This window comes from Pholcus phalangioides, unplaced genomic scaffold (genome assembly GCF_987345545.1).
Source record: "Pholcus phalangioides strain wild (caught in Gottingen) unplaced genomic scaffold, Ppha-v1.0 ptg000022l_1, whole genome shotgun sequence".
Taxonomy (NCBI): domain Eukaryota; kingdom Metazoa; phylum Arthropoda; class Arachnida; order Araneae; family Pholcidae; genus Pholcus; species Pholcus phalangioides.
This window is the reverse complement of record NW_028301615.1, coordinates 14,251,646-14,323,734: the sequence shown is the minus strand read 5'-3', so window position 1 is coordinate 14,323,734 and position 72,089 is coordinate 14,251,646. Positions and strand designations below refer to the sequence as shown.

General features: G+C 37.0%; 2 protein-coding genes across 2 annotated transcripts; one reads left to right on the top strand and one right to left on the bottom strand.

Annotated features, from left to right (window-relative positions):
* The first annotated feature begins 16,393 nt into the window (after positions 1 to 16,393).
* Positions 16,394 to 59,130, top strand: mesh (sushi domain containing 2 mesh). Its single transcript, XM_089250216.1, has 21 exons — positions 16,394 to 16,609; positions 33,320 to 33,504; positions 34,046 to 34,202; positions 35,997 to 36,202; positions 37,681 to 37,806; positions 37,965 to 38,130; positions 40,041 to 40,316; positions 41,540 to 41,687; positions 42,151 to 42,351; positions 44,269 to 44,550; positions 44,673 to 44,805; positions 44,951 to 45,101; positions 46,495 to 46,650; positions 46,777 to 46,953; positions 47,059 to 47,195; positions 48,116 to 48,251; positions 48,966 to 49,135; positions 56,096 to 56,219; positions 56,408 to 56,584; positions 58,387 to 58,528; positions 58,643 to 59,130. Exons 1-21 carry the CDS (start codon positions 16,534 to 16,536, stop codon positions 58,779 to 58,781), a joined length of 3,465 nt encoding a protein of 1,154 aa, XP_089106342.1. The 5' UTR covers positions 16,394 to 16,533; the 3' UTR covers positions 58,782 to 59,130.
* Positions 59,131 to 60,553: 1,423 nt separating this feature from the next.
* Positions 60,554 to 69,982, bottom strand: LOC149069505 (GTP-binding protein 8-like). Its single transcript, XM_089250217.1, has 6 exons — positions 69,663 to 69,982; positions 68,430 to 68,525; positions 67,910 to 68,040; positions 65,219 to 65,318; positions 62,209 to 62,330; positions 60,554 to 60,965 (listed from the first exon to the last, which is right to left on the bottom strand). The coding sequence occupies exons 1-6, from the start codon at positions 69,945 to 69,947 to the stop codon at positions 60,809 to 60,811; spliced, it is 891 nt and encodes a 296-aa protein (XP_089106343.1). The 5' UTR covers positions 69,948 to 69,982; the 3' UTR covers positions 60,554 to 60,808.
* Positions 69,983 to 72,089: the final 2,107 nt, after the last annotated feature.

Sequence of the window (72,089 nt, the reverse complement as noted above, 5' to 3'; positions counted from 1 at the left end):
ATACTCACCCACTCAGAACACTCCTTCCGGCATGTGCCGATTCGTTAGAAATTCCGTAGAGGAATGTGTACGAGGTGCATGCTCGGTTAAGTAGTAGTAGTAGTGTTGAACATGTTGGACATTGCCAGAACGCGCATGCACATGATTGACGCGGGATTTTCTGGCGACCGTTGGTGGGCGCCAACATATATCTTGATAACGTTTAACAATAGATATACTTGATTTTACCAGTAACCGACATCCGCAATTGGTACAGTCGTTGGAGCAGGGGACGCACATAATGAAGTTTGTGGGTTCGATTCTTTCTCATACTCAACCTGATTCTTTGTCTCTTCCATACCGTCTTCGTTTCTTGATCTTAAATAAGAATTAAGATAAAAGTAATTAAAAAAATAAGTTTAATTAAAATTTAATAAAATTTTACTTTTACATTCGATTTTTTTAAACCGCTGCACAGGTTAAACGTGATTTATTATATTATATTGCACCACCAATCAACAAATGCATGGGGGTAGGGGGTTGTTCCTAAACAGCGAACGTGACGAGAAGGAGAAATGGAGGCCCCCCACGTGCAATATATTACCATTTATTGATTCACTAATAAAACGCTTTCATTTCTTTCTGATTTAATACGAATGCGGTTCAGCCGCATCAAGTTGGCAATAATAACGGCTCGCGGAAGTCGCTGGGCCCTGCTATCAGTTATTGATTCATAGGGAGCCGACCCATACATTTGATATTGGTTCATAATAAAAATAGCCAAATGTCAAAAAGGTTTTTTTTCTTTTTTTTTAATCTTTCAATCATAAATTCATTAGGGCGAAATCGTAAATCAACTCTCGCATTTGGCGATAAGTTCCCAATCAAAACATATGTTCAATGTTTAACACTGCAACGAGACTGTCGTCAAAAGTCATCGTGAAAACAGCACTAAACGTACAGTATGTGTATCGTGCAGTGAACTATGCAGTGATCTGCATAGTTCAATAGACAAGTACTGTTGGTACTAAACCAGTATTTCCCAAAGTGTGGAGCTGGAAGTATTGATTTGTTCTCCTTTGTGCTTTGAAATGGTTCTTTTATAAGTGTGTGTGAAAATGTCTACCAAACTATTCCAGCGAGCCAGGGAGAAGCCATTAATTGGGCAGGAGAGCCGCGAGTAACTAAAGTATGAGAATGACCGTGTTAAAGGTACTACAATGCCTCGAACCACTTTCGGGTGACGGTCATGTTTTCTTACGTGGATATGATTTGTATTTCGTGTTCCCTATCGCAACTAGAAGACTGCATGAAGAGTTTGAAGCACAATGGATTTTTAAAATGAAAGCAACAAATTATCGTTCACCATTGATTAGAGAATGAAAATCTTTCATTTTCTAGTAAAAAAAAATATTGACCATTCAAAGCGAATTCTAGAAACATGTTTCAACCTAAAAACCTGACAATGTCAGTTTCTTTATGTATTCATGAAAAAAAAACTACAAAAGTGGAGAAGAAACCTTGAGAAAAATCTCATTTCGTTCTGCACTTTTCTCTACTTTTTTAATAATTTCCGTGGACGTGGCAGAATAAATGCTCGGGAGCAAGTTTGTTTCTTTTTAAATTGTTCGGTCTGTTCTTATTTTTTTAGAAAAAAAAAACAGATTTCTTTTTTTTTTTTAGTGTTTTCAGGTCCTCTGAATACAACATTTCTTCCAGAATATATTTTCTGTTTTTCCTCTTTTCCCTCTTAGGATTTTATATATTATATACCTTACTTTGCTCATGTTCTAGACTTATGACTTTTTTTTTTCTTTTAGTCTTAATTATTTTCCCCGGCTTATGAGACTATTCAGAGAATTTCGTGGAATCCGAGATTGCATCGTGGTCAAATTAAGATGATACATATTGCCGACACGTGTCCGTTTTTGTGTGCAAAATGATCTCACACATACGGATCCGTGACTAGTCCAGGCCATTTTTCTGAGGTGGAATGCTATTTTCTCTTACTTGTATCCCTTCACTATAAAAGTCAATTATTTTACAAAGGTGATTTTTTTGTTTTCCTTAAAATTTGTCACCGGAATTCAATCCCTTCGTTAGTTTGTCTGCACGTAAAGTAATTTACCGCGATTTCCTGCATATAATCTGCGGTTTATAAGTTTGATAACAATCTGAATTTCTCGGTGAGAATTAGGCAGGGTTCACAGGCAACAGCACGCACGGCATTTTATTGGTGAACCGTGGATCCTAGCGTCATACTTTAAAAAGTACACAAATAACATGTGGTACTCAGATATCTCACACATGTAGCAAGGCGTTTTGTATAGTCATCAACATAAAAAAGTTAACCTTTTATGCATGCACACTGTTCTCAAAAACCCAATTAGGAAGTTGCTGCCCTCTCTCTCCTGATGCCAACAACAAAAAATTCACGTTTTCAAGTGCAGTATTCACCGAGATATTCGCATTCGAAATACAGAGGAAATTTAAGTGAAAAACAACATTAAATGTGGGTAAAACGGTTTACCCACTGCGGGAGAGTTGACAGACCTTCAACACGATATAACATAACATGAAGATTCAGGCACCGGACATTTTGACCTCAGAATATGGACGATAAATGACAGAACCAGCAGAATACAAATGTTCCCTAACTAGCCTGAAGCGACCACCGATAGATGGCGCCTTCATTTCCAACAGAACTCGTTCATTAGTAAATTGCTGTATAGTGATATGACTGGAGTTGTTCTGTGGTAAAATAGTAGTAGAATACGAAACAAGCATAATTCTGACAGTTGGTCCACACACATAATGCCCGTTCGGATATACACCTATTAGTTAGAAATTTGTCTTAGTCCACAGAAGAATATTACGAGATGCATGTACGGTTAAGTAGTAGTCAGTAGCAGTACCGTTGTGTAAGGCATATCTTGCTTTTCATTAAAATCTTAATAGTAGTAGTAGGGGTATGCAAATCATCTAAAGAGGAGGGTAAAAAAGTGTTTCTTATACGCGGGTAAATGAGACAAATGTGGGTAAAAATATGGATCACGTCTCAAAATGAATTTGCTAATTTTACAAGCGAATTAATTAAAATGACTTTTTCGTTTAAATCTATAATCGAGTGAATGATATTTAAGTATCACGTGATATCTATTTATAAATCCATGTACTATTAAGATCTATATTATCACAAATGGTTATAGAAGAGGGCACCTGATATCATTTTTCAAAGGGATGGCCGGATCGCAATTTCGCTAGAGCCCCCTCGAAGACTTTCCAAACGAACCATAGAAAAGAAAGTCCTAGTGTTTAATCGGTCGTATGAACAGATCTGACAAAGCGAGAAACGAAGCTTAACAAGACGAAAACCTAAAGTGAAGTTCTTTTTCCTCTTATTGTATATAGTAGGTGCGAAAGGCCGGCCATTCTTCGGACAGCGATATACGTATATAAAAAATATATATTGTTCGCCGGAAAAACCACGTGGGAAAAGTAACGACTTTAGGTTCGAGGCTCTTTCGCAAACCTCTTGGGCAAACAAGTGCTGTGTGCTGCACATGCCCATTCACACTCACAACCGTTGTTTTCCCCGTTTGAATCTCCTAGAAAAAGAACGGATACTGTATTCTTTAGTTTGTTCTTTCTTTACTTTCTTTCACCCTAAAAAAAAACGCAGTACAAAAATGTCTTTTTTCCTCTCAAATTTTTTTCTTCATATTTTCTGACGTTATTTGTACGATTCTCGACTACGAAACGTAATTGAAGATGCGAATTCGATAAAAGTTTGTTCAGGGTATGCAATAAGTAATAAATAGATTATAGAGCTTGCTAAAATTGAGTTTATGTACTAAATATAAGTATTTTACCGTATATAAAAGGAACCAAAATAGGGGAAGTTCTTTTATGTATGGATAGTATTATATATATTAGTAAATTACTCGCGCACACACAATTTCTCGAGATCTAAACAAGGAAAATCAGGAAGCCAAGAATTAGGGAAGTTTTCAGCTGGGTGAAAAAGTCGTGGAAGGGAAGAAGCGTTTGTAAAGGCCTTTAAACAGTGTGGCATAGGCAACAACATGAATGGCACTGATGGAATGTAATTTACGATGTGAGTGACTCTAATGACGATGCAATTTACGATGTGAGTGACTGTGATGACTATGCAATTTTCGATGTGAGTGACTCTGATGACGATGCAATTTACGATGATAAAATTTGATATATATATATATATATATATATACACAGTCGAATCCCGTTATAATGAACTCCAAGAGACTGGAGAAATCACTTCGTTATAACGGAATTTCACTATAAAGGAATTCCAGGTTTTAGTATTGTTCTTACGTAAAATTATCTGCGACTTTGGAAAAGTTTACGTTTAAACGAGATTTTCCGCGACAACAGTATTCGTTAAAACGGGATTCGACTGTATATGTATATATATATAATAGAATTTTATCATATGTCTTGCAAATGGTGGAATTTCCTAGTATTTTTGTTTCAGTTGACATGACGGTGAAAAACAATTGTTTCCGACTTATTTTGGCGTGCATAAGGAAACCCATTGGTTTTTTTTTTTTTTTTTTTTTTTTTTTGGGGGGGGGGGGGCTTAAAATTTGGAAAAAGTTTTCATCAAAGATATTTTTTATTTAAAGGCCATGACAATACTATAAACGTTTGATAAAAGTTATTTTATAAAACTTGAAAAATGCAACCAATGAACTTATTTATTAAAATCGTGAGAATTTAACCAATAGGCTTATTATAATTTTTTTTTAATTTTGCAAAAGATCTTTTCTCACACTTTCACAGTGTAAACCCCGGCCTTTAAATAAAAAAATGTCTTTGATGCAAACTTATTTCCAAATTTTCAGCCCAAAAGATCAAGCATGTTTATTACACACGCCAAAATAACTTGAAAATAATTTATTTCCACCTTCATGTCAAGTGAAGCAAAAATAATAGGAAATTCCACCAATTTGAAAAAGACACACATAATAAAATTCGACTATATTTTCGTAAGAGGTGCAATTCGCCAAACACAGAACAAAGAAATCTGTTTTTTCAATCCAAAGTTTTGCAATGGAACAAAACCACTTTTCAATAAAATAAATAGATTATAGAGGCACTAGAGATTATAGAGGCGCAATAGATTTTTAGGCACTTTAGTGCCTAAACATCTTGTGCCTTTCCAGGAAAATGCATATCACAGTTTGGCAACTTCCGCATAATCAATTATTGATGCAATTTGGCCAGCAGAAAATCGCTCTGTAATTCATGCCGAATCGTATATAAAAGTTCTATTGGTCCGACAAAAATATTAGCAAGTGCTGACGTTAATCAGTCTTTTTTAAATTCAAATTGGATTTTTATTTCTTCTGAGAAGAGATTCTTCTACTCAGATTCCTTTCATTATTTCTAAGATTCTGATTTAGTGTTTCATATTTTAATATTTACTGGTGAAATTAAAACGAAAAATGTACTTTTTTGCTGTTCCTTTTTTTTAAAGCGTATTTTTTCAACACATAATTTTTAAACCTTCCAAAATATTCACTGTCTTATTGTATGATGTGTTGGCACGGCATAGACTGCTAAGTGCCTGGCATTAATCACAAGATATATTTCTTCATTTATAACCTAAAGAGTGATACAACGGCAAGTAAAACCTCGCTATCTTTAAACTGCTATTTTAGGGGAGGGGGGGGGGGAGCAAATTCGACAAACTCTGGCTTGCCACTCTAATTTATCACGCTTTCCCCAGATTTTTCAAATGCGCAAAACAGAATCATTTTTCAACGGCATGATTTAACAATTGAGACTAAGTCTCTCTCTAGAGGGTGCGACTTCAATTTTTTATAAGTGAGCTCATATGGGAATTTACTGCGCTAAATCTACTAATTGTTGCTGAACATACAGTAGTAATTGAATCGTCAGTTTAAGAAGGGAATGAAGAACAGTAATGGATTTCTTTTTCCAGGGGAGTGAATTTTTGTGAGGGTAAAGAAAACTCATCCCAAAAAATGGAACACGTTCTTTTTTTCCTCAAAACTCATTACGTAGAATAACTGATTGCGCGTGATGAAGTCCCGAGAAGCACATGGGTTGTGGTGATGGGGAGGGGCGGGGATGTCACACATAATATAGATTCTGCCGTGTAAGAAAATAAATTCGGGGAGGGGGTGGGAGGGTTGGCACATGGATTGTATCGTACAAAACCAATTTATTCCCTACCTCCCGTGACACCGCACCCCTTGGCTACATGAGAGTATATTTCGCACGCGAACGTCACAGTGCCAGCTCTTAACTTGCTGCGCGGTCATAGCCAAGAATACATCCAAAGCGCTTCACTTTTTCTTTTTCTTCTTTTTTCATACTCTTCACTCCTTCGCTAAACCCCTGTACTAGATGACCAATAGCACTAATGACAACATAACCTGTGATTTGATATTTGCTTATTAAACTATTATTTCGGTGCTTGTATAATCGAAAATTTCACTTTTTGTGCTTAACATATTCTTTTGTAGGCGTTTATTATCATATGAAAATTACACTCCCGATAAAAGTCCCCCCCCCCCCACCTCCTTTCTCTGATTTAGAGCCAACCCCAATTATCGCAAGAAATTTTTGTTGCGGAAATCTGCCCCACATGGGATTAACAGCGGATTTGGTTATGATTCTATATGACGTCAAAATCGTTAGAATTGTTCGGGACGAATGGTGTCTTGAGATTTAAAGGGTCAATTAGATTGAGTGGGTCAAATTTAATTTAAATTTTTATTCAAATTGGATTAGGAAGTGTATTCCCTCGCCCCGATATCTTGCAACCAGATAAAAGATAGATGTGAAACGAGGTGAATCTAGGCACGGTCAAACCTAGAAGTTTCATTTCTATCGCGCGATCCTCACGCAGATTTTTTTCGTACTCTAAAGTAGTGTTTCTCAACCGCCTTGCCTCGACATCATTCTAATAGTGCCCCGAGTGATTTAGCGTTTCTTTTTAGCGTCCATTTTTCGTTAGCCGTGTGTTTCACCAGGCCTTCCAATAACAAAAAGAAATTGAATCGGGCAGCGGATTTCCACCTCTGTTCAAGTTTGAGAAAAACTGTTCTAAAGTATCCCCAAAGCTTCGCTCTACACGTGAGTGGTAAAAATGAAACAAGAAACAGCCCTTAAAGGCAGGCATAGGACGAAAAAGTTGGGTGATTATTAAAAAAATGAAAGCTTACATAGTTTTTTTCCGATTTCTCAAAAACTTGGTTTTTGGACATTATATTCCCTTTTTTAATGTAACGATTTGATAAAGTTATTAAATTTATACAAAAATTGCCACGTTTTTAAGACAAATAAATTCAATTGGTCGAATGGTCGACGCGTTCGGCTCTCCGACCATTCGACCAATTGAATTTATTTGTGTTAAAAACGTGGCACTTTTTGTATAAACTAAAACCAGGCAAAGTTTCTTATTTTTGTGAAAGTTATTAAAATTTAAATAAATTTCAGTGTTTGGAATGGAAAAAATTTATTTCGAAATTCACTCCATTCTCTACGACTCAGAAAATAAAAAATAAATAAAACCTATTCATAAGTTATTAAAAACTTATTCTTTAAAGTTTATTTCTACATGCAATTTTGAGATGAAAGCAGACTCGTTTCTCTTTTCGCTTGGCAGTGCTGCCATCTACAGAAAACCACGAGATAATGAATAGGTTGTGTCAACGATCGATAGATGCACCAGTGGAGGAACAATTAGGGTGACCATACGTCCCGTATTTCCCGGGACAGTCCCGGTATTTTCTGATTTTTCGGCCGTCCCGACTTTTTGGCAAAAGTGTCCCGGTTTTTCCCGTATTTTACACGAAGCCAACTTGAATTTTTATTCTTTATTGAAGTCAAAGATTGGCATTATTTTTCAACTCATAAATTATTTTACGATAATTACAACTATATATGAGAATATTAATCTCCCACATTTGCCTTGAACTCGTGGAATACATGGAATGTCCTTCGTGGAATACATTGTAATTCACTGCAATTTGCATCATTTCCCTCCATTGTGATTTTTCCGTAATTTCAACAATAGTTGGCAACTTTGTTTGAATTTGGCGTTGTTTTTGGTGAAAATTGGCAATGTCCCGTATTTTCCCGTATTTGGAAACGCAATGTCCCGTACTTCTCCCGAGGAAATATGGTCAGCCTAGGAACAATGAATCTGCATCTAAAAGGAAAAATTATAAGATAAATCTTTAAAAAAAAAATCTATTTTTTTCTTCTTCGATTTGTCGCATCCCCTTCAACAGGAACCCCTCCCTTTTTCCGGTACAAGATGATTCGCTTTGGAAACTTTTAAACTTGACTTACTTGAGAAACGTTAGAGCAAAAAACGCAACAGAGCTAGCTCTGCTAGAGAAACAGAAGGGGGTTACGTCTTTGTTATGGTGTCCATACGTGCCGTACTTCCCGGAGTAGTCCCGATTTTTTTTCTGGCCGTCCCGGTTTTTCCCGTTTTTTACATGACGCTACTTGGATTTTTATCATTTATTGAAGTCAAAGATTGAAATTATTTTTCAACTTATAAATTATACAGTCGAATCCCGTTATAACGAACTCCAAGAGACCGTAGAAATCACTTCGTTATAACGAAATTTCGTTATAAAGAAATTCCTGATTATTTAAAATGTCCCTATGTAAACTTATCTGGGAGATTAGAAAAGCGTTCGTTAAAACGAGATTTTCGCTGTAACGGTATTCGTTAAAACGGGATTTGACTGTATTATATGATAATTACAACTATAAATAAGAACATTAATCTCCCATATTTGTCTTGTTGAACGTTTTATTTCGTGGAATTCAATTTAATCCACTGCAATTTGCAGTAACGCTTCGTTTCACGCCATTGCGATTTTCTGTAATTTTCAGCAGTATTTGGCCACTTTGTACACTTTTGACGTTGTTCTTGGCGATATTTGGGGATTTCCCGTATTTGGAATCGCAATTATCCTTATTTCTTTCGAGAAAATATGGTCAGCCTAGTCCTTATTCATATGTGCCACCACCTCCCCTAAATAAAGAACGAAAATTGAAAAGGAAATATAGGATATTCAGACCAGCATTGAACGTTTCCGTTGCTGCCCAGCCTTTGCAGGCTGTCTGGCGACTTACAGGTCACCAGGGGTGGTATGGGAAGGAAAAAGACAAGTTTGTGCATGTGTGTGTAAGGTGTGTAGTGTATGTATGTGTAGAGAATGAACGAGCCAGGAGAGTATTGTTTACAAATCTTTGCGAAATGAATGTTCATCGAGATAAAACACCACACAGTCGAAAAACAAGGGGGAAATGTCTGAAGGGAAGTAGCTGATGATATGTTACCCAAAAACCCCAAACATTTTAAAATTTTACATAATCGAGAGACACCAATCAGAGATGTTTAAATCAGTAAAATATTAGTCCGCGACAAAATTTTTGTGTAAACAAGTTCACTGGGCAGTACAGGCACTGTAGAACCGGCATCAGTCATATAACCATAATCAAGAACGTCAAAGAAAAGGGTGTAATGAAGACATGACACTCACCATCTCTGTATTGTAATCAATTGCAATATGACATAAATTTGATGCATTATTTGTTCATCCAAAAAAAAATAATAATAATAATGAAATTATAACAATAAAAATACGGAAAATAACCATATTTCTGACATTGCAAAAATAAGGAGAAAATTCAATTGAAAGCTATGCACAATAGAGACAATGCAAGAGCAAATTATAATGCTGAAAAAACAAAAATTACAAAATCTGAAACTCATGAGCAGAACAACATTGATAGGGTTGATTATTTAAGCTTTGAGACCTGCATAAAAAATTATAAAGTGAATGAAAATGTTTTCTCGGAGAAAAATGTGAATATATTATACGAAATATTTATTGATATCATCTACAAACACCGTTGTTTCTGGATGAAAAATATTAAAAATAATAAAAATGGAAAGAAAAATGAATGGATAACGGTTGAACTAAAAAAAATGATTGATATTAAAGAGAAATTATATAATAAATTCAAGCGAAACGCACATAATCAAGAAGCCAGGTTAGAATACAAAAATTATGAAAAAATGCTGAAAAAAAAGATTAGATGTACTAAAGAGGAATATTTTTACAATAAATTTAATGCTTGTGGAAACGATACAAAAAAGCAATGGAAAATCATTAACAACCTAATAAATAAAAATGAGAAAATAATAAAGATACCCACTGATGAAGATCTCGGTATTGTGGTAGAAAAAATGAATGACTATTTTATTAATGTAGTCAGCAATGAATCAAATGAGACAGATATTGATAACGATCATTGTCCAATTCAAATGTCTTATAACCAAATTAATTCTATGGTTTTTACTCCAGTGGAAGAAAAATATGTTAAATACATAGTTATGAAATCAAATAATAACAAAGCAATTGGATACGATGGCATTAATGCTAGAATGCTAAAAATAGTCTGTAAACATCATCTGCGGTTCATAACACATATAATCAATACTTCAATTACTGAAGGTACTTTTATTGAAAAACATAAATATGCCATTGTTAGACCTATTCACAAAACTGGAAATATTAATAATTATAATAATTATCGCCCAATATCGATACTTCCAATTATGTCTAAAGTCATAGAACGGGTTATGAAAATGAAAATTATGGATTTCCTCAACTCTAACTCTTACTTTGCAAAAAACCAATTTGGATTTCTTGAAAATAAAAACACAGAAATGGCAGTTCTAAAACTCACTGAATACATTTACAAGAATGTCAATAACAATAAAAAAAACCCTTGCTGTTTTTTTGGATTTACGTAAAGCATTTGACAGCGTTGACCATAAAATACTTCTGGACAAAATTAATAAGGCTGGTATAAGAGGAAAAATACACGACTGGTTCAAAAGCTACTTAACGAACAGAAAACAGGCAATTAAAATTAAAAATGAAATAGGATTTTTTAAGCAAATAGTAAGCGGTGTCCCACAGGGATCGGTACTCGGAGAGATACTGTTTTTGATTTATGTAAATGATATACAACACCTACAAATGAATGGAAATATTATTAGTTATGCAGATGACACAGTGCTCTTCATTTCCGATAATGATAACCTAAACCTTAAATATAAAGCTGAAAATGATATGACAATAATTTCACAATGGCTAAAATATAATAAATTGACCCTTAATTTAAATAAAACTAAATTTATGCATTTTCAATTATATAATAACAGAAATATAGAACCAATAACAATACAATATCATGTAGGTCATTGCTCACGCAATGAGTGTCGCTGTACTGAAATTAAGGAGTCCGATGAAATAAACTATCTTGGAATCGTTTTTAATAAAAACCTTAAATGGAAAACTCAAGCGGTGACAGTAAGCAATAAACTAAAATACATCAATACCAGGATTTACTGCTTGAAAAATATTATATCCCCTAAATTTCTTCGTACTATTTACTTCGCATGGATTTTACCAGTCATACAATATGGTATATTGGTATGGGGCGGTGATTATGACTCAAATATAAATATAATAAGAAACACTCTGAGAAAAGTTGTGAATAATATATCTGAAAAAATAAATATAATCCAAGACTGTCACAATGATTATAGATTTAACATCAATAAACTCTATCTTTACAAAATATTATTCTTTATTCAGAAAAATCCCGATTGGTTCAGAATTAAACACCAGCAGAGACAAACAAGACAACACGGAATTCAATACGCCATAATTAAACCAAACAAAACCATAACACAAAAACAATTCATATACATAGCACCAAAAGAATATAATAGATTGAATAACGAAATAAAGGCGGAAAAATCACTGCACAAATTCAGAAAACTACTCATAAACAAAATCAACACAATTGAATATTAATCCCATATACATGCATCTTTTTTTCTCTCTTTACGAATGTAATGTGAGGACAATATTATATTTTAATTATATACACCATTGGTCTGTTGTCAACCCCAATATATACTACACTATCAATATGTCCTGTACGGATTATGTAATCCCTTGGGCTAATATATAAATGGTAATATATATGTTTTTGTTTTTTTTTGGTTTTTTTGTATATTGCGTCTGTATTATATGTTGTAATATGTGTGTGTGTGTAATAAATTTCAAATTTCAAATTTCGAAATTATGAATAAATGAGATAAATTGCGGAAAAAACAAAAGCCTCTGAATTGTGATCACAGCATCTGCAATGTCAAATAAAACTGATATTAAATTCAAGATATACAGAAGACTGGATGTTGTGAAGATATTTATTATCTGAGATGTTAATTTTTTTTTTTTTTTTTTAAGGAAGGAAAAAACTCATCTCTGCCTCTACCGGGAGTCGAACCCGGGTCCCTCGATTGCCGGACGAGTGCTCTGACCACTAAGCTACAGAGGAGATAGAGATTTTCCTTCGCTAGAGCATATATATGCCGAACGGAACCGTGCAATGGACGGTTCATGTCATGATATTAAATTGATACATTGTTTGAGAAGGAAAAAAAAATCATGAAAATGTTTTGAAAATTACATCAATTCGTCAGCCAATCCACGCTTAGCACGTCCATTGGCCTATAGTGTTTTGTGTGGGGATTCTACGATCATAATAGACAATTTCTCTAAGATGCGGGTGTTCAGAAGATCGTAGCCTGTCAAAATGAGCATTTGCAAGCTCCTTGATATAGTCCAAGATTAGTGGTAAGTCAAGATCTTTACGGATGTTTTTTTCATCTCACATACCAGGGGGCTCTGGTAAACTCACGAAGAATGATGTTCTGCTGTGCCTGTAAACGTATCATATTTGCGAGACTGGCATGAGCCCACACTGGGGCAGCATATGTCACAATAGGACGAATAATAGTTTTAAAAAGAATTATTTTATTCCTCAACGTTAGCCGGACCTGTGGGAATGTGATTCTGGATAACATCCCAACTGTTTGTGAGGCCTTATTTCTTACGTACGTCACCTGAGGAGAAAATGAGAGCGACTTATCTAGTATACATCTCCTAGATATTTGACTTTGAGTTTTCTAGTTAACACCGTGGTGCCGATGTACAACCTCTGACAATCAAGTTCGGTGAATAGTCCTGTAACATTAACGTAGATGAAATATTAACGAAAGTTACCTTAGTGTCCTTCGACATAGTCACCTCCCATTACTATGCACCGCTGAGATCTCCTATACATGTCCTGGAAACTTTGCCAGAAGTCTTCTTTTGGGATGGAGTTCAAAAGCCTCGTCACGTTTCGTTGGATGTCAGGAATATTGTCAAATCTCTTCCCTTTCAAAGCGAGTTTGAGTTGTGGGAATAGGAAGAAGTCTGGAGGATTGAGATTTGGCGAGTATGGTGGATGTTCAAATTGCACCACCCCCTTTTTTGCCAGGAACTGTTTGACGATATTGGCTGTGTGAGGGCGAGCATTATCGTGAACAAGAAACCATGAACCTTGTTGTGCGTACTGAGGTCGTATCCTGTGTAGACGTTTCATGAAACGAGTCAAAATTTCAATGCACCTTGCAGCATTCATCGTCGTTCCCTCAGGTAGAAATTCCTTGTGGATTTTCCTGGTCTCAGTTAAGAACCAACGCACTAAACAAGCATTTGTAAAACAAGTCTTTTAAGGAACACAAACGACGCTCAACTGAACAACGGTGGCGGCAGATGGTCAACACCTGCCGCTACGCATGTGCAACGTTTTGCTTCGCCAGTGTTTCCAGATCGGCCGTTCTGACTTCATTCACCGAACTTTATTGTCAGAGGTTGTATATGGGAGTTCTTGGAAACTTGTGTGTAGAATATTCATAATAATACATATTAAGTATAAACACAGGGTGTCTCATAAATTTGTGAATAGTTTAAAAAAAAATTTTAAATTTGAGGAGAATTGGTACATTTGAAGGTTGTTTGTGGAAAAGTTCTCAGGGGGATTTTTTGGTAGAGAAAGAAATTTACCGTAGACTTATTTCGATAGAGAGCGTCGGAAACAATCTTGGCAGTATTGATTGAACTTGGCCCTTTCTTTAATGTCTTCTGTGTCCGAAACGTTGTTAAAGCAGCATCGGCAATTCGTGGCTGAGGTAATCCCCCTTCAGCAATAGGGCTTTATCTAGCAATGTCAACGTAGCAATGCAAAATGTAAGAACTCCATGAACAGGAAAATTCAACAATGAGCTGTTGATCGTGATCATGTATTTTATAGGTCTCATGATTGGCGAGTGATTTGTTTTCCTGCAGCGTCCCCTGTTGACTAAAATATGAGCTGAATTATTTTCAAATTACCGAAAATTTCATTATTTCATTATTACCGAAAAAAGTCCCTTCGTGAGCATAACTTTTTCGCAAACTATATTCCTTGAATTCTTATAAATTTTTGAACTATTTACGAATTTATGAAAGGCACTTTTTATTATAACATATCACCCAGTTTTTTCTCACTGGTGTTTAATTTACTCGTCGAGTGGTTTTCCAAATTTTCCAGATCCGCATTGCAACTGCCACGTTAGAAATCGCCACCTACTTTCAAGAAGAATTTTGTATTCCGATTGCGAACTGAGATAAGTTCTTTTCCCCAACCTAAAATAATAATAATAAATTTTATTATTATTATTATTATTATTTTAGGTTGGGGAAAGAACGTTTTAAAAACAAAGAAGAGAAAAGACAATAAAATAACAGCTGACTCCCCCGCCAACCGGCCGTTGATTGGCAGAACGGACGGGGAAAGGAAAACCTGTTATCAAGAGGAAAAAAACATTTACACAGGTATGTGGGCTCTGGATCCGGAAATTGCGCCCCTGGAATGAATGTTTCGACCCGGTTAAATTTCGTTGCTGGTAAGTTTCCCGAAACACAGGGCCGTCATTTCAACTTTTTCCAGGGGGGCACAAACTTTTTGAGGGGGGCAAAGCACATGTACTCAATGTATGTATATATATATATATATACCATTTTTATTGTATTTTCAAAAGCTGAAAAGTGAGTTACCATATAAGTGGGTGAGTCACCATATGAGAGACCGAGTGAGAAATTCACTGTATGAGTGAGTGATCGTATAAATGAAGAAGTGAGTGACTGATTGAGTGGGCAAGTGAGTGACTGTTTGAGTGGGCAAGTGAGTGACTCATATGGTCTAGGCAGGCGAAATGTCAGAGCCCGAATTGCCAGGGGCAAAGTGTCCGGAATAAATTTCCGGGGACACCAAATGTACCGGAGACAAAACGTGCTACAGGCGAGATGTCGGGGACGAAATATCGCGAAATACAGTCGAATCTCGTTTTAACGAATACCGTTATGGCGAAAATTTCGTTTTAACGAACACTTTTCTAATCCCCCAAATAAGTTTACATAGGAACAATGCTAGGTAACCTGGAATTCCTTTATAACGAAGTGATTCCTCCGGTCTCTTGGTGTTCGTTACAACGAGATTCGACTGTATATATAAAATATAAAATAAATATATATCTGCGAATATTGAACTTGAAAAATGAAATTTTTTTTTGTTGGCATCAGGAGAGACAAGGCAACAACTTTCTGATTGGTTTTTTGGGCGCAAGGTGTCCATATAAAAAGTTTTTATTTTTAATAACTATACATCCCCTTGCAACATGAATGAAGTATCTGAAATTCCCCACTTCGCACATTTATACTTCGCAATAACGACTTTAATATCTGTCACCGTTTTCTTGTTATCCCATTTCGAAAATCTTCAGTCGATTGTGGGACACTATAGATTACTTCGTTTAGCGAGGCTGGACGATTATACAAGATTCCCGATTCCTTCGCCAACTACTGCTGGACGATTAATAGATTTTGAATCGGAACTATTCATCTAATCATACTACATTGCTACGTATGAGAAAGCAAGAGGGTATGCCCTTCATTTCCGGACACTTCCATTTCTGCAGACACTTCGATATCTCTTTACAAAGATGTGCCTGGTCTTACAGGTTCAGGGGGTGCCACGAACGTAGAACGTTTGGGAAACCCTGGTGTGAAAAATCTACAAATCGGAAGTCCATCGAGGAATACCTGACTCAGAGAATTACTCATATTCCCGCCAGCATAACAGAATTTCTTATCTTAACTTCCTGCGATCATTCAGTGATCTTCAATGATGTGATGACGATGTTTGAGAAACATCTCTTTAAAACATCCTTACGTAAGAAACTGCTTTAAAAATATTTCTTAGATTTCTCTGCGGTTATTTAGTTTCCTCTCGTTGTAAGTCGAATATGTGACTGATAAGACGCCTAACGACTAAGAATCCGCATTCACAGCATTACACGTATATAACGACACCTTATCTTCAAGTCCTGATAATAAGGTTCTGAAAACGTAAGAAAAAAAGCATACACACACAAACACACACAAAGGAAGGTAACGTACACTCACCTGCGTTCAAAGGTCGTTAGGAGTGGCTCCTCTAAGCCTGACAAAAAATATTTTCATTAGGAAAAGCAATATCTTCTCACTTTGTTGAGGAAACAAGATGGCTTCCATCCTCCGTACAGTGCTATTAACAGCGCTGTTCATTGGATCTAATCAACAGAAAATCGAAACAGGGGGTGAGTAAATTTTCCAGAGGAAATTGCATCTATTACAATGTTTAAAACTTCTTAACTTCTAAAATATGCTGATGGATATTGTTTGACCGTTGTTCCAGGAGCCATTATCGCGTCCGTACTCAATATTACTGTTTCACCATTCTTTCTCTAGTACAATAGAGTTCGCTTAATGTGAGCTCCATTAATACATGCATTTCTAAAAAACGTTTATAGAATTATTGAATTTCATAAAAATGTTCATGCTTTTTACGAGTGCTGAAATAAGAAGTTCCATTAATGAAGTTGCGATTCACATTCCCTTCGTAACCATGCGCCAATTAGAAAACATAGTATAACTTATTTTGCAATATGATTTCGTGAGTAACTGGTATATAATGTGTTTCCAATTTTTTAACCAAATTTAACCAAAAACCGTTTTAGCATTTTTTTCTTCTTCGTGGATCTTGTGACAAAGATACTTTTGTCACAAGTTAGTTTTGTCTTGGTTACAAAGATACTTTTCCGCTTCTTCTCATGTAACCAAGCTCAACTGTATTTCCATTAAAAGACTGTTAAAGACTTCCTAGATTATTAAGGAATCAATCTATGAGGAAAAAAATACATAAAATAGTCAGAAAAATCAATTAAATATCTATTAAAATGAATCTGTTACATTACTGAAGTAAATTGTAACAAGGGTGGTTCAGAGAACCTGGCCTATTTTGAAAGAAATATTAGAGTATGCTGTTAAAGATACGTGCAAACAGCTTAAAACATTTGAAAGAAAAGCTTCCATTTTTTTAGGTGTTACAAAATTTTTACATTCTCACCTTTGGTGACGCGGAGGATGTCAAGCCTATATAGCATTTCTTGCCATATTATTTGTAACATGGGTGTTACAAAGAATGGAAGTAAGAAGAGAAGTAAAGTAGATGGAAGTATAAAAAAAAATCAAAAACTTCTCTTGTAAATGCTTTAAGCCGTTTGTCTCTATCTTTGAGAGCTTTCTTTATTCATTTATTTATTTTCTCAAAACAGGCCCAGACTTCAGGACCACCCAGAATTCCATGCAAGTACAGATAAAAAAAAATTAAAAAATCCATAAATTCAACTAAAACGTTTAGTGGCAACAGCCCAACGGAAAAAAAATTAATTAAATATTTAGTTATTATTTTTTTTACTGTCCCTGTTACAAATAACATGTCGAGAAATGCTATTTTGGTATGCCATCTTCCGCGTCTCTAAAGGTGACTAGGAGAACATGTAGAAGTTTTGTTATTAAGTAAAAAAGGAAAACTTTGGAATCTTATCTTTCGAATTTTTTAAGCCGTTTGACTGTATCTTCAGTAGTTTTTTTTTTTTCAAAACAGGTCAGGACTTTTGAACCACCCTGTATAATTTTTTTTTCTTCCAATTTCATTTTATTCCAATTCAAAATGTCATGAGATACTTTGGTTCCAAACCCTGATTTTACAGACCCCGGCCTCTCGACTGTCAAGAGGCCGGGGTCCATAGTACAGTCGATCGTAAACATAATCAAATAAATTATAATTCAATCAACTCTACTAAGCGACTATAATATTTCTAAATGATTTAACGCAAGGTTTTAATTTAAGGTCACTAACATATTACTAAGATATTTACCAAAGATAGATAAAATTCTGAACATCTGCTGAAATCGAAACTGAAATTTGGGAAATTTACTTTACTAGATATAGATTGTAGATAATAGATAGATTTTCCTTTCTTTTTTCTAAATTTTTAATCTCACCTGTTGTCTCCCAAACCCAGTTCGATCAATTTAAACGTACAATATCTGTGATTGTAGTGATTGTAGATGATTATTTCTGAGATGAGAAAAATTAGTTTCTTTTGGTTTTTTTTCCCTTGGAGACTAAATTTAGTTCGTTTAGCTTTTTTATTGATGAAATGCACAACATTAAACGGAGAAGAGAAATTTCCATTTATGATGCATTTTTCTGAAATAATATGCCGCAGTTAGGGGGGGGGGGGTTACATTTACATTGTGACCTCACATCAGTATTGCAATTCCTTCTCTTTAGTTTGAAACACAAATTTTATGTGGTGTAATTGCGGGTGTAGTAACAATTTTTTAATTATGGTCATTCATTAGTTATCCTCTATTTTGTTTCCGATTATTCAGAGCTCTTCGCCAATCGTGAAGACCGTTAATTTTCTTCATTTTATGAAAAGTTTTGTTCATTCATAAACTTTTTCGTTATTTGCCGCCTTGTACTAAAAGATCCGGTATCATATCAGACACCGTGAATTTCAAATATAGATAACAGCACTAAAAATTCACGCACAACACCATATACGAACTCAGATTGTTCGGTACACATTTCCGGCACAACTCAATCGGTAGTGGAGATAAACCGGAGTTGTGCTCGGTTTGAAAGAAAAATAGACTTGGTGCTCACTGAAATACCAAAGAGTGCTCATGTTTTTCTTTTTTTGAAAGGAAAGAAAATTTGCAGAAGAGCTTGGTTAATTCGAAATTCGGATAATTCGAACTTCTCATTTTTAAGAAAATTTGCAGCTGTCGAGCTTCCCTTGAGTTTTCTATAAATTTTAATGTTAAAACTCCTTTTTTAATTAAAACTTTTTTTTTCGAATTTCTTGGATAATTCGAAGTTTGAAAGAAAAAAATCATGATTTCCGTCTGAACAAATTTAGTTTAGAAAAATCCTACAAGAAGCAAGACTTTTCTTTTCTCGATAAAGTTGTTAAACAACAAATTTTTAAAGACTAATAAAAGTTTATAAATTTTGTTTTTCTCTCCACTCATTTTCTAGATAATTTAATGCCCATTCTAACATCTTTCAGCTGGAGTGCATCGAAGCAGTGTACCACTTAATACCGATCATGCTTTTCACCCTGTAGATCGAGGTGTAACATTCAAAATCTGAATCTTTTCGTTGTCATTAAAAGTATGTAAAGTGTCGGAAAGTTCAGATTGTGTGTAATACGTTAACGAAAGTGTGTAATACGTTAACGAAAGTGTGTAATACGTTAACGAAAGTGTGTAATACGTTAACGAAAGTGTGTAATACGTTAACGAAAGTGTGTAATACGTTAACGAAAGTGTGTAATACGTTAACGAAAGTGTGTTTATTTCCTTACTAGCATGAGAATGATAACCGAAATTTGGAAAACAGTTACTTAAACGGATGATCATGAACTGTTTCCATAAATCGGGCTTTGAACATGGTCAAGAAATTCTGCAGTGACGCTGAGATTCCACAACAGTGGAATAATGTAGCAGTTAAGATCAATTATATATATATATAATAATAACAAATTATTGAAATTCGGGAAACAGTTTCGTAACTGATGATAAAAAACTTTAATAATTGATAATTATTATCTTATGTGACTTTTCATGCTTAAGTTGCATTTGTAGTCATATTACAGATCCAGGATAAATTAATCGGATAATTCGAATTTTGGATAATTCGAGCTTTTTTTTCCAGTGACTTTGGACTTCGAATTAACCAAGTTCGACTCATCGACTGTTTATGGTTCCCGGTTGATGTAATTAGTTTATTATATTATCAAAGTTGTAAAGGATTCCCAATATTTTTTTTTACTGATTTCTCATTCGTATATTACAGGTTATATACAGGTGAAATTGAGTAATTCGAACTTGGTTAATTCAAATTTCTGGATCATTAGAATTTTATGAATTTCCTTTGAATTTCATATTCGATTTAATTTTAAAGTTGCAGTTACTCTTGCTTAATTCGATCTTTTTCCTCATGTTTTGGATGATTCGAAGTTTGATTTAGACATAGAAATTTGCAAAATTTCTTCTTTCTCAGAATCGCTGACTAAATTTTGGCCATCTATTTGTTCATTTCGTGGTTTACTGATGTTTACCATTTTCTAGTGTGTAGCATGTAGCCAACATTAAAAAAAAAATTATAATCAACAAAATCTGAACTTTACCTGTTGTAGCTCGTTACTAGTTCAACTCATTAGTTTTTGTCTTTCCGGTGGCAGTTGGAGTTTTACCAGTTCTTGGATGACTTCATTAATACCTTCCAAGAACAGGTGCAAATGCCACTACTCTGGAAATACGAAAGTTTGTGTACCGTAATTTGACACAACTTATGGTCCAAAATATTTTTTATTTTCTACATTAATCACCATAACTTCTGTATTCAAGCTATTCAAAAAAAAAATTTGCTGACATTGCTTGTAGAAAGAACAAGCATTACTTTTAAACGCTTTTTTCATTCCATATGTAGCTCAAATATGATTTTTTTTAAATTAAATTTTGGACCATAGTTGTGTTACGAAGTCCAAGTTCATGAAATATTTTGTGGAAAAATTACTTATGAACCATAGTTGAAAGAATGTACTACAAGTATTTCATAAATTCATCTTTATCTTCTTTGCTAGGTTTTTCTAAATTCGACCCCTAAGGGGACCAAAAATGAGAGTTCATAGAAGAATAACACAGAGCCAAAACCGCCAAATATCATCATGAAATTTGGTCAGAGGTTTCGTTTCATGACGTAAAGACTATGAAGGGTTTCGAAATTCAATCGCTAAGTGGGTTATAAGAGAGGGGGGGGGGATTCAATATTGTGGGGGGTCGTATGGAGAAATCAGCCGAGCCGAAACCGTTGAAACCAAAATTCAACCCCTAATAGAGTGGGGTTGAAAGGTTGTATGGAGCAATCATCGCTGAGCCGAAATCGCTGAAGCACTAAATATGAAATTTAGTCAATAATATCTTATATATAAATGTGAAAGTATGTATGTATGTATGTATGTATGTATGTATGCTCTTTATACAAATCTACAGTTTTAGACCGATCGTCGCCAGATTTTGCATATATACCAAACAGGTCCGGGATTGAGCCGTAGGCTACTTTAAAAGTTCGTCAGAGCTGGGCAAATGCCCGAAATGGGCAAAAAACTGTCGGGCAACAATGGTTTTGGGGGCCTCAACAATCACTTTCGGAACGTTTACTTTGGTTACCGTGGTTTCCAACAATACGTTTCAGACTTGAATATATGCCTTTACAATGGTTTGTCACACCTTTAATTCTGTTATTATAACAGTTTATTCATTTATAACGGTTTGTCACTTTTCCAATCCTACCAGTAACTGAAGAAATCCCGGGAAGAGCGCCGGGTATTTCTGCTAGCCTATATTCAGGATATCCTGTATATAGGCTAGCCTTTATCTCATCAACCGTCCATCGTAAAGGTATAGTTTCAATTTAAAAAACTCTTAAAAGACGTTTGAATAATATTCGCTGCACAAGCTGGACATATGACGTCGCTAACAACAGAGGACAACAACTACGACGACAAAATTGGGAATAAAAATGTTTAACGCCAGCTGATGAACTCAATGCTTGCCTCAAATCATCAACACTCTGGCACAAAGTTAAAAAATTATCATTATCCACTAACATGAGAGTTCAACTGAAAAATGACTCAGCACTGCTGTCATTTTCACGTCAGTTGATCAAACTTGGCAATGGAAGAATTCCCGTAGAGACCCAAGCACTGGATTCATTACGTTCCCAAATGGATTTTGCCAGTTGTTTGTGATCAGTTCAAGAACTTGCAGACAGTCTTCCCAAACATTGAACAAAATCACCGAAACCATGAGTGGCTTTGTGAGAGAGCGATGCTGGCATCGAAAAATGACAGTGTTAACAAGATCAACGATAAAATCCTAAAATTTATTCCGGGAGACTCCACATCTTACAAATCGGTTGACACTGCCACATACTCAGCGCAGACAGTTCTGTATCCTGCAGAATTTCTGAACTCTTCGGATATTCCGGGTGCACCACCACACAATTTTACCCTCAAAGTCGGAGCACCTATAATGCTTTTAAGAAATTTGGATACACCGAGATTCTGCAATAGCAGCAGACTCTGCGTGAAGAAATTGCACAATTACATCATTGAAGCAACGATTCTAACTATATGTGCCAAAGGAGAAGACTTCTTCATGCCACGTATCCCAATTATCACCGAATAAATGCCATTCGCTTTCAAGCGATTACAGTTCCCGATTCGTTTAGCTTTTGCCATGACGATCAACAAAGCGCAAGGTCAGCCGTTATTAGTGGCAGGTATCAACCTACTTGAGCCCTGATTTTCACACGGACAGCTTTACGTCACGTGTTGGTAATCCCAAAAATTTGGCATCTACACACCAGATGGAAAGACAAAAAATATTGTGTATGCACAAGCGATTGCCTCAAGTTTTTAATTAAAATATTTAAAAATAAAAGTAATTTTTTCTTACTTGATGCAGAAATTTTATTGATTAAGAAATAATTAATAAGCCATACATATATAAATTTTTTTACGGGACGGGCAACGTCGCCGGGTATCAGCTAGTATTTTATAACGTAGACACCCAATGAGACAGGATTTCTGAAAATTCATCCTCCCAAGGGAATCATGAGGGGTTCAAAATATTACATCATCGACGAGTAATTTTCAGATTACCAAAACCACACAGTATATGCGGGCAACAGCTTGTGGACCGAAAAATTAGGTGGATCATAGTTGAGAGCAAAGTACAATTTTCTGTTATTTTTTCTATAATTATTTTTATATGCACGCAAGAGTAACAATGTTTATTAAACATATGTAAATACTATTTCTTGTAATGCAGCACATCAATAGCGCAGAACAACTTGTTGTAGTAACTTGTAGCTGAGAAAGTTTGCAGCTGAAAAGGTAACGTGAAAAACTTAAGCCCCCAACGAACAGCTGATTCGTGGGAAAGTATCGAACAGAGGGCATCCTAACCACATCTCCATATTACACTATCTATGCCCTTTTCTTCAGTAATTAAATAGTCCATTAGATGTTGTTAGCATTTCGATTATCGATGTTTTAGTGAGCAAGGGCGTTTGGACCATAGTTGTGTGAAATTACGGTACGTGAGTGCCAATCTCCATACCAGAGGTCTTCAAACTTTCTCGAGTCACGAGCGCTGCATGTATATCCATGATCACATGGAAAAGAGCACCCTCCCCCCCCCCCCTAACGGCAACTTTGACATAGGTATACCTGAAATCTGAAAAATTGTAATCTTTGAATGAAGTTTTTGCAGAGTATTTAATCAAAGCGTTGATCACAAGTGCTCGTCAGCACGAAATCTTACACGTGCACTGATCACTCTTGGTGCTTCGAGGAGCAACATGGTGTTCGCAAGCCACATGTTGAATACGGCTGCTGTACACATAAATACTTGCTAAAATCCCAGTGAATTGCTTGATGAAATGTGTTGAAGATTCACGTCTCTTTAATGTTTGTCTGTTTTGTAACACCCATGTAGCTTTGCACCATTTTCGCCCTGTCCAACCAACGCTCATACGCTCGTTCAACTTTAGGAAGGGAAAAAAAACTGTGGTTGGCATTGTGAAGAGGTATAGAGAGAGAGAATAGAGTCGAATGCAAAACGAATACATGAATAAGTAACGGAGGTATATATTGATGAATTCGAATTTTATATAGGATAATTCGAATTTTTTTTGCTGTCCCCCTTAAGCTTCGAATTAACCAAATTCGACTGTACCATCGTCCCTAGCATAAATACAGTAAAACCTCGTTAAGTCGTCACCCTGATAAGTCATCACTCCGGTTAAGTCGTCATTTTTCTTCAGACCTTTAAAGCTCTCATAGACCACAATGTTATTAAATCTTAGTTTACTCGTCGCTAATTTCGGTCAAGTCGTCAATATGAAAAAGTTTGAGAAAGAGGAACAGCATATTTTTATGGCTCCCATTAAAAAAAAGAGCTTGTTAACAGCATTGCCATATGCTTAAAAGTCACCATAAAATCCTATATACCCAAACGGAACAGTTTAAATAACGAAAGTTAAGCTGGGGAAATTCATTTGCCGACTAAGGTTTTTGGAACGTTTGTTACTGTCCACTTTTATTGTATCATCGAGAACATAACATGTTGAATCAGCGTTATCTTCAGGTCTGTCTAGTCACAAAAAATTCTCTCGCGCAGTCCCCGCACTTGGCGACCGTTGGCCACAGTCTTTGGTGAGCCGCCGCACACTCCCCCCCCCCAGTAGCGAACTTACGGTTCGAAACGGTCCGGGAAATGGACAGTTCGTCCGGAACGTGTTTTTCTTGTCTGAGGAACGGGAGGCGTAGGTAAGGTAATTCTTGTTGGTGACGGACTGGAATCGTTCACGTCTGAAGCCAGGAAGGCGGGTTTCAGTCTGTCCAGAGAAACTGTTCTTTTTTTTCCACGGACATCGATGTCGAATGTCTTTTCACGTCGTTGAATCACTTGAAATGGTCCGTCATATGGAGCTTGAAGCGGCTTTCGCACTCCATCGTGCCGAATGAATACGTGTGAGCAGTCTTTCAAATGAGGGTGGACGAAAATACTTTGTGGTGCATGACAAGATGTTGGTCGCGGTCGTAATTTTGTAAAATGTTCTTTGATAGTCTCAATAAGTTCTTTTGATGATGTTTCCCTCGGAGTGGGATCGAATATTTCTCCGGGAAGTCTGAGACTAGTGCCGTATACCAATTCCGCGGTGGTAGCTTTCAGATCTTCTTTGAAGACGCTACGGAAACCGAGTAATATAGTGGGCAAAGCAGTACACCAGTGTTCTGTGTTATAGGCTTTGATGGCAGCTTTGAGGGGTCTGTGTAGCTCCTCTACGAGGCCATTTGCTTGCGGGTGATATGGTGAGGACCGTATTCGTTGAATTCCTAGTACTCTTGCCAGTGCTAGGAAGAGGGAGCTCTCGAATTGACGGCCTTGATCGGTTGTGATTTTGGATGGCACCCCAAAGCGAGATATCCATGTTGCGTAGAATGTGCGAGCTACAGTCTCGGCGCTGATGTCTGGAATCGGGACCGCCTCCGGCCAACGTGTGAACCTGTCGATCATAGTTAGACAATAGGCATTGCCACCAGAAGGAGGAAGAGGACCAATGATATCAAGATGGATGTGATCAAATCGCTGTTTGGTCAGGAAATAAACCTAATGGGGTTTTCGTGTGTCGTGTTATTTTGGACTTTTGACAAGGTATACATTGTCTGGACCAGTTATTACAATCTTTATTTAATGAAGACCAAATGAAGCGAGTCCGAATCAATTTAGTTGTAGCTTTAATTCCTGGATGGGAAATATTATGAATGGTCTCGAAAACCTGCTTACGAAACTGTTCTGGTATGTATGGTCTAGGTGTGCCAGTGGAGAGATCACAAAATAGTGAAGTATTTGAGTCTGGCAAAGTCACTTTTTTGAGCTGTAATCCTCGTGGATTTTGTAAAAGATCAGTTAAAGTTTGGTCGCGTTCTTGTGCTTTTGAAATTTCGTTATAGTCAATAGGATTGGGCATTGAAATTGATGTTATGCGGGAAAGTGCATCTGCGGGTATGTTTTCGCTACCTTTTATATAGTGTATGTCAGTAGTGAATTGGGCAATAAAATCTAATTGCCTGCATTGACGAGGGGAAGCCTTGTCTAATTTTTGCTTGAAGGCATATGTTAGTGGTCTATGGTCCGTGAGTAAAGAAAAGTCTCTAGCTTCTAACATATGCCGAAACTGCTTTATAGAAGCATATGCAGCCAGCAATTCACGGTCGTACGCGCTGTAGTTGCATTCCGCGGGAGATAATTTCCTAGAAAAAAATGCAAGAGGCTGAAGCTCGTTGTCAACCACCTGAAACACTGCGCCGCCAATGGCAAAATCGGATGCATCTACCTGAAGTACGAGTTTGGCATCGGGTTTCGGATGTGCTAAAAGGGTTGCGTTGGACAATAGTGTTTTGGAATTTTGAAATTCCTTATTTGCTATGTCAGTCCAAGCAATTTCTCTGTTGTCGTTTTTTTTTGACCCTTTCAAATAATTATTCAGTGTAGTTTGTGTATGTGCTGCGTGTGGTAAAAATCTACGAAAAAAATTGAGTAGTCCAAGGAAACGTCGTAGTTCTTTAATTGTTCTTGGTCTTGGATAATTGAGAATCGGCTCAACTTTTTCTGGCAAGGGTTTGGTGCCTTGTTTGGAAATGGAGTGGCCTAAGAATGATATCTCCGCAACACCGAAGACACATTTGGAAACATTAATTGTGAGGCCATAGTTATTGAGCCGTTGCAAAACAGTGCGTAAGTGAACCTTATGTTCAATTTCACTGTCACTGAAAATCAAAATGTCATCTAAATAGACATAACAAAATTTCAGATCACCAAGAATCTCATTCATAAACCGTTGGAAAGATTGGGCAGCATTACACAAGCCAAAATTCAGGTAAGGAAATTCAAATAAGCCGAAAGGTGTGCAAACAGCTGTTTTCGGAATGTGGTCGGAATGAACAGGAATGTGAAAATACGCGCGCACAATGTCAAGTTTTGAAAAACAACTTTTACCGTGTAATGCATTTGAAAAGTCCTGAATGTGAGGAATGGGGTACCTATCTGGGACCGTGCAGGCATTGAGTTTGCGGTAGTCACCCACTGGACGAATACTGCCTGAACTTTTTGATACGACATGTAATGGTGATGACCAGGGCGATTTAGAAGGCCTACATATTCCTTGATTCATCATAAATTGGAATTCCTCCTTAACAGCATCATAGAGCTTGGGATTTAATCGCCTGGGTTTGCTATGTATAGGCGGGCCGGTGGTTTCGATGTAATGTACAGTGTTATGCTGAACAGGCTTCACTTTGTGCGACACTTTTGTCAGTTCAGGAAATTCTGCCAAGATTTTGTGATATTCCGAAGTTTCGGATATTACCTTAATGGAATAGTTTTCAGAGTTATATTCAATTTTTCCAATTTGCGAAAGTTTCGTGACACTGTCCATTAATCTGCGGTGTTTGAGATCAATTAAAAGTCCAAAGTTGAGAAGAAAATCCGCGCCTATGATCGGTATTGGTACGCTTGTAATGAGAAACTTCCACTCAAAACAACGTCTTAATCCAAAGTCAACATTGAGAACTTTGGTGCCGTAAGTGTGTATCTTAGAGTTATTGGCAGCAAACAATTCAAATGAATCAGGAACTATTTTTGTGTAATGTTTTGTGAGTGGAATGCAAGAGACGTCAGATCCTGAATCAATTAAAAATCTCAAATGGGATCTTTTATCAAATACATAAAGGCGACAAGTTTTCACGGCCATCGGTGTTGACGTCGCCGATATATTATAGTCGACGGCCGTGTTTAGTTTCCCTGTTCCTTGGTTTGAAAAGAGCACGGTTGTTGACATCTGAAGGCGTTGTTGCCGAATCTAGCATGGTAATAGCAATAGCCGGTTGTTTGTGATGAGGGAGTGAAACGACGACAAGGAGATCTGAACCTCCGTCTCGTATAGTTTGTTTCTCTCTCTCTAGACAAGCGGTCGAGTTTTTTGCTAAGAGAAGCTATCTCCGCTCTCATGGCACTCATTTCTGTCAGAGGGGAGGGATTATCGGGTTCAACGTTGTTGACATGTAGCTGCGGGGTCCCTGTGCGTTCCGCTCTCCCCATGGCATAGATGCTGTTGTTGTATGTGTCTTTACTAACTTCTATTATTTTGTCGGCCATTTTCGCTAATGTCTCTAAGCTCTCTGAGCTAACTGATAGGATGGCCTGTGTTTCTGACGGCATACGTTGGAACCATAGAGTTTTTAGAAAATCGTCGCTTACAGATTTGCCGGCTAAATCTCTCATTTCCCTTAATAGGTGTGAAGGTTTTTTGTCCCCCAACTGTAGTTCGGACAACAACTTGCGTACTTGACAAGTGTTAGAATCAGAGAATTCGTCGATTATCCGTTGTTTAAGAGTCTCATACTTGTTTGTTTCGGGTGGGTTCAATAAAATATCTGAAACGGAAGCGAGCGTTTCTGGATCTATAACCGCAATCACGTTATTGTATTTGGTAGCGTCGTTAGTTATGGCGGATATTGAAAAACAACTTTCCACTTGAATGAACCATAACTTTATATTTTGCCGCCATATGGGCGGGAGTTTCAAGGCAACGCGACAAATTTGTAAGTTTTCTGGTGATGGGTCAGGTGGCGAAGGGTTAGGAGAGTTATCGTTAGGCATTTTTGGATACAGACTTTTATGCGAATCTAGTTATATAATTGCGAAAATGAAAATAAGAACATTTGTTATCCTGACCAAACAAAATAGAGCGATCACAAAAAGGTCCTAACCTGATCTTAATGGCATCGGCGGTGCTGCACACATTGGGCTTCGGCTGAGTAGATTCGTCATCTTTATGTCATCAGAAGGTTGCTTCGGTCTAGGTCACCACTGTTACTGTCCACTTTTATTGTATCATCGAGAACATAACATGTTGAATCAGCGTTATCTTCAGGTCTGTCTAGTCACAAAAAATTCTCTCGCGCAGTCCCCGCACTTGGCGACCGTTGGCCACAGTCTTTGGTGAGCCGCCGCACGTTCAAGCTAGATCTCATTTCTGCCTGGGCTCCGCGAGACACCCAAGCTCTGTCGTAAGAAGCAACGTAAGCACTTCGCCTCCCCCCCCCCCCCCACCAAGGAAGGAGGACGCAAGGCATCTCCGGCAAAACCAAAATTCATTGATATGTCAAAGATTACATATAGTGCAAGGAAATCAAAAATTATGTAAGTCGAAGAATCAAATTAATCAAGTTAAAGTCAAAGTGCAACGCGGGCACGGATAATAAATAATCATAGAAAGCCTGGACTCTACTAATTTAGGGTTTGAAATTTAAACAAAATATCTTTGCTGAAAAAAATTTTACATTCTTTCACAGGTCTTCTGTTTACTTTTCCCTGCATTGGGTCCCCCCTCATGCCAAAAGTGTTAGAGATTACCCTGTAGTTGTATTATGAACTACTGATGAAGAATTAAATTACTAAAATATAAAATTTGATGTATATGTAAAATTTATGTGCAATATAGAGTTCTGTTATGAAGAAAAGCTATCTATTCTAACAGTTTCTCTGTTAGTCTAAATTAAAAATTACTAGTATGAATCAAAATAGATTTTACCACAATAAGTAATAAAATATTTAAAAAAAGTAACACAAGAGTGCTATTATTTTAAAAAGTGCTATTATTTTAAAAAGTGCTATTATTTTTTCTTTTGCAATCTATAAATTTTATTAATATTGTTATTTTGATTCATACTTTAATAAATGTCATATTACTTTAAATTTATACGGTTTTCATAACATCGCACATTGAAACTGACGGAACTCCGCTTAAGTCGTCATAATTTTTCGATAACTTGAGGTGACGACTTATCGAGGTTTTACTGTATGTTGTTCGACTCAGAATTTTCTCACTAGCCTCGATGTTGCAATATCTAACTTCTTGAGGCAATCTTACTGATATTTAACATTTTCTTCTCTTTTTTTCTTATTCTTCTTCCCCTCGGAGCTGAAAACCCAGATAAGAACACAATTATCGCCATTTTTTTTTTATGTACATATTGTCACAGTGAGTAACGCGAAAGTGTATTCTCGTCGATTTTACGAACACTTGTTCATAAACTGTAGTCACAGAATAATGTACGTATACCACAATATGAGGCCGAAAAATTACGCGATTTGATTAATTAGTTAAATGCTAGGATTTTTTTTTAATTGAAGCCATATCTTCTGAAATATTTTTAGAACAACATTTTTGTAACCTAATATTTTTGCAATCATAGTGATAGTGATAGGAATCGAGACACATCCGGTCTTTCTCACACTAGGTCAATATATCTCAAAGTGTGCGTAAAGACGAGCTGGAAATATTCATTTCTGTGCACATTCACGCTTTAAAGTGGTTCTTTAGCAAGTGAAGATACCTGTTAAACTCTTCGGGGGTAGCTGTGGATGAACCGTGAATTCAGAAAGGAAGCTGTTGGTTACAAAGTCTGAGAATCATTACACTGGGTGGTGTAAGCACATTGTCCAGGGGACTCTAACCATTTATTGTAGCTTGATCACAATACATGTATATGGGAAGGTGCATAGTAGGGTGGATCGAAAATTAGGGGGGCAAAGTGTCCGGGGGCACCAAATGTACCGGGGACAAAACGTGCTACAGGCGAAATGTCGGAATATATATATATATATAATAAATATATATCTGCGAATATTGAACTTGAAAAGGTTCTGGCATCAGGAGAGACAAGGCAAAAACTTTCTAATTGGTTTTTTGGGCGCAAGGTGTCCATATAAAAAGTTTTTATTTTTAATAACCATACATCCCCTTGCAACATGAATGAAGTATCTGAAATTCTCCACTTCGCACATTTATATTTCGCAACAATGACTTTAATATCTGTCACCGTTGAATAATCTGCAAAATTTATGAGAAAATTTCATTAATATACAATTTTCAATACATTTTCATAAAAGTATAAATTTTTAATACATTTTCATAAAAGTGTGAATTTTTAACTATTTTTGGGGTGCTTGGGCCACCAGAAGATATGAATGAATTTCAATAAAAATATATAATATGCCCAAGACAGAACTTTCCCAGCCCCACGTCAAAAGTAATTTCAAAATTTATTTATAAATTTCCATGAAAATGTCAATTTTTATCTAGTTTTGGGGGCACTTGGCCACCATGAGATATGAGTGGATTTCATTAAAAAAATTATTCACCATATATATCCGCTGTGGTGGTCGAGTGGTTATAGTGACGGACTCACGATGCGAGGATCCGGGTTCGAACCCCATAGTGGTGGTCGGCTGAAGTTGGTTTTCTGTGGTTCCCAACTTCAAGCCGCAAATGCGAGCCGATCTCCCCGTTAAAAAGTCTCGCCACAGAGAGCAACAGTCCTACAACGATAAATCATTCAATCATAACACTTCACTCATAGTTAGAAAAACTGGCGGCAGATGGCAGCACTACACATAACAAGCATTACAGAGAAACAAAAAAACTTCACGTCAGGTTTCACTACACGTACACGCACATTCCCGCATGTACCGATTCGTTGGGGGTTCCGCGGATGTGGGGGGGGGGGTAGCAGTAGTAGGTAGGGCCTCCAAAAAATGGCTCGGGGAACCATGATGTTCTTAAGTCAGCCACCTCGTTGGGCAATTTGCCTGTTGTGGCGTGGTATTTGTATTTATATATATGTATATATATCCAAGAGATAACTTTCCCACCCCACGCCATAAGTAATTTCGAAAAAATTCTTTTTTTATAAATTTTCATCTAAATGTCAATTTTTATCTGTTTTTGGGATGCTTGGGGCACCGGAAGATGTGAATGGATTTCAATAAATAAATTACGCAAACTAATATACCAAAGAGACAACTTTCCCACTCCAAGCCAAAAAGTAATTTCAAAAAAAAAAAATCCTTCATTTGATGATCAATTATTGAAAATGTTTTTCAAATTATATAGTAATATATATTTCATTATATACGGTAAAACATCGATATAACGATACTCTGCAGGAAAAGAAAAAATATCGTTGTAGAGGGCTTATCGTTTACATCGAGAGGCAGCAGGTTAACTTTAGAGCATAACATTTCCAAACAAGACGAAAAAATATCGTTGCAGAGGCATTTATCGTTATACCGAGTATCGCTGAAGCGAGGTTTCACTTTAGTAAACGCTATAAACAGTAGCCAATGTTTTATAATTTCAGTAATACTGTAACGCAGGGGGTGGTCAAACCCGCGGCATGCCATACGAGTGTTGAGGAGTTCCTTGGTTCCCTCTATGTTTAACAAAGAGGTTTTCGGGTAAGTGGTGGTTGCAAAGCACCGCCTTAAGCTGTCGTTCAAGAAGAACCACAAATCCCCGACCAAGAAATGCACAAATTATCTCGATGGTTTTTTTTATGTACCTATATTCAACGATATATATTTCATATAAATATTCATAGACAACGTATTATACGTGTATACATACACGTATACAAGTACAGTATATACAGGGAAGTAAGGGCAGTCCCTAGACTACATTTTACTCGTGAACCGTTGATACTAGAGACATACTTCCAATTGGAAAAAGTATGCAAATTACGTGTAGACCTCAGATACGTCATTCATATTGCAAAGGGTTGTATAATTATTAAAATAATAAACTAACTTCTTCTACGTACGCAAAAACCCAATTAGAAAGTTGTTGCCCTGTCTCCTTCGAGGCTGGCAAAGAAAATGCCATGTTTCAAAGTTAAATATTCACTGAGATATTTAAACTAAAAATTGGGAAAGAGTAGCATAAATAAGGGAAAGAAGCGTTGTCCGTCAATTTTTGCTGTTCTTCTTTACCCACTTTCTCGGTGATTTTTTCGGATTCCAATATCTCCCTTAGAAACAGGGAATTTTTTTTTTTGTTGGCCTCATAAGAGACAGGATGACAACTTTACAATTGGGTTTTTGAGGACAGGATGTCCATATAAAAAGTGTATTTTAATAATTTCACAACCCCTTGCAATATGAAATACGCATATCTGAGGTCTGTACACGTTATTTACTTTTTTATTGGAGGTATGGCTCTGGATCAACAGTTCACCAGCAAAATGTGGCCTAGGGGCTTTCCTTACGACACTTTATATATACCCGATCCACAATATTTTTTTTGGGGAGGGGGGGGGGGTATATATCCCCCCAAAAAAATTATGTGAAATAACCGCTATATACACATAGCGGTCATTTCACTGTATTTTGGGATTTCATCAAATCGGAAAATGTGGAATACCATTAGATTCTGAAAGAAAAAAAATATACAACTACACATATAATTCCATTTTCAGAGGATGAAAACTTCTTTTATCAACGATCACCAGACGTCATTCCAACATTAGACGAATACAGAAAAGAACTGCTCTATCCACACAGTAAGGATGATTTGACGAGGATAAAGCATAGTATATCACTGCACGACGAACCATTAACGTTTCGTTTACCCTTTTTCGGATTTGACTACCGATACATATGGGTAAGTATCCATATAACAAGACTCTATTAATATGTATTAATACTCTTGAACCAGTTTCCATGCTTCTTGTATGTATATGCTCATTTTTTCCTGAAAAAAATGAGAATTTATTTAAAGTGGGGAGAGCAGATGAGAGCTGCTGCCACCCTTTGCAAAAGACAAACCTCAACTGATGCAAATATATGGGTTTCTTCTATACAGTCCCACGCAGACAGCGTGACCTATATTTACATTACCGTTCTCAAGCACATTCCAAGAATCGAAAACATGGGGGGTGGGGGGTACACCAGCACCTAGTACATGAGGGAACGTTTCTTTCTATGTAGAAATACAACATATATATATATATATATTTAAATTATGACATCAAAGTATGCGAAACATCTTCAAGAGCACACACGCAGCGAAACTCGAAAATGATTGTAACAAATAAGTTACACAATAGTGTTGTTATATGCTATCCGTTTTACGCTACTTCAAGAGATAGAGAGAGAGAGAAGCGCTCTAAAATATATACCATTTCTTTATCCTTCATCACCAGGTTCATAAAGATGGCTACTTATTATTCAACTACGGGCTGAACAAATATCCAGACAAGATAGAGTTTCCGACGAAGCACATCAACGAACCAGAAAATGAACAAGATCCTTCTCTTATTTCTCCGTGGTTCAGTAGACAAGATATTCCCGGCGTGAAAGGTTTTTAGTTTATGATATTTCTATCTCATTGCAGATTTTTTTTTTCTAATAAATTATCTTTCCTATTTATAATATTCATTAAAATACTTTCCTGCTTTCTTTTTACATAAAATGTAAACTAATAATAATAATGATGATGTGCAAAAAGATGTTGTAGTTGTGATCTTCAAATGGCCAATAGAGTGATGTGGAACTATGCTGCTGGTAACTTAAGTGATGTGGAACTGAACCGCGGTCCACTTAAGAGCTCTGTAACTGTGGCGAAGGTCACTTAAATTATCTTTTAATATGCCATGCTGACATAGGATCAACAAAAGATCTGTAAATGAGTCACGGGCCGCTTTTGTGATATGAAACTGCACCGTGGATCCTTTAAGTGATCTGCAGATGTGCTGCGGGTTCTTTAAGTGCTAGGAAATGAGGCACTTTGTTCAATTTTAATAAATAAAGGTTTGAGGTCTCGGACCAAATCAGATGACTCCAACGGTCACATTTGGCAGCGAGCCATGGGTTGAGTATGTATGGTTTAAATCTCATAAGGTTTTAACAACCGTCCTTGAGGTCTTTTTCCTGTTCGCGAAAACTTAATGCTTCCCCGTTTAGGGTTGAATAACGCACTCAAAAGTCAGCAAGATATTATTTTTACCTTAGGAACCTATAATAATGTAGATAACGCTTGTAAAAGACAAAGAAACGACTACTATCCACACAGATTGGCTATAAAACCAGGGGTTCTTGAGGATGTTTCAGGGGGTCCGTGAGCTTAGATGATAAAAAAAAGAACATGTGATTTTTGTATTGTTTAATAATGAATATGATTCTGCAAAAATTCCTTAATTTCCAATCACAGATCCGACCGCTGCTAACGAACAACGCTTCTTTTCCTTATATATGCTGTTCTTTCCCAACTTTTCTCCCATTTTTGAAATCAAATATCTTTGTTAATATTGCACTTACAAACGTGTAATTTCCTTTGTTGACCTCAAAAGAAACAGCGCACCAACTTTCTAATTGTGTTTTTGAGGGCAGGGTGTCTGTATAGAAAGTTATTATTTTAATAACTGTACAAACCATTGCAACACGAATGACGTATCTGAGTTCTACACGTTATTTAGATAATTTGTCTAATTGGAAATATTCATCAAGGATTAATTTTTCGCCAATAAAATGCGGCTACGTGAATTAAGTAATCATCCTGTATAGTACTCTGCCGATAGAGCCGTGCTAGGGTGAAACGTTTAGTTGAGGGAGTAAACACAGTCGACACTCGATATAACGACCTCCCCTGTCCCGTCGAAAACTGACGTTATATTGAAAGTAAATCATCTATGATACCCGTTCTATGAAAACATTTGGGACTTACGGTACATGTTGTTGTAATGGAATTGTCGCTATAACATGGGGTGTTGTCGTTAAAACGAGCATCGACTGTATTTTGCATACTATTTAACCTGCCATAATTGCTGTCAAGCACCACCTATTTCGGAATTATTTCATAAGTTCTTGGTTTAAAATAAACTCCACGTTCTTTTACGTTTAATTCCGTTGCCGTGCGTTAAGTATTTCGTGATTGTACGGTATAAAACGTGAACTTTCGAATATAAGTAACGTAACTTTTTGATCTCAGTTCGCCCATTTTTATGTAGTCGCATACATGTACTGTAAATGAGAATTCTCATAAACCATTTATGACTGTAGATGTGATTTCTAGCACTAGAACTATTATGACTGAGATGACATAAACATGGTTGAAGATTTCTTCACGTTTCATTTCCTTATTTATTCTATGTACAGGTGCCGGCATTTATTTCAGGAAGATCAGCATGGACAGCATGAGGCGGAATGACCCATGGGAGGCTCTTCTTTGGCAGAGGATACGAGCGGATTTCCAGAGCGGAATGATTGGAGCTGGAGATTTCGAACCTCATTACGTAATAATCGCTACGTGGAGGAACGTGACACATGCTGCCAATGTCAATCAGGATCCCGGACAGATAAAAGTCAATATATTTTTATTTTGCTAACGTTTCTGCTGTGTAATCGCAATAGATACATGCACGGAATGTTTCATCAAAAAAAGTGTCCGAAACAAATAAAAACTTTACTGTTCGTTTTTTTAATTGAAGTAAAATGAGAGCAATTATAAACCAAGAGAGGAAAATTTCGCTGATTGTTTTGAACAACCCAAAAATAATTATTACGGAACAGTTGAAGAAAATGTCCATTAGCAAAATTTCGAATTTTTATGCATATTGTAATGAAAAGAAAAGACAACGTCTCGTACTTCTCCAAAGTCGAGACTAGCGTATTACCAGTGTATCAACAGGGTGCGCCAATAGGATATAGCACAATGCTAGAAATACAAAAGAGATTTCAAGACGGGTACAGTCTACGTAAAGTATACGACAAATTCTTTAGCGTAAGCGCTAGATTTCATACTTTCTTTACGAAGTATGCTATGCTATATGAAACCCCCAGAGACTTTCAAACCGCCTGCGTCGTTTTCTGGGGACCCCCTGGTACTGGCAAATCTGCACTCAACTATTTTATAGCGAATTTATAGCGATAATCGTAGTTGGGCATAAATCAGAGTGGGAGGGGGGATTTTTATCGGGACTAAAATCTAGTGCGGGGTGAGAGTAAGAAAACAAGTGAAGCGCTCTGAATTTATACAGCGTTATATGACAGCACAGCCAATTAGGAGCTGGCACTGTGACGTCGCAAAACTTGCATTCACATGCGAAATATACTCTCGTGTGACCAGGGTGTGCGGCGTCACGGAGAGTGTTGGTAGGGAAAGGTAATAAACTTTCTTTGTCCGACACAAACCATCTAAACCACTCCCCACCCACTTTACTTTCTTATGTGGCCGAATATCTATTGACATCCTCCCCCTTGCACAACAGCTCTGGGCATGAGCGGTTATCAATCAATCCCGCACCACCAAAACCCATCTGCTTCTCGGACCTGTTAGAGCAGTGATTCCCAACGTGGGTGTTAATGCCCCTTGGGGAGCGATTCAATGTTCCAGGGAGCGGTAGAAGCTACGAGTATAACATAGGATTCTATGAGTCAGATAGCGTTGAGGGGGGGGGGGTGGGGCGATGGGAGATAAACATTTCTGAATAAGAGGCGAAAGAAGAAAAAAGGGCCGTCTTAACGTATGAGGCCTACGCAGGGATCAAATTAGTTACAGCTGTATTGCCAATAGGATAGGAGCAGAGCCCCCATAGAAATGCTCGCTTTAGAAGAGAAATTAAGGGTTTTCTCTGTAAATGGAGTCGTGAGAAATTCAAGCAAAAATCGTAGGCATTTGTAAATATGATTAATGTAGATTTTTGTGCATCGGAAAAGAGGCATAACCCGAAAACAAACCCTGATGTATCTATGGGAGTGAAAACACGGTATCTCAATTTTCATTTGTGCTGATATCATGTAAGGAAAAATATTAAAGTTTGTTTTCCGATCTTTCCAACAGACGAACACTTACCAGGCAGTGATCGCGACCGATGAGAAAAGGACATACGCCATGTTCAACTACGATCAGATAGAGTGGATATCAGAGACGGACGTTTTCGGAGGAGAGAAAGGGACGCCGCCTTTCGTGAGTATTAATTACGTCCTATCGGATACGTACATACCATAAAAAGAAATAAAAATGTATATACCGGCGTCAACATTATTAATAGAAGATCTTTAGATTTTGCTCTCGACGTTATCAACGTCTAGTGATAGAAGCTTTCGTTTCAAACCGTTTATCAGATTGGATTCAATGCTGGAAACAGGACTCGCGCCTACGAGTACGAACCGTATTCGCAGCAGCAACGTGTCAAGGACCTCCCAGCGCTGGGATACGGCAACGGTCTCAACGGTCGATTCTTCTTCCAGATCAACGAGGAAATATGGCCAGGGTGCTGCATCCAACGAGGTAAAATCTTTCATTCAGAAGACATACAGTCAAACTCGGTTGTAACGTTAATAATTGGCGGTCTGGGTTGATCCTCATGCAGAATAATGTTAATGAACCTCACTTATAACGTCGGTGAAAATAACACGAACCCAAATACAACGACGCATTTTTTTTTTTTTAAATCATTTTATGCCTTATTTGGTTCCTCACGGTGAAAAAAAAAGGGGATTTTCAAGAAGTTTGAGATGCTCCGACGTATTTCTTATTAGCATGACCGTTATACTGGACATTCTGTATTTTCCCGTAATTTCGCCCTTTCCGACGTTTTCCCTCAACAAAAATGTCCCGTTTCCCCCAGGTTTTTCCGTTGTAATTTACTTTAATCTCTACTAGAATCAGAGATGAAGGCACATTTTGCATACCTTATAAATTGCATAAAAAATGACAAGATTGTAAATTATTATCATTATTATTATTATTGATTAATCATCTCACTTATTTGTCATGTTAATTTCCGTCGGCCGCACCCATGAAATTCACTTTAAATCTCTGCATATTTTCTAGTACTGTATTTTTCGCCAAAGGGTTATTCGTTAGCCATAATTGACAGTTTCTCTGAGAGGAAGTGATACTTTTGGCGAGATATGGCGAATAATCAGAATTTACCGTTTTTTCTAGCTCAAATGTGGTCACCCTAATCATAATGAAATAACAGCTTTTTTGCACAGCATTTGATTCCATATGATTACATTTTTCGTCAAAAATAGTCACGAAAACCTGCTAATTCGGTTGTAACGACACCTCGGTTATTCGGAAAAAATCACCGGATTCTTCGATATCGTAATCAATGAGTTTGACCGTGTTTGATATCAATTTATAAAAAATTACGTTAATTCAGCAATAACGACCTCGGTTGTAACGACACTTCGGCTATAACATGAAATTCGGTGGTCCGACTTATTTCTACGGAGAACCATGTTAATGAACCTTGCTTATAACGTCGTTGAAATCGTAATGACCTCTGATATAACGACATATTTTCCGTCACATTTATTCCGTTTCCCAAGAATGTCCTAGAAAATTCTCAAAGAAGTGTCCCCTTTTTTTTACGACGAAGCACCCTCCTGAAGTACTAAAGGATATTTAGAGGTGTCGTGAGTTCGATACCCTATTCGATTTTGTCAGAAACTTTTTTGACGCGAAGGTACAACAGAAACGGCGACAACATGAGCACAGAAAAAGATTGCTACCGCGGGGAATCCACACCTAGAGGTTTGCGCAGCAAACTATCCTGATTATAAAAATGCCGAATTCCGCCGCTTGGGATCGGCAGTAGTTCCCAGTCTAATTTTACTTCATATGCTGAAAATGACCGTGATGGGACAAAAATTATCAATGATCTTAATCAAGTATGAAGATAATTCACATAATTTATAGATTATGTCATAAGAATATATATGATTACAAATACAAAAATTCTCGAACGTTTGTCGCGTAGAAACTTTTTGTTGTAAAATAATTTCCAATCCCTTGTAAACCCTATAAAATTTTATTTCCAGTAAAGATTAATCAGGGTAATAATTGGCAAATTCACCATAACTTGGCAAAATTTTTGCCGGGAATTGCTGATGTCCCGTGTTGATGATACTCCGTATTTTTCTCGAAATAATATGGCAATCCTAACCATAGTAAAGTAACCTTTTTGTTAGTATGTCTTAGAAAGCGTCAACCTCTCAGTAATAACGACAAGATGCCAAGAAATCTTCGATGTCGTTATACTCCAGTTCGACTGTATTAATGACTAGCTGTCCGAGACCGTCCATATCTTTGGGAAAGAGTGCAAAGCATCCCAAGATGGCCACTCTGGGCAGTCAGCAGTCACGCCTGTCTGTCTGTATTAAAGGTTATTTTGTTTTGTTTTTTTAAAGAACTCGACTTCAACTACAAGAAAAGACCGCAACTGAGCTTCTTTCCGAGGTACGGCAGTATGTTGGGAGGTACACTCGTGAATATCACCGGACCGTGTTTTTACAACCCGAACAGCGTATACAAGTGCCGTTTCGACACGCAAGAAGTCAAAGGCGAATGGAGGAGCACAAATCATCTGACTTGCATCATGCCGGCTGTCATTTACCACGGTTACGTCGATCTGACCGTCTCCATCGATGAAGGACCGCACCTTTTCAATGCAAGATTCTACGTCCGTGAGTTTATTTTACTTTTATTGTAGTGCGTGTGTATTTCTTTGGCTTGTCCACCGCGGCGCTTACGTTTCTAAAAACATAATTTCGAAAGCTTGAGCAACTTACATAGTTTCTTTTTGAAAAACTCTATGAAATTGACTATAAAAATTAAAATATATATTCAAATATCAACCGATTAAATCAGAAGCTCAACCTACGGGTCTCTGGGGCTTCTGACATTGATCGTACAAATTTATAACAATTGGGTTACAAACGGTTATAAATTACAATCCGGTTATAAATCCTTCCGTTGCGTCACTGGTTTCAAAAGCATCTTAACGATTTTTGGTGGCCTAGGCTATGACCCAGACATTTCTCGGTCCTTCTTGATCCATTTTATCATAAATGTTAAGGGAAAATTGGCATCCAGAAAGAGGGCTCCTTGGAGTTGGCGCTCCAAAACCCGTTGCCTCGCCTGATAAAATGCCACTGATTACTACTTTACCGCACACCAACTCCGGTCATATCACCCTTTTGACTCCCTGCTTATATCTCTTCGACATCTTATATCTCTTCGTTGAGACAGAGCGACGGGCCATATTCTGGTTAGGAAGAGATCAATCATATCACCACTAAGCAATTTACTACCGATCAAGTTGCGTCAGAAATCTTCTCTCTGGAGAGAGTCATATTATGCAGTGCTTCTGTCCCCGTATTGGACGGGGGGGGGGGGGCTTCCGCTGAGGAGAGCATATTGAGATAGCATCTCCGTGGCCTCCTCAGCATCGGTAAGGAAAGTACTTGTCATCTATGTTCTTCCTCGGGATCGAACCCGCTTAGTTAGCGATAGCCTTCACGGTGGAACACGAGAATTTTACTACTGCTCCACTCGCACCTAATGCCACTGAGTGGCTTCCACACCTCTCGAAAATCAAACATTTTGTTACTTAGGAACATTTAATATGCAATTTAAAATTCGAAAAAAGACCAGTCACCATACGAAGATAGCTAGTTGAGCACGAAAAAATTGTGACTATATGAATGGTTAAATTTCATCTTAGAAAGGTATGGCAGGATATGCAGATGCGGGGATTAGGTTGAAAGTTTGTTTCGATTGTGGCATTCACGCCTACGAGGCGGATAGGCCAAGAAATACGGTGATTCTTTTTCTCAATTTCGAAATTGAAATATCAATTACATAAAAATCCTTATGACCCACATGTTGCATATAAATTATGTTTCAGAGCCTCCTGATATGGTCGATCCGGATGTGACGGTGCTCGATGATGCCGACAGACAAGAAACTCCTGCAAAGATGGTGCTCCAATGGTTCAAAGAGAGGCTTACCTGGAGTACCACAACCACCGTCACGATATCGTTATGGGGTTACAGGTGAGCAAACAGATAAAAAAAAAAACGCTTAACGTGTCTCGAAACAGGTGGAGATATCAGAGAGATGTGTATTTTTCCCACGTAGAGAGGTCTCAATACCATCAGTTCCAAATTGGCCTTCGAGAATTCAATTTTGGGTCCCGTGTTCTCTTCGAGAGATCGGCAAAATTATTTATCGCAAGCCGAAGTTCTTTCCCGTCTGGACAGAATGGTTGGCGCACTAACCGAATGGTTGAAACGTCTAAATTTTGAGAGGAATGCCATCCAAAAAATCGGCTTTATACTGCAGATCCCTGTCGAATTAGGTCTCACGTGAATAGAACTATCGACTAGAAAGTGAAATGGTGGTACTGAATACGTAAATCAATGGAATCTGATGGTAACAAAAACTTGTCAAATTGAGATTTTATTTGAAATTATGATGCTATGCATAATCAAAGTCTGATTTTTCTTTTTTTCGTAGGGAAATAAACACGATTTATCCACAACTGACGTACATCGACGTGTTAGAAGAAGGAATTCCGAATGGCGTGATTCAACAACAACTCGACCTCGACAGCCTACGCACCAGGTGGAATCCGGACAAACTGGACATCCAATTTGGTTTCATTGCCATCAATATCACTAATCCATCAAGTATCAAAGGAGGCATCAAAAAATCACCGTAAGTACGAGTGAAATTTGCTCTCACGCAGAAACTATATTTTATAGAAGAATATATAATTTAGGGTGGTTTTTGGCTGTCGTGAACGAATAAATTAATTCAACGCCCTTCCCCCTTTTATCTTCGGGAGTCAGTCATCACCTGACGGTCAAAAAGCACGAAATAATGCTATGAACAGACTTTCTACCCGACTTTAATAACGGGTGTCCCATAAATTCATACATAAATAGTTAAGAAATTCATAAAAATTGAAGAGACTGGTTTATTTGGATGCGGTTTTCGGAAAATTTATTCTCACGAACAGAGATTTTTTTTTTTGTGCAAAAACAGTTCAGATTTTTGTCGATAGAAGACGCTTCACTAAAGCAAATCACTGGAAATATGCAAATCAGACTCCCGTAAAATGCAGGGTATACAAATAACAGCACGTTTCTGAATTTTCCTGTTACTGGCATTTATATAAGATTTTCATTGTGATGTTGTCATTGGTAGGAAAAACTATCATTGATGACGTTGTTTTACCTCAGCCACGAATCACCGGATGAAGTTTTACGAACGTTTCGTACACAGAAAATATTGAAGTTCAGATTCAATCGCTCCTGCCAGACTGGTTACTAACGCCCTCTATCAAAACAAATTTGAACAAGTTTTTTTTTCTGTTCCAAAAAAAGTCGTCCCCGCCCTCGTCAAAATAACTTTTTCACAAACCGCTTCCAAGTATATCGATTCCCTCAAGTTTCATGTTCTTATGAACTAAATAAGCCACGGGACACACTGTACATTGGAAAAACATGAAAAATTGAAAATATAGCGTATGATTCGATAAACGAATTTAATCTGTATAAAATTTGAGCCTTTATTACGGATATTTGTTTAATTAGAGGATTCCGTTTGCTTCGTTAATTTATACGTTACTTTCACTGTGTGTTACTATCAGTCGTAAAACTTAATTTATGTCTTTTTCCTAATATATTTTCATATTTTATTTTAATTTTCGAACAAAGAAAGGATGTTTTGTTTCGCAAAAATTCCGTGAAACCTCCCCGTGTTTTTACTCACACACAGAAAATTGTTGCTCCGTGTCTCTCGAGCTCACCTAAACAAACATTCCATGTTTCTAAATATTTCAAGTCGCTCAGATATTGCTGATTGTAAGGCAACATCTATATATATAAAATTGATTTTCTGTGTGTGTGTATGTTCTCTATACAAATCTACAATTTTAAATTGATCGTCACCAAATTTTTCATATATACCAAAAGGGAACCGACTTGAACGATAGGTTACTTTAAAATTTCGTCAGAGCAGGGCAAATGCCCCAAATGGGCAAAAACTGTAGGGCAACAATGGTTTTTGAGCCTCAACAATCACTTTCCGAACGTTTACTTTGGTTACCGTGGTTCCCTAGCAATGCGTTTTAGACGTGTATATGCCTTTACAATGGTTTGGGACTTCTCTAATCCTGTTAGTATATCTATACCAGTAACTCCAAAATCACAGTTTTGAGATACACGCATTTTCATGGAAATTTAAAAATCAAAAATACAGCATACACTCAAATGCAAATGAAATTATCATAAATCAGCATGTTGTTTAGCCGTACGCACGTATTTGTGCATTTATCTCACTTCTAATTGGTAATAATTAGCAAGACCTACTTTTAGATCAAAAAGCCATTTTTTGGAGATATCATGTTCTAACCAAACACACAGAATTGTTTTGCACGACATATTATTAAAATAAATACACATTTTAATTTTATTAAAAGAAAAATTTTTATCCATTTTTGTTTCTCGCCGAAGAAATGATGTGCAAGTGGAAAGACACGAAACATTAAGCTTATCGTTTCTACTCTAGTATCGGATCGTACCGTTTTATAAGCAGTGTGTGTGTTAGAAGTTTATTTCTTCGTTTTAGGACACTTTGGTCTAGACCCATGCCATTGGCGTGGTATTTCGGAGAACAGTGGAGACGAAAGATCGGAAAGAACTGGAAGCGAGAGATGTGTGAGGATTGGTATGAAAGGGAAAAGCACGGCGATACTTTCGCTATTACGCTGTTCCGTTGCCCCTGCACAAAAGCCCAAGCAATACTTGACCGAGGACGATTCGCTCCAGATTTACAGTGCAACGAGATGGATCGAAAGTGTCAAACGTTTCATAGAACTGCTGAACATTGCGTGCGTTCCGGGAGACCTGCGTAAGTTTGAACGTTAACATCTTTGTAATCGAATCAAATTGTTCTTTCAATTAACATCGCTTTAAAGATGCCCTCGAGATCAATGAATACTTTCCATGATATCCAATCATGACTATTTTTAGAATTGGCGGAGCCGGTCAGCTATGCTGCTATGACGATCGAGGAGAACTGATCCGTACCGGTGACATGATGTATGGGGGAAGACCTTCAAGATCTTTCCACTATGGAAAACATCCTTTTAAACAGAAAATGATGGTAAGTTGTGGAAATTTGACAATCAATATCAACTTACGCTCTACTGTGAAAAATTTGGTAAAAATAAAATCTTAGATTCATATTCTAAACATTTATAAAATAGTGCATCAACCTAATTTTTTTTTCCAAAACCTGCATATCTAAGATACCAGCTTTGTCGTATTGGCTGCATGACGTAGTTCCCTTCTTCTACTGCTGTAAATGGGCCGGAGGCGAAGATGAATCGGAAAGCTGTGATCTTTTCAAATATTGGAGGACGTCTCAAGATTGTTCATTATATCAGCCACCAGGAGTCGGTATGCCTATTTACAAATTCGTTAATGTGTGATAATTCGATAATCTGAACACTTGTGAATTTTTCTGATTTGAAACATCGTCTTAACTCTTCAAGACCAGTGAAATTAGAAAACACTCTGGCTGCGCAAATACAGTAAATTTCCGTTATAACGACAGTTTACAATCGGGGGGGAAATTGTCGTTATGACGGACTTCTCGTTAAAAATCAATTTTACTTTTTTGCACTGTATTTACATGTTTCTACAAGAAACATAGTAGAAACATATAAATGGGAGAAAAAACAAACTAGATAAATTTACTTCCCCCCCCCCCTCCCTATTATTTTGAAGTACTTTTGCTGAAATGTGCATCTAGAGTAAACTGCTTATGCATACACAATGTTGAATGCATACAAAACAAAATTTTACACTTTGTGGAATGCAGTAGTTTCTGCAAGTGGAGTAGTTGTTGCACTATAAGAATGTTCAATAATATTTAAGGCAGAGAAACTGATTAACGTTTGGAAGAGCAGAGCAGGAGAAGCGTAGCAGGCAACTAAAGGTATCATCTAAAAACGATGAGAGTAGTTTAAGTCAGTGGTTCTCAACCTAGGGCCATATGGCCCCCTTGCAGTCCTGGGATATTCTAGGGGGGGGCCACGGGAGAAATCAGAAGAAAGGTCATCCACGACAGGTGGTGAAGGGAGTCATAGAGAGCTGTGAAGAGAAAAAAGCTTTAAAAGTGAAACATGGGTGAAAAAAATATTACTACTTTCGGAATTCATCAGATCCGTTCATAGAACCAGGGTCATCTTAACCCTTGGGTCTATGTGGGCATGATCCGGGTCTTCATGTCTATAATGGAGGGAGGGGACTGCACTATATGGGATCTGGTACTATGATTTTCATCTGTTTCTTCCAGCTAAGTATGGAATTCCGCCAGAGCAACGGTTGATGTGTTGGGAGGGTCGATTTATCGTGCGTGTTCGTTGGATCGTACCGTATTTTACACAGACTGTCTTTTAACGTATAATTTGACTCCTGGGAGAGATAATCCGCCATTTTTGAGTCCGTGCCTAGCCAAGATTCCAGAGATTGATCTGATTTATTAAAATTTCATTCATAATATAAAAATAGAAAGTATCTCAATCTTTGATGAGGGTAGAGGGGGCCTTGGATAGGACGGGGGGGGGGGGGGGCACGAGAAAAAAATGTGATCCATAGGGGGCCATGAGCTGGAAAAGGTTAAGAAACACTGGTTTAAGTGATACAACTCAGATTCAAAACAGTACTTTGAATTCAGTCGGTAATCATTCTTCCATTGAAATAACTTCCATCTCATTTTCTAATATAATGATGTTAATCCCCTTCACGCACGTAATTTTTCTTGCCCAATAACCAATTACTTTTGCAGCTTCAGCATTCGGTGACCCACACTTCGTGACGTTCGACAGAGTCAATTATACTTTCAACGGTAAAGGAGAGTTCGTACTGACGAGAGTCGATCACCGAGAGCACAAGCTTGACGTCCAAGCTCGATTTGAACAGCCCGTCTCAAAGCACAAAGAAAGTAAGTATAAATCTGACAAAATCCAATCAAATATCGGTCTGTCCTTAAATTTTTGCAAGTTTATTGATTGGCGATAATTAATGTCTTTTCACAAACGAATGTTTATTTGTTCTCGGAATCAAACAGTGCACCACATAAACGGAACGCGCTTGACAGCAGTGGCCGCAAAAGACAACACTTCATCCACGGTCGAATTCCGACTGAGACCGGAATCAGCCAGGTGGCTGTATCATCTGTACATCATAGTCGATGGCATGTACGTGTACTTTTGGGACAACAGTATGCGAGTGCAGTACTTTCCAGGTGAGCTTTTAACACCGTTGAAACCGTTAATGATGAATATGATAATTTCCTATTTTATGAAAAATCAATTTTTTTCCCCCACCTTATTGTCATGTAAACATGTAGGTGTCACACTATTCCAGCCATCCAAGGTCTATAACATGTCGCACATCGTCGCAATGTTCGATTCGGGAGCTGGTGTGGAAGTCGTCGTTGAAAACGATCAATTGGGAGTACACGTCTATCTACCAATCACATACATGGTAAGTTTCCACGTTTTCAATGACGGTGTCTGAATCGCCAAGGCGTATTATAATTTATATAAATGATGAAAAACAACAATTTATTTCTGAATTGATGAAACTAATGGAGTAATTTAAAAATTACTTTAGGAAACATTAAAAAACTACTGAGAGAAATAATTTCAGAATTTTAATGAAGGAAATTATTTCAGAATTTTAATGAAGGAAATTATTTCAGAATTAATGAGGGAATTGATGCAAGAATTTCAATGAAAAGAATTATTTCAGAATTTCAATGAAAGGAATTATTTCAGAATTTCAATGAAAGGAATTATTTCAGAATTTCAATGAAAGGAATTATTTCAGAATTTGTGGAAATAAAGTATTTCGCTATTCATAAATAATCCTTATTGAAAAAAATTTTCGCTGAATTATTATTAGAAATATTCCCAAAATTATTGTAAGAAATATTTTCAGAATTGATGTAAATTTTCACACATATTCAATAAAAAAATATTTCAGGATGAATGAAAAAGTCCTTTCTCAGAATCAATGAGACTTCATATTTGATTTTTTTTAAAAAGTAATTACTCGGAATCAACGATACCTTATTTGAGAAAAAGAAGTCATTACTCAGAATCAATGAAAATTATATGAAAAGATAATATCAGAATAAATCAAATTCTCAAACAATATGGGTTTCCTGTTTAATTCGAAGCCACAGAACCCATTGATACCCGTTAAGATACCATTGCATAAAACTAGATATCGTAGTAGAACTTGTTGGTATTTTCTAGGTTTCATTTAAATATTTTTCGCCCCACAGTCTAAAAGGATGAAGAATCCCCCACCCCCGGTACGCGACGATGTCCCAAGGAGCCTTATTTAATATGCAGTAGATTTCCGATAAAACAATCATTTTTTCCTATTTTCTTCTGCAGAATAAAACCGGGGGCCTTCTTGGCAACTGGTCGAGGGTCCGAGAAGATGAATTCAGCGTTCCATACGGAGATCCCATGGTGAGACCTGGACCAACAACAACCATCAAGGACATACACAACAAATTCGGGAAAGAATGTGAGATATAAACTTTTCTGTAACTTATCTACAAGCTTAGAAAGAGAGAAAAATAAGTTCCCCACTTCCAGAGAGTGCTGACATGCGTTCTATACTGCTCCAAATGACACAAAATTTGTACTACAGATAATTCAAATAATGCACTTGTCATACATCAAATAAAAAATAGTACACAAATCCGTCGATAGGTGACGCTGGAGCAAAAATAGAAATATTGGACATGCTTCCACATATAAATGTTTAATTTTGTTAGACTAAAACTGCTCAAATACCCTCCCACTATTCATTTGGAACAATGTGCTCTAGCCACACAGGACGGCATTTGGCGCCATGTTCTGTATATTTCAGCTTACTCGCAACGTTCAGCTGATGAAAAGATGGTTTTACGATTAGAGCATATTGTCCAAAATGCGGGGGGGGGGGATACATTGAACAGTTTTGTTGCCACATATTAAACATTTATATGTGTGCTCCAGCTCCACCTATCGATGGATTTTCTCTCTTTTTTTTAATAAATGACAAAAAGCTCACATTTTGCATTATCTGCAGTACAAATTTTGTGTCATTTGAAGCAGTAGAACGCTTTCTAGAGCTTTCTGAAGTGGGAAACTTATTTCTCTTTAAAACCCATAACAACAGCTTTGATCTGCTGAAAACTTTGAGAAACGTTCAACTTTATCGTGAATTTTATTTATTTGTTTTTAATTTCTCCAGGGAGACTGACAGAAAGTGACAAAGATAGAGAAAAAGTAGGCCGGTCACTGTTCATTCATGATGACCCGATACCTTTCACGGAGTTCGACAACGCGTCTTTCTTACCCGAATTCGATAAACGACCTCAGCTCAAAAACGGATTTCCCTACAGCGACGAAACAGTGTCGAAGGTAATAAAAACTGCTACATAATGTTTTCTTTTTATTCGAAAATTTCTACCTCATTTTTCCCCCGTGATTAATTTCTTACTCGGAAATTTCCAAATGTAAAACTTTTTTTTTATGATTCATAAGTAAGTCAACAGCACCCCTTCTAGACTAAGGTCTTCCACGGACCTCCCTCTAATACAGGAGGTCTTAACATTTGGTGTTCCACGGACCCCCCACCCCATACTTTTCTTTTTAGATGAATGCCACGGATACTCCTTCACATAACAATATCCAGCATATGATAAAGCAAAAAATAATAAGTTAATTGAATCCATACATTTTTCGGGCTGCTATGCTGTGTTCGAAGAGAGAGAGAGAGACCGTCCATCCCTTTGGGAAAAAGCGCAAATCATCCCAAGATGGTCGCTGTCATGTCTGTCTGTGTTCGAAGCTTTTTTGAAGATGACGTTTCGTCCATAACTGCGGTGAACATCATTAGTGCAGTTGATGGTGTTATAGCTTTCTTATAACTCCCTTATTTAAAATGCAAAAAAACAATGAATAAGAAACTTCAAGAAAAGGAATCGAGACTTTTTATGGCGATTATAATTTAAAATTTTATAATTATAACTTTATCACGAGGTCATTTGCGTAGTGAAAAAAAAATATTAGACTCATTATTATTAGTTACATAATTATATAATAAATTTAAAGAAAACGAAAGATTTCAACATTACCGCATATTTTCTCTGCACCCAGTGTCATCGATGTGTCTTTTAGGCACGCACAACATGATGAAGGGCATCGCAGTCCTCCTCGAAATACTCATCATGAATCCCCACAAGAGGAAGCGAAACTTCCAAGATAGTGATCTCGAAGTGGGACTTTCAGTCAATTAGCGTGATAAATGGGCCTTACATCCCGGAGTTTCCAGGAACTTGGACCACCTGACACCTTCAGAGTAAAAAAAAGTGGACCTCGTCCATCTAAGGAATGTCCAAGGGAGCCAAGCGGACAAACTTCCGTTATCAAGATCAGCAATCCAAAATGAATTACAAATGATTGACAATAATTTACATAAAATTACGATTCATGGTTCATCTGCGGCTCCCCAGAATAGTTTGGTAGATATTTTACCTTATAAAACAACCACTTCAAACGATAAATGGGCACACAAATCAATTCCAGCTCGCCGCGACGATCCTAGAAGCCACGACGTACACTTTGAGAAACACTGCCTCAAATCAACAGTTTATTTCTGTGCTCAGATGGCAAAATGTCACACACAAGTTACTTTTTAAAAATTTCACAATGGCAAATTTGTAAACATTATTTTGCGAAAATGCGGTACTGTGGCTTTTTGACTTATTACAATTTTTATCCGTTGTTTCCTCGTGAACTGAAAGAGAAAGGCGAAATTTTGCCACCTTCCAAAATTTTGACGAACTAGACTTGGGAATGAGAACTCAAATTTTTGGGAAAAGTGACTTGTGACATTTTGCCATCTGAAGACAGATTTTATCATCTCAGAGGATAGTTCTTTCGTGTCTTCAGTCAGAGCGTCAGTAAGTAACAGTCTTCTAAGGAGGTCATTTCATCTCCTTGCTTGCCACCACCTGCACTGATTATGTCTACTGCAGAAGTGGACGAAACGTCTGCTTGTAAAAAGCTTTCGAACACGGCATAATAGCCCGAAATGTATGCCTTTCTATAGGTTAATTGCTTTGCAATAAGTTAACTACTTTTTCCTCCAAGTTCACGAACACCCCCAAAAAAAATCTCTCCATGGACCTCTAGGGGAAAAAATGTATTGAAAAGATTGATTCCCGTGCCCCTGAGCTAGAGAGGGGAGGAGAGCATGCAAATCACTCACGTATTGCGCAATGATGAATTCAACAATAGGCATCATCAATGAAACATATGTAGTGTTTCCTTTGTTGAAAGTAGACACATTGTAGACTAATAAAGACTCGGGTATCATTACTAAACATGAAGTCAACCAAGTCTGTGCCACTTTCTCTTCAAGTTCTGAATCGGTGACATATTGCAGAATGATGAAATGACTAGGGCGGTATCGAAGGAAAAATCAATTTCCTTTGTTGAAAGAAGTCATGATTTCTGACTGCAGTGATGATTCGTGCATGATTGCAGGGCATGAAATAAATAAGGGTATGTGTTGTTTTCATTTAATACTGTAGTAGCCCGATTCGAAATTAATCATATGTTGTAGAATGATGAAATGACTAGGGCGGATCGAAGGTAGACATACTTCCTTTGTTGAAAATAGTCATAAAGTGCTGACAGCAATGGTGGTTCGTTCATGATTCAAGAGTAATTATGACAAAGTATCACTGTTTCCTCCAATTAATGCAGTCGAGCCCGCTCATAATAAAATCAGATATAGGAGATATAATGAGAGGCATCTGGTGTTACATTATACGTTTTTCTTCTCGTCCCAGTGAACCTTTAGTATGGAAATAAAGTTGTGAAAATACCGCTTGCAACAAATGGTCATGTTTACAAACATCGAATATAACCAAGTTTTTAGCACGAATGGAATTTTTTTCAAAGATTAAATTGCATAAAATTGTAAATTTGAATGTAAAGTACTGCTGTACTGTTCCGAGAAAGGCTATTGGTTTGTTCTTTCAGCGCCATCAATTGATAGATGGCGATATCTAGCAATAGATAGAAGTGGCGCGCGCACACTTTGAGAACCATTGACTCACTGAATAATATCGTATTTAAACCTATATGAATATCGTTAATATTTGCGAAACATGTAAATAACTTTCCTTTTAATTATAATTAAATTTTCAAGTCTGAGGACCTGTTCATCTTCGTGGAACAAAGGTCGAAAAACGTCGCTTCAAGGGGATTCCTTTGACTCTTGTATTTATCTCGTATCGGTTATAACGAATATCGGATATTTCGAATATCATTTCCGTGCGACTTCGTTATATATGGGCTTGACTGTACTAACTACAAGTTCTGGATCAATCGCATGTTGCAAAATGTTTATAAAATGACTGGGGTGGTATCAGAATGCAATATACTTCCTTTGCATAAAGTTACGGATCCAAGGGTGAGGTGTTGAGGGGGACCGACTAATTATTTAAGTTCGTAGGATCAACCCGTATTTTACAAGACGGACAAATTTTTCCCCTATTACCTGGCGTTTGGGATGGGTGCCCGCCTCCCGCCAGGATACAAGCCTGCTACTCAATGCAATGACGATTCGTTCATTACCAAAATGCATGAAATCGGGCAAGTCTACGTAGCTTCCACTTAACCTTCTGAATCGATTACATGTTGCAGAATGATGAAATGACTAGGGCGGTATCGAAGGAAGATGCACTTCCTTTGTTGAAATAAGTCATGATGGCTGACTGCAATGATGATTCATTGATAATTCTCGTACCTAAGCCAGTCAGTTGTTGGATAGCACGATTACTTGATTGATATGAAATAATTGCCTTAGTCTACTAATGGCATTGGGATGGCACATTACAAAATGCATTAAAGTACCTTGATAGCTTTTAGCTCGAATGAAATTATGCCAAATCTTGAGAAAACGAAATAAGCTAAATTACAGAAACTCATTAAATTCTTAATGCTATCAAAAATGGGATTATTAAAACATGCATTCACGTGATCACGAAACGTTCAAAATATATTGAGAAGTTAATTCAAATAAAGTTCCATCAATTTTTAAGAAACTATATACTGAATTGCATACAATGCATTTTTCATTGTGTTAATACATTCCATCTTTAATGATAGCTCTTTTATAGTAGGTTCTTCTTTATAGAAGTCTTTAAGCCAGGGAGAATGTGTTTTTCCCAGTTGATTAGTAATTGGAAATTATGATCACATTCTTGTAAAGTGATGAAATGATTAAGGCGGTATCCAAAGAAAATATCCTTCTTTTGTTGAAGGCAGTCACTTGCTCACTGTAATTATGATTCGTTCAGAGGAAAAACCTCCCCAACTTTTTTTCCCTTTTTTTTCTTCTTTTCCCTATGTATCATGATCGCGCGACCTTGAAAAACTGGTTTTTACTACTTTGTACACTGTACTGTATTGATATACACGCGGGTTATTGAAGAATAAGATGAGGGCAGTGATGGTAACTCGTGGGAAATTTTCCATTTTCGTGGGAAAAGTGGAAAATTTCTTAGCATTTGTGGGAAATTTTGAGAGTTCATCAAACAAAAGAATTTTTGCAAAAAATAAAGAAACTAATGCCGTGCAATACTTTTCTATTGTAAAACACTTGATTATGTATTTCCCCCGCTAAATGGCAGCACATTTTTCTGAATGCGTGGGAAAAATTTTGTCAAAAGGGAATTTTTTGAGGGAAATTTCGCTGGAAGAGGTTACCATCCCTCATCATGAGGGATATCTAGTTGCTTCTCTCTCTGAATGAAAGGCCGTGTACAGAAGTTTCAAATTTCAGATTTTTTTATTCCCCTGCGGATTTTCTCCCTTCCGGTTAGATACGGGAAATTACGGTACTTTCGCGGCTATCGGCCGATATTCAGAGAACGGCGTAAATTCGTCTTGTTCCTACAATATTGCGCACTTTTTTTTTAATCGTAAAGGATTGGAACGCCCGTTCAAATTATAAAACAAAAAATAGAAAACCGAATCTAAAAACTCGGCCTTGAATATCCACAGTTTTGTCATCTAGCTGCTATGTGGTAGTCACCGTTTCGCATCGCGAAAATCACGGGTGTGTACGCATAATCGGCTTTTGGAGGGGCAACAGGATCTAATTCTTCACACACAATATAAAAGAAATTGTTTTATTCCAATATTTTAATTCTCTATTTTATTAAAATATTTCTAATTTTTTATTTCCGGGGGGGGGGGGGGAGGAGAGGCTCCCCTTATAACCTTCCCCCCAAATCAAATTTTGCTTTTGGTGAAAATCCGGGTTTGGAACTTGCAATTGCGCAATGGTAATCGGCAAACAATTTATTTTCTAAAGATTTCAAATTTTGAGTTGGCTATTCCTTTGGAAAAACTTCTGGTTGCGCCACGGCGATCACACAGACCTACAGCACACAAATATGCATACATTAAACTACTTCAAATGCACGCATTACCAGTTTGGAGGATAGATGCAGTGCCGCAATTGGGAGGGACAGGGACAGGCGAGTCTAGTGTCCTGCGTCTGGACTAGAGGGGAGCACCAAATTCACCCTCATGTTTGAGAAAGCATCCAGTTACAGCGCGAAATAGATGGCACCACCTACTGAACACAAAGCACGCCAAATGCTACGCACACACGCATAAGCACACTGTTAAGTTTCTCCAACACAAATCTGACATAGCTCCCATATTCAGGTGTTAAAATATGTGACAGTTAAATGGCGACAGATCAGAATGATGGACCATCAGGGAGGGAAAATAAAATCATTTTACCAGGAAAACCAAAGTATGAATAGGGAATCAGAAGATAAGTGGCTGAGAGAGGAGAGAGAGAGAATCTAATTTGTTTAAAATTTGATCAGGAGATATTGAAAGTGCTAAGATTTTTTTAATGAAATGTAAAATCAATCAGAAGGGAATCTGCACATTGATTATTAGTAAATTATGTATAAATGTGTGCCTCCAACTGTTAATTAAAATGGATACTGCTTATAACGTTTTTCAAAAAACCGTCATAAAAACCGTAAATGGGAAAACACTTTAAACGGGAAATCTTAATGAGAATTACTTATTGTTAGGATCACGAAAATAAGTTGTACTAAGTGGAAAAATGTTCCAAATGGGAGAAACGTTATAAGCAGGATCAACTGTACATTCGTTTTTTAGATTTATTACACGTGCAGAATTACATACGTTATATTCTCTGTGGTAATGAGCTTCTTTGCAAGCTTTCCCTACTAGTAGGCAGTGAAAGTAAATGAACCTTTGGATAGAGCATGTTTTTAGAAATTAATTACTTTTGATTCACAGACAGCCTACCTTCTTCTCCTACCCAGAACATGACCAACCGCTCACTCTCAACGAAGAAATATAAGCAGGTGATCAAATACCTGGGGCAAGCTGGAAGAAAATTCATAGAGATACCAGTGAATTATGGGGGGGGGGGGGGGGGGAGGGCATAATTCTTTTCAAGATAAATTTTTTTTGAGAAGGACCCACTTTCACTCAAAAAAAGGACCCAGATTTTTCAAATAATCCCGGGACCCAGGTAAACTGGAGTACAGTGGCATCTCTGTACCATTGTAAGTTTTCTTGTCCTGATAACATTTTTCTCCCCCATCTTTTTTTTTTTTTTTTTTTTTATAATAATAACGTGATCCTCACGTATTCCCAAGGGATCAGCATGATCCTTCCAGGGAATTTGTTAGTGTTAGTAAACATCCATGCCCGAACCGGGATTCGAACCCAGACCTGCACAGTGAGAAGCTAGTTCCCTAACCACTCGACTGCCAGGCGGCAGTCAAGTGGTTAGTCTTGTCAATGAACTGCCAGTGGGCAGAGTCAACTTCTGTTCAAAGACTGATAGTAGAAGGGGGAAGAGAAAGTATGTTTTTCCTTTCCCTTTGAGGTTGTGTACGATATTATGCTTACATCATATAAATAATAGAAAACAATGGGATTTTTTATTCCTTGTTTTATTTTCATTATTTTGCGTTGGGATTCTCCCTGTTTATCAGCTCACGAGATCGGGAAAAAAATGTTCTCCTTGAAATAAGTGGCGATTTCTAGAAGGGTTTGTGGTTTCCACTGTGGCAGTTATAATGCTGATCAGGAAAATTATTTTAAAAAAACCCGCTTAAATGGTCAATGGTCAGTACAAAACACATACCAATCAAACTGATGTCAAATACCTAACTTTGAAAATTATTTACAAAATTTTATAAAACAAAATTTTTTCAAGTTACATTGCAGATACATATTATCTATTGGTTAGCTGAAATATTATTGATTAATAATAACGATTGAATCACTTCCATTTTTCAGATATGCGCCCAGTCAGCAGCGTGTTTATTTGATTTCATTGTTACTGGTGATTTAGAGTTTGCCGTTACAACAAAGCTGCATGAGAATTATGCTCAAACACTAGCATCTGGAACAAGAGAGAGAGGTAAATTTCACACAGCTTTTCTTTATTCACGCATGAATTAAAATGTTAGCATTAGACTAACAATGATTATGTCTTGTGGGTAAATGTTCATCTTTAACTGCAATACCCTCCCATTCGTTGCAATGCTTTAAGCATTTGAAAGTTATTTCTTTACAATTTCTAATTAAACCTGCCATTTTTCTTCACAGTTGTGAGATGTCCAGAGCTTCCAAAACCTCGGCACGGTACAAAGAGTGAAATCCGTTACTACACAGACACAGTTGTCAGATTTTCTTGTGATGATGGTTACAGGTTGGTTGGATACCAATACAGAAAATGCAGGGACAATGGACTATGGAGCTGGGGGGTTGATGCAGAATGCATCAGTAAGTTTCAACTGGAATATTTTTTTCGAGTACAATTGAGCAAAAATAAAAAACTAAAATTGATGTTAAACCCATTATATCAGACATTGTGAAAAGTAGAATAAGAAGAAAATTATAATAAATTAAAATAAAAGTATAAATGTAATGATAATAATAAATAGCTATCATGTAAATTATTTGGTAGATCATTTTAGTTGTAATTAAAGATCAGAAAAAATGATGTTTTTGAAACAGTTAGTTCAAAAGGAATTATCTCACCTGGTACTTTAAAGTACCGTCAGGATGTGAAGGATTGCGGCAGGGGTGCACAACCTCCAGTATGCAGGCCAAATGTGGTCCATTCCCTCCAGCCAACGGAAGAAAAGTATTGATGCACACAATACGACAACTATCATGGCAAAATTAAACGAACTGAGCACAGCCAAGCTCTGTTGCACCAGCAATATAACCTCTGTACAACGGAGGGTGTGGTCGTGCCAGAAAAACTCCTGGCAGTGTGGCCGGGGCAAAGGAACAGGAGAAAAGGAGGAAAAACAAAACTACCATGGCTGGCCATATTTTCTTAAACTATGGGATATTGCCAATTATCACCAAAAATTGTCAAATGAAAGTAATGTTGCCAATAATGTCCCATAAAATGTAGGTCATGTGGACACAATATATATATGTTTCCCACCCGCGGACTGAAAAGGTTGTGCACCCCGACTTTTCCCAACCTCCAAGGCTTCAAAATGCTGATTTTTTAAAAATGACTTTTGAAGAAATTTTATTTCATTTTTACTTTTTGAAAATGCATCATTTAATTGCAAATTAAATGCAAAAAAAAATTGTGTCAAATGGTTAATCGGTTCTTTCAAAATAAATGGAAGAAGTAATGAATGACAGTGCTGAAGTAAACAAGAAACAAACTTTGAACATGTTTTCCTCAGATCAAATTTCTGGCAGATTTCTGCAGCTCATCCGTACGATTAAAAAAGAACACTACTGTACCAAAAATTCTGAAATTTTGTAGTAATGTTTATTTGACATGCGTTAGTAAAATGAACCTCTGATTTACTAATTGACTGAATGAACATATTCTTAAAAAAATGTTGAATTCAACTTCCCGGTCGAAATGAAGGTCTAGTAACAATGCATTTTACAACCTTTCTTTTTGCTTTCAAATGAAGTATTCGAAGGATTTCATCCTAGAAAATACGCGAGAACTTCAGCAATTTTTTTTTATGAAAACCAATCTGATAGCTTTTCCACTTTTATACTATTACATCTCTGATACGCCATATGGACACAATCTTCAAAATTTGCATATAATCGGAAGTTTTTCTAAACTTTTGAGATGAACTGTATAAATGAGTGTCAAAATGTGATAAAAAAATACTGATATATATATTTAATATATATATATATATATTAAATATATATATATCATCAGTGTTTGTATATTTTTAGAGTGCTTTCCTAGTGTTTTATGAAACTCATCTTCAAATTTTGGGCCATGCCAGGAAAGATTTTCCAAACAAAAAAACCTGTGGAAAATCGTGATTTGGCTAATGAAGATTTTGGCTTTGAACCTGATACTGGAATAAATTACCTCCATTAGCTAAGATATCGATGCATATTTAAAATTCAGTTTTTTTATCCATGCACATATTTAGTCACTTATCTTCATGTTACTGAATTAAAAACAAATCAGAAATAAATGATTCTCATTTGCAATTAATTAAATGCACAAATTATAAACTATGATAGATATTGAAAGAGACCATACTCTAATTTGCTGAATTATGTCTTCTAATTCATAGGTGAAGCTGATTACACCAAAAAAATTGCTGGTATATCTGTAGGAATAATTTTACCTTTACTTATTATTGGCGGTTTGACTTGTTTCTGCATCATTGCTCATTTCCGACAAAGAAGAGATCATAGAACAGGAGAGACTGGGGAGTAAGCAGCTCTTACCATTTGTTTCACAGGATATAATTACTCTTAGAAGAATCTATTGCAATTATAATCAGTAAATAATATTTTACATAATTGTTTAATTCATTTATTTTACAGTTTTGGCCCAACTCAATTCGTACTGATGAAAAACAATTACTATCGCAACGGGCAGCACCAACCTTATGCAGCTCCTACAACATCAACACCATCACCTCAGAGTAGTGACGACACGAAAAAACTTGAAGATGAAGTTTGATAACTAACTAAGCACCTAAAGCTGGCATTAGAGTATTATCTATACAACAGCTTTCATTCTCTGCATTCATTTACATGTATCATAAGTATATTTAACTGAACGACCATCAAAGGAGAAAGGCGAGAAGAAATGAGTTCACATTAATAAGACAAAAAAAAAACATTTTTGTATATTAGCTTCATTATCAGAAGAATTCATCAAGGTTAAAAAAAAAAAAACTGGGAAAAGGAAATGCAGAAGGCTATTGCTGAGCAATAGGTTGAAGTGGAAGAGAAAAACATTTTTTTCTTGATGTATCCCAAATATATGTACTCATGCTTTTTGTTAATAAATTCACATTTTGAAGTAAGCAAGTGTTATTGTACAGTTCTATATAAGTTTATGAGTATAGAGGGTTAAAAAGTCAGTATCATCCCTTCTACTGTTAAAAGAGAGGTTCTTGACTATAAATGTTTGGTATGTCGATAAAATAGTAGACATGCATATAATTTATTACGAATGATTTCATCAGTGTCAAAAAAGTTAGTGAATCTATTAGTAACTTGTATAACAGAGTAAGATAGAAAAAACATTTGATCAAGTAGTTTGATGAAACAGAGCATCAGCAAATTTTGCAGAATCATAATGTTCCCATTACTATAGATCAGGGCATGACAAATCGAAAAAATATTTAGGCACCAACGAAATTTCTTAAGAGCCAGGCATGGTTTTCTGATCAAGAAAGAGTGTCCTAAATAATGTTTATTTTCAACTTTTCTAGGATTTGATAATTCTTTGCGGTGTTGAATTAATAATTCCTCGCTGCATTACACATAATGTGATGCAGCGGTTCTCAACCTTTTTTGACTCGCGGAGCCCTTTTCAGTACATAATTTCTACGGCAGACCCCTGTAGACCTCTTTTTTTTGTTTATCCATCAAATTTACTGATTTATTTTATTTCCTTTGAGTAGCCACAGAGCCCCAAGGGCTCCGCAGAGCACCAGTTGAGAACTGCTGGTGTAATGAAGTCTGAAATTTTTACATCATCCTTAGATTGTAATTTAGCAATCATATATACAATATTTTAGGCGACAATACCAATTTTCTAGTCGCCATGGTTGCCTGGAGCCAGAGATTTGTCAAGCCCTGCTATAGATAAGTGACAAATGCACCAAAAGTTTGTAGTAGGAGAATTGTTGTTTCTCGTGATAAAATGAATAGAGACAGACTATAATTTGGAACCTATATAGCACAGGGTATCCCATAAATTGGTAAATAGTTTAAAAATTCATAAAAACTTGAAGGAATTGGTATATTTGAATGTGGTTTGTGAAAAAAAGTTATTCTGATGAAGGAAGGTTTTTTTTGGTACAGTAAAAAAAAATTTAGTTCAAGTTTTTATCCAAAGAGGACACTGCACAAAATCAAATCATTGGAAATATGCAGATCAGAGTCCTATAAATTGTGAGGTATAAGATTACCAGCTAATTTCTGAATTTTCCTGTTACTGGCGCTTATATAAATTTTTCATTGTAATGTTGGCATTGGTGGATAAAGGATATTTATTAATGAAGTTGCTTTACCTCAGCTGCAAATTGCTGGCTAAAGCTTTAAGAGCTTTTTGAACACAGAAGGTTGAAGAAAAGTTCAGGTCTGGCATTCTGTAATTTTCTTTTGTGCAGCACCCTCTATCCAAAAATTGGAACTTCTTTCTCCGTGCCAAAAAAAAAAAATCAAATATACCATCATCTGTTCCTCATTTCAGATAAATCAGAAAACAAAATGTTGAAGTTAAATATAAAAAAAAATTATATTAATCAATAGAAGCACAAATTACAATGAAGAAGGACAAGATTCTCCAGATGCTTTTACAAATAACAAACTCTATAAGAGCTGTTGCTGCTTTTGCATGACAAGTGGCATGTCACATATAACGAGTCTTACATTTGGTAGAATATCACAGTCAAAGTATGGCTATAAGTCACTCAAGAACTTGTGCAGCTCTGGTTTACATACAAATATAATTACCATCCATCTGTCATATCCTCATTTAAGAAGAAGATCCTTATGTGTCATCTGAATGACCTCAGGTTCTTGCTTACTTTCTAACATCAGATGTTGTGGAGCATCTTGAAGAAGTAGATTACCAGTTACATGTGCAATGAAAGTCTGTAGATATCCAATGCCTTCATATGTCACAGAGCTGAACATAAAATTTAAAAAAAATTATCTTTCATCATAATGTTTGTACAACACTGCTCAGATTATTGATAAGTTATATACAGTGTGATTATAATTAAAGTTCATTTTTGAAAAGGCTGTAATAAAAAGAACCATTGGTCAGAATGACCTGATATTTCACCCAAATATACATGAAGCAATGGGATTTCGTCTGGCAAAAGAAAAAAATAGTTCAAAAATTGACCGATAGATGGCACTGTACTCGTCATAAGCTGCAAATTAAAAGACGTGATCATAAGAAAAATCGTTGAAAAGCAAACAGTGATGAGGCCATCAGGAAAAGGATGTGGTAAATTAGCTGCTACTCAAGAAATGTTCAATATGCTGTCCACCGTTATCTCCTATGAGCCAAAAGCGCACAACAGCATGTTCCACAACAGATTGAAGTGTATCAAAGGGTATTGAAGGGTGATGTTGTGAATGTGTTGCATAATGTGGTTTTTCAATTCAGCTAAGTTCACAAAATCATACCACTCTACACAACATTTTTAGATGACCCCACAGCCAGAAGTCACAAAGGTTCAGGTCAGGTGATCGCGGTGGCGAAACTGTTGGAAAATGACGACTGATAGCTCTGTCATTACCAAAATGGTGATTCAACAGTTGCTTCACTGGTGTTGCAATAAGCGGAGGAGCACCATAGTGCTTGAAAATTGTGCTATCCACACATCTGCGATGTTCCAGTGCTGGATGGTACAGGTTACAGGACCAAAGCACCTATCTCCTCGAAAAAGAAAGACCTGACAATAAATGCTGCTGTAAACCCATACCACACAGTGACCTTTGGAGAATGAAGAGGCAATGGTTGCATTTGGAACGGATTCTCTCTTGCCAATATCCTCAAATTTTGTGTATTGACAGAACCTTGAAATTTGAAATGGGCTTTGTCTGAATAAGCTGCTGTAAAATTACAGCAGCTTTCGAAAAATTACATTGATAAGGAATCGACTCCTTCTAGATATAAAAGTATTTTACTTACGTAGCCATATTTTGTACTGAAATGACACTAAAAGATGTACTTCCTAATATATCAAAGAAATGGAGAAAAGAAATATGTATATGGGTTTTGTTGACCATGTCTTTGTCATGTACCTCATATCTTCAAATATGCATGGGACCATAGAGGGTTAAACATGCATAATGGTTTCATAGAAATTAATGTGCATAAGTATTTAATGAATGAATAACACTATGTGAACGCTTACCTAACCATGAAAATCTGAGGAAAGCAGCAGGATGACAAATACTTGTCTCTTATCTGCTGAAGTTCCAATAAACTCCTTAATCTTCGAGAAGTAATTATTTTGTCTATTTTAGTCACAATGAACTGAAATTTGACACATATATGCAATAATTAATAAATATTTTTACAAACATGAACAAAATTATGATATAATTCAAGTGTAGATAACTAAATAATAAATAGCACTAAAATATCACATGCATCATTTAAAACATTTTGAATAAGAAATTCCCTTTCATAGTTGATTGTTGATAGAAATTGTGGACTTAAGGATAGAATCCTTGCCATTGACACGAAGATGGTCAACCCCCAGGGTTGGCAGGTTTTTGATGCATGACAGTTTTTGACAAAGGACATACAACGACAAAGTGAAGATAACATAAAGGCTCCCCAAAAGATTCCCTACCGAGGAGAGAGAAAATGTGACTTTTCTTTCCAATTATCTGCCTTGGTATCCAGTCATCTGTAATTTGTATAATTAGTGGAGTGTTTCATTGTTTTGTTCTATGTCATCATCTGGAGGCTAATTTTGTTACGAGCTGAACTGTTGCTGAGTTAGGAGGCTGTCTATTTTGCAGTCCGGTTCAACCCGGAAAGAACATGTCAGTCCTCTGTAGCTTAATGGTAGGCCACATGCCCAGAAAGTGTGAGGTTGGTGGTTCGATACCCCACAAAGGAATGTGACTTTTCTTTTCAATTATCTTCGCTTGGTATCCCCAGTCATCTCTATTTCATATAATTAGAGGAAAGGTTCACCGTTTGGTTAATGCAATTGCAATGGCAAATTCTTTACAAAAGGCATTGTGGTACCTTAATCACCAGGCCTACAATGGTACAATTATTCAATCATTACACTTCACTCTAGTTAGAAAAATTGATCGCAGATGGCAGCACACACACAGCAACAAGCATTATACAGAAACAAACTTCACGTTACGTTCAGTTTATGTACAATAGGGTTCCTACAACTAGACATCTTTCTTTTTGATGTAATTTCAAGCATCCTCCTACCTTTTGGAAATTACCCCTTTTCTCTTTTTTTTATTTGGAAAAAAAAGTTTTTCCCATTTTGAAATATATATTCTTCAGTAGCATGACTGTTTTTAGGGTTTTCCTCTCACTGACCAACACGCGTCAAAATATCCAGAATTTTTTCTGCTTTTGCTTCTTTTTTTGCAGTTCTGTTTCAGTTGAGAAAATTATTGTTATGACCAGCTTTATAGATCAGAATAGTGGTGCCATCTATTGTGAAAATTGGGAAAAGTGACATCACTGAGTGTGCGTGTGCGTGTGCGCCCAGGCATCCCCCTTTCTCAATTTCAAATCTGATAACCCTAATGTACATGCACATTACAACATGTACCAATTCATTAGAAGTTCCGCACAGGAATATGGACAAGATACATGCGTGGTTTAATAGTAGTACCTTAATGGCCTTGAGTGAAATAATATGACGCTTACAAAAAAGAAATAAGCTTAATACGAGCCGTTCAAGTATTACGTCATCATCGATGGGGGGGGGGGTTCCATGACGGGGGGGGGGGTTTGGATAATGCTTACGTCATCAACCACCCTTTATGAAAATATGAGTAAGGATTCAGAGGGGCAGAGCTGATGACGAAATTTTGCTGACAAGGGGGGGGGGGGTCAAAAATGGCTAAAACTTTGCTTACGTTATACTTGAACGACTCCAATAGAGGAAGTTAATCAAAAATTCTTAACTTCATTATCAGAAATGCAATTAATGAAAAATTCTTTCACGTGATTATAAAACGTTCAAAACATATTAAGAAGTTGTAAATGTTGTTAGATTTAACAAAAATTAACACTTGGTTGAGGCATAATAAGTTAACCTTGAATCTCAAAAAAACTAAATACATAAATTTTCAATTATACAATAGAAATATTGAAACACTTATAATTCGATGCCATGAGTTGGGATGTTCTGATGACCAATGTTTTTGTCCGATTGTCTCGGAAACTGAAGAGTATAAATATTTAGGAGTCACTATAAACAAAAATTTGAAATGGAACTCTCATGCAACTGCACTTAGTAACAAAATAAAATACATGAATGTTCGTTTATATTGCTTAAAAAATATTATATCTCCTCAATTTATTCATACACTTTATTTTGCTTGGTTCTACTCACTTATTCAGTATGCTATATGTGTTTGGGGAGGTGATTATGAGTCCAATTTAAATGTTTTAATAAGTGCTCTGAAAAAAACTATAAATATTATTTCCTCTCGTAACCCTACACCATCTACCTATAATTATAAATCAGACTATAGATTTAATATTGAAAAATTGTATATATACCGAAGTCTAATGTTTATTCATAAAAATCCTACTTGGTTTGAAATCAAGCAATGCCCAACAAACACATGTCTCCGTCGAGGTTTTCAATATAATATTATACAACCTAAAAAAACATTAACCCAAAAGCAATTTATATATTTGGCTCCATTATATTTTAATAACCTGCCAAATGAAATAAAATATGAAAATAAATTAAGAGCTTTCAAACAATTAATTATCAATTATATTAATATTTTACTACAATAGGAAGGTACTTCTCGGCCCCCAGTATACAGTGTTGTGTCACCTAGGCATTTGAAATATTTGTCTATCTCTATACTTGTATTTTGCTTAGTACTTGTTAGTAGCCTATATGAAAGTGTTTGCCACCACAGAAAAATTTATGTTTGTATACTCTGGACGGATCAAGCGATCCCTTGAGTAGAATACTGTATTTATATATATTGTTTTTTTTTTCTTAATAAACTATTTCAATATTGAAGTTATTGAATATTACTCTCTGGTTAATGTATACTTTCTATAATGATAACACTTTCCTAACGTTTTAAATATTTATTTTCTTTATTTTTCCTTTATATTGATTCATTTCGTTGGTTCCTTGAGCATTCTTATATAGGGTTTCACTGCATTCTAACTAAAACTGTAATTACCGTGTATGGAATTCTAAATTCCTCTAGCATGTCTAAAGCTACTTCATCCCATGGGTTGAATCCAGTTTCGCCATTTATCAAAAGGAAAGTTCTTTTCAGACTAGTTTGAAAGAAAAGAAATTTATTTGAAATGTATCAAATAAATAAATTAAACAAAATTAACAAAATAATAAAAAAATTCAGAATAAGTGCTGCATAGACATCAGTGTGGCAATTGCCATCTCATGGTGCTGCTTCCTTTAACACATCTTTGTGGGAAAAGTGGCAGCAGACAAGCTGACCATAAATGGGTGCAGAACAAAGGGCCTTGTTGTAAATTTGTATTATTGACATAGGTAGGAGGGCGAAGGTAGAAATTCATATCCTCTTCTCCCCCCGTTAATCATGCACACCCCCAGTGATTCCCTCTCTGCACAAAGAGTCTGTATTCACTTATGCTGCTGACCAACTGCAGTGGCAGCGACAGGATGCAAATGGTATTTTGCAATATGCAGAGTGAAATCTGTGTATAACAATACTGCCTGTAACAACATTTTCTTTGGTCCCAGTGGAATTCCTATTCAATAGAAAATAGTGCAAATGCTCAAACTGTCTACAACAATCTGTCTATAACAATATTTTTCTAGGTCCCTACAGTATCGTTGTACATCAGTTGCACTCTGTATATGGTTTCACAGAAATTGTATAGTCGCTGCCTGAGCCAAGTACTTTGGCACCCCTCTTTTTGGCATATATTTAATTGTCATTGTGTTGCATCATATCTCGCCTCTTTCCTTGCAATATGCTTATACACCTGCTCCCCTACTGTATTGCATCCTATAGGCCAGAGGTTCCCAAACTGTGGCCTACAAAATATAAACATATACCTCCAACTTTATCAGGGCCACCGCTCTGCAGTGTGCCTGACAAAGGTTCCTCGATGTGATTCCTTGTTACACCGATCTGGGGGAGCTGGCGCACAACTATTAAATACGGGAAAGGGGTGCTGCAAGTGGGAAAAGTTTGAGAATCCCTGTTGTAGGCTAGTTTAAAATTTCTTGCAAATTGTATCGTCAATGCCTGAGTCAAGTACTTGGACCGTTCAGCCACCTCAACTTTTGGTCGCAATTGAGTATTCATGTTATACAGTAATACCTTAGCTAAAGAAGACTTGGTTTACACGAATTTTTGGCTAGCAAAGATTTTTTTTTTTTCATGATTTTTCTGACTCACTAACGAATACAGATACACTAATGAAGTTTTCGTTGATATGGAGGCACATGATAACCCAATGCAGTCATGTTACATGCTGAATTTTCCCACCAATCACCATCAGACTTATTGCCACTCCAGCTCGAAAAACTCGCGTGTCCAAATCAGAATCTCTTTACAGATGTACCACTAATCCTCTTTCTGAAAGTTTTAAAACCATTTCATGTAAAATAAAATATTCAGTTAATAGAAAATGTATTGAAAAAAAAGGAGTCAATGTTTTTAGAGCAGACGTTTTGTTAGTGCAAGACTCTTGGCATCAAACTGAACAGTCTGGTCATTTTAGGAGCTTATCTCTTCCATCTGCATTGATCAGACTCATAAATACGATGATCCTATCACAAATTGGAGGGGTTCACCTATGAACTTGGCTGAGTTGCGTCAACATCAGCTTCAGTCTTTTAAAGCTGCTGTTGATTGTGTACATAGTGTAAAATAAAAAGTTCTTCGGGTACCTCATCTTCCTATAAATTTTCATTTATCCGATATTGAAGCTGTTCATTTCAGTCTTCAATCAGTTTTTGTCTTTTTTATAGCATTTCTTGGCAACATTCCTTTCCAGTACTTGGAACAAATTAAACGATTCTCTATAGAATCCTATGGGAATTTGTGTTTCGCTAACAAAGATTTCTGCTTACGAACGTGAATCTGTATCACTTTAATTATATAATTTTTAATTATTTTTTTGTTTTTCATCATGTTTTTTTCCCCTTACCAGTATACCAGTAATGCCGCTGTGGTGGTCGAGTGGTCATAGTGACGGACTCGCATCGCGAGGATCCGGGTTCGAACCCCACCAGCGGCACAGTGGTGGTCGACTGAAGTTGGTTTTCTGTGGTTCCCAACTTCAAGGCACAAATGCGAGCCGATCTTCCCGTTAAAAAGTCTCGCCACAGAGAGTAACAGGCCTACAGCATTACAAATATTAAATCATTACACTTCAGTCACAATTTCAAGTATAGATAGCAGCACTGAAATATCATACACAACACTCGCTACACGCTCACACTGTTAGGTGCCCTCACTTTGTTCCAGACTCTGCCACGAAGCTGGGCTAGAAGATATCTCGGCAACGGGATAAGTCCGGTGGCAGAGACCCTGGCGTTCATTCATCCAGTATACCAAGTACATACTTATGCACCAACCCCTACCCCTCCTCTCTATCTGAACAGGGGTGCTTGCTTCCCCCCCTCCCTATTTTTTTCTCCAACTTCAACTCACCCCATCTAGGGATAGCAAGGCATAAATGGCCTCTAGCGCATGTTGTTGTCGGTTAAAAGAAAGAAAGGAAGTAGGCGTACGTCTATGGAACCCATTTTCCATCTGAGGTTGAACTAGTGCAAAGGGAAATTGACTGACAAATAAAGGTGTTCGTTCATGAAAGTGTATCATTGTACTTGCAATTCAGAGGTGTAAAAATTATTTTAAAAAAACACATACTTCCTTCTTGTTTTCAAGTATCCTTCCACTGACGCAGCAAATGTTTTGGGTTGTCGATATCCATAACCAGGCATATCCACCAGGAACATTTTATTCTTCACTTGAAAGAAATTCACAGTTTTTGTTTGACCCTAGGCCAAAAAAAATTAATATTATCAGTTTCCTTGCAAAATAATAGTCCAATCCTGTTTTAACGAATAATGTTATAGTGAAAAAATCACATTTTAACAAGCACTTTTCTAATCCTTCCCCCAGATAAGTTCACGCAGGAATGATGCAAAAAGCCTGAAACTCCCTTATAAGGAAATTTCGTTGTAACGATGTGATTTCTCCGGTCTCTTGGAGTTCGTTATAACTGGATTTGACTGTGCAAGAAACATTATAGAAATTGATAAGAACATTAAAACTACACCTTTCAAAACAATTTCTCTCTATCCATCAGTCTTATATAAGCTAAATATACCTAAACTTCTCTAAGAACCAAAAGCAAATACTCGAAACAATATTTGTGAATTCTTACCGGCGTCTTTGATGTTCGTACAAGATTTGGAACTGCATTAAATATAGCTTGAAGTAAAGATGACTTCCCAACGTTGCTGTGGCCAATGAAAGTCACCTGTAAAATATAATACCTACATAATTTTACAAAACACGATCATCAGAAGTGGGATTTATTGAAAAGTGATTCACATTATGACATACGTAAAAGGCACACCCATAAATATGTAAACAGTTCAAAAATTCATAACAATTTTGAGAATGTGGTTTGTGAAAAGGTTATTCACACAAGTTATTTTCCTTTATTTTGTATACAACAAAATAGTTAATTTTTTTTTTCAATGGGGGAGCTGTGCAAAAGGAAATCGCTGGAAATATGTGAATCAGATCTGCAGGGCGTATAATTAACATAATTTCTGAATTTTTCTAGGTTGTTTTGCGTGCATTCCTTTTTGTTCTTTTCTTATTTTTTCTACCGCGTGTTCGTTTAAAATTCACCGCTGGAAAATTAACTGCCGGAAAATTCACCGTCATGCAATTCATCGCTAGGAAAATTCACCGCTAAGAAAATTCACCAACAACAGTTCGATGCAAGTCAGTTAGCATGGAGTGAGCGATTGAGTTACTGAGTCAGTGAGAGAGGAGTGAGTGAGTGACCTAATGAGTATGTGAGTGAGTGACCTAGTAATTCAATGAGTGAGTGAGTGAATTGTTAGTCTGTGAATTTTCCGGCGGTGAACTTTCCTAGCGGTGCATTGTTGGAGGTGAATTTTCCGAAAACCTTTCTACCGTGGTTATCATCAAGTAATGTCTCCTACAGCTCATGATCTCCCTCTTCTTAGGTATAACCGACAGTGCACATTGGCAACACGTTGCAAGGGACGGCAACTTAAGTTAAAAACCAAAAATTTTTTTAATTTCAATACTAAAAATTTACATAACCAGAGCTGGATTCAGCTGACTGTGGGGCTGCAGAAATTTTTCACCCTTTCCCATTCTAGTCTGATTTTCCTTGCCATTTATTTAACGTGCGTTTATGTGCGCCGCGGCACACAGTTTGAGAATCCCTGGATTTCACTATAGATGCGTTCCCCTAATTCTGTCGCCAAAGCTCAAAAAGCGTGGCGGCAAAAAAGAAAAAAAAAACACCAAAACACGGTAATCAGTATATTACAAATCGATCCGGATTTCCAAATATCAATTTAGGTATTGGACCACAATAGTGAATAGGTTCGTAAGCAGTATATATATATACCTCGGGCAACTCGTGCACAGGACACTGGTCTGGATCAACGGCCGACGTTAGGTACTTTATGTCGACGCTAGCATTCGACGGAGTGAACATTTGCCGGGCTTCGAGCATGTCCCTAACGCTGGGATCGAAGATCACGTCCGTTTCCTTGTACAGTGGCACCTGCACGTACTGCTGCAACTCGTTGCAGGGGTTCCTGAAGAAATTCTTCAAGTTCAAAGGAGGCTGGGAACACAATTTACGCCTTAAAACGTGGGACAACGAACGGGAAACGCCAGCCAACCCCATCGTTCTCCGCGTTTGTTTACATTTCTGAAAGCAGACGGCTTAAACCAAAGCTGTATTAAAGATCTTGAACCGCTTATGGCTTGAAATCGTGTGAGTGAGACACGGTGTGCACCGCCATCTAGCAAATAATTCTTCAAACTCTTCAATAGGTATCTAAGATACCTATTTCGAAAACCTACGACAGCGGTTCTCAACCTTTTTTTGACTCGCGGAGCCCTTTTCAGTATATAATTTCTATGGCGGAGCTCTGTTTGACTCGAGGAGTCCTTTTTTGTACATAATTTTTATGAGTCCTTTTTTAGGACTCTCTAATTTACTTTTCTCTTTCAAATCTACTGACTCATTTTATTTTCCTCGAGTCGCCGCGGAACCCCTAGTAGATGCACACGGAACCCTTGGGGCTCCGCGGAGCACCGGTTGAGAACCGCTGATCTACGGATTTTCACGTTTGGTTGCAGGCAGAGGTGAATTTACAAAAGGCATGGCCTCCCACATCTTGAAGCCGGGTCCCGAAGGCTGAGATCTTTGGCGGACCGACCATCTACATCAGTGTATTTATAGTGTAAAATAAATAAATAAATAAATAAGTATAACAAGATTTTCCCCGGGTCTCCAGGATGATCCTTGTGCCTCTGGGGTGTTCGAGTGGTCATAGTGACGGAATCGCATCACGAAAACCCGGGTTCAAACCCCCACCGTTGTCTCTGTGGCAGTCGGCTGACTTTGGTTTGCTCTGATTCATAACTTCGAGCCGATCTTCCCGTGAAAAAGTCTCGCCACAGAGAGCAACAGGCCTACAGTGGGGCAAATACAGTCAATCATTACACTTCAACCACTTCACATATGAAATATAGATGGCAGCAGTGAAAAATCAGACGCAACACTTCATACGCACCCTGACTGTTAGGCTCATAGACACATCACATCTTCCTGCATAAATCACTCGGTAGTAAATTGCCCATGGTGATAGGCCGGAGTTGTGCTCAGTTTTTACAAGAAAGAAATGGGGGTCCTTGCGGAAGGCCATGAGGCGGGGATAGATAGGTTGCGTAGAGCACGAATGAAAGGTGAGGGGGGGGGGCATTCTGAAGATGATGATCCCAATTCATATATACGCATATACGTATATTAGATCAGTCAGCACCATCATTTCCGTCATCACAGGTGTGTGGGGCATAGCCAGCTTTAACCGAGGGTAACAAGTTCGGAGGGGCACAAATGTCAGTCATAAGTGGATAGGAGAAAAGGGAGGTATATACATTTATGTATATATCATTTATTTCAACCACAATCGTTAAAATATCTCTATCTAGAGAGCGAAGGACCAGGTCAGTAAGTGATTAAACGAGCGATCACTGTTTTCAAGCACATGAGTGACCAAAACTGTGTGCAATGATGTGAGTGACCAAAAGAGTGACTTAGACAGCGAGAAACGGGCTCGGTCAGTGACTTAAAGAGTGACCTTTGGAGGTTACAATCACGTATTGACCAAAACTGCGCGTTAACATGTGAGTGACCAAAAGAGTTATTTAAAGCAAGGTACTAGTTTAGTGAGTGACCAAAAGAATGACCTAGAGAGAAAAATATCAGGTCAGGGAGTGATCAGAAAAGTAACCAAGAAAGTGTGCAATCTTGTGTATGACCAGAAGATTGACTGAGAGACAGATTCGTGCGGGAAAGGGTGCTAAGCAGGCTGTTACCTAGGGCGGCAAATTTGAGATATGATCGGTCAAGAATGACTAGAATAGAAGGGGTGGAAAATTTGGTGCATTCCACAGGCGCCAAAACCATAAACGTGACTCTGGCTGCATGAAAACGCATCGGAATATATCGGAAAATGAATCGGGTTTTTTTGGTGATTTTCTTTTCCACCTGTAACAGTCTAATTTTATGGCTACAGACCACCACTTAGTACACAGGGTACATAGGAAACTCCGTTTATCGTCGAATAACTTGCGAACCGTTGATCCTAAAGGCATACTTCCAATTGGAAAAAGCACTCAAATAACGTGTTGACTTCGAAGTCATTAATATTGCAAGGGTTTTTGTATGGTTACTGAAATAAAATTAAAAAATAATATTTTATTTTAAGGAAACATATTTTTTCTGGATATTATGCCAAAGTGAATTCGGAAAGAAAAG

Coding starts and splice junctions, on each gene's coding strand:
- LOC149069505 (XM_089250217.1), bottom strand. CDS start 69,947: ATGGGGTTGGCTGGCGTTTCCCGTTCGTTGTCCCACGTTTTAAGGCGT. Junction 68,041..68,429: donor TACGAACATCAAAGACGCCG/GTAAGAATTCAC, acceptor TTTTTGGCCTAG/GGTCAAACAAAAACTGTGAA. Junction 60,966..62,208: donor CCTCAGATTTTCATGGTTAG/GTAAGCGTTCAC, acceptor TTTTATGTTCAG/CTCTGTGACATATGAAGGCA.
- mesh (XM_089250216.1), top strand. CDS start 16,534: ATGGCTTCCATCCTCCGTACAGTGCTATTAACAGCGCTGTTCATTGGA. Junction 33,505..34,045: donor TTGACTACCGATACATATGG/GTAAGTATCCAT, acceptor CTTCATCACCAG/GTTCATAAAGATGGCTACTT. Junction 40,317..41,539: donor CAATGCAAGATTCTACGTCC/GTGAGTTTATTT, acceptor ATTATGTTTCAG/AGCCTCCTGATATGGTCGAT.